Consider the following 72,089-nt stretch of genomic DNA (forward strand, 5'->3'; position numbering starts at 1 on the left):
TGTATGGTTCAGTCTTGTTGCTTTCCGTTAGGTGCTACAAGCAGAACAGAAGGTGAACTGTCGCTCTGGCTACACTGGCTGTGTGTCGTGGTTGTCTGTTGTTCACACTGGCAGCGTCAGAAACCACCTCTGTGTCTTTCTAAAGGGCATGAACAAATCATGGAAATTAGCGACACGGCTGATAGAAACCCTTATCAGGGGAAATAAGCAGATCATATTAGAAATTTTAACAAACAACAAATGGTGTTTCTTTTGTGAAGACAGCCTCCAGTTTTGCGCACCTCTCTTTCGATCTCATGTAGTTTGAATTGGCATTCTGTCTAGAGCAGGTTCTCATTGTCTTCAATACTTCTGAGGATAGGAGAAAGTGAAAAAGCCTGTTAACAATCTCACAGTTGGCACAGTGTGGGAAAAAAAGATCATAAGTTATCAAAACCATTGAAGTGTGTCTTTAACCAGTGAGAATACCAGGCTGAAATTACCTTTGTATAATACCTGATAACTGCAGGTTCTTTCATGTACCGCTGACCCGTGGACACACTGATCTAACCTTTTGGAGCAGTAGATGATAGCACCACATTCTAACAGACCTCATTTAGTCACTTTCACTTTTGTGACTGAGAATGTAGCCAACCGCTACAGTCTGCTGAGACTGGTATTGTTGTTATCATGATCTTTGAGGGTTGACTGCTTATCTGATGGAGACTCTATCAGTGTTATAATAAGCAGCTTGTCTTTAAGGTGTCAAAGTCTCTCTACCTGTAATTCAAGCTGTGTCGGAACTGCACCGAGGCTTTGCACTCGCCAGATCTGAAACCTCCACCTATTCCCTTCCACTTCACACAAATCTTTTGATTTTGAGCTCCATCTATTCAGAGCACAAATCACAAGTCCTGTGCCTCCGAGTATAACCACCAGACTGATATATCCCGAGCCCGTCATTCATTCCCCCAGTGTCATTTACTCTCCACCTACAACTTCACCTTTTACGTCACTTTCAGAAGTCATTGCCCCCCAGACAATTACACCCACCTGAGGATGAACCCACAGAAGAATCAAAGGAAGCCCATTGCTTTTGCATCGACTGCCTCAGGGCATGTTGGGTAACCATATATAAAAAAAAGTGATATTGGAATCGGAGTGAAGTGTGTTTCGTTGTGGAGGGTTTAAGCCTCATTTCGTGGAAGCCTAGGGGCTATGTAAAGGGAAGAGGAGCAGGATTGAGGTATTTCTCCAACGCAAGCCTTGAGGGGTTAAAAAATCACTCCACTGAGGTTGAGATTCAGGTTTGATTCGCTTCAGTGCGCTGGTGTGAGTGTATGACTGGTGATGAGTGCGCGCGCCAGCTTTATGTGTGTGTCTTTGTAGGAAAGAGATGAAGTGTATCTGTGTGTGTGTGTGTGTGTGTGTGTGCGCATATGTGTGTGTTTCTGTCTGCAATAAATAGACAGACACTTGAGCATCGCCCCCCTGGCTCTTCTCGCTTTAGTGCATTTCAGACTAGCTAAGCCCCCCGGAGCCAAACATCTAACTGGATCTGTCAATACTGACACAGACGAAACACACTTTCTCCATACCCGCCGTTACAGAATATAAGCTCTCATGTTCAAAAACCTCATGTTGGAATAAACCGCTTAAATCGACATGCATTCTTATTTCCCAATACACAAATTCTAATCCTTGACCAAACCAAAACTGCCCTTTTACAGAAGTACAATATTCACTTCTGCTGCAATAATAATAATAATGACAATAATAATACATTTTTCAATATGACACCTTTCAAAACCAAACAAATGCTGTACAAGACAAAACTTTCTTTCCATCTAAAACATGAGTTGGAGTGGGACAAGAGACATGAACAAAAGATATTGTATAAGGTGAAAGGAAAAAATCAACGTTAACAACACTTAGTCATCGGGAGATGACGTATCGTCCCCACAGCCACAAAACCTGAAAGAGCAGACCATTTAGAGCTATCACAGCTACCTGAAGACATACACCCTAACCCCAAATATCAAAAGGCACAAATTTACTACTTGATTAACATAATTGTAAAATTTCATGAGAAAGTTATAAATGTTTTTTGAATTCTGTTCTGGAAATGATGTAGTTAGGATATTGTCAAACAGACAGAAAAGGATGGGCATACTGATAACAAATTTATATCCCCTGCATTATTTCCGGGGACAGTGACATCAGGAAGCTACTTCTTGTAGTTAGAACAGGCGCTGTGAAACAGCTCATTGAAGAAATTAAGAAAACAACACATTTGTCATTTTCCAGTCCAGCATCCATGTTGGTGTGTTGATCTTAATATGAGGTGTGCTCAGGTGCATTGTGGGTGCATAGTTACCTCGAGTCAGCAGAAGGCGATTGTGCTTTTGACCAACAAAGAGTGAACTGAAGTCAGTCGTGCAGCATTCACTGATATTATAAGGGCACATTATCAATATAGTAATATGCGATTACATATGTATAAATAACTTCTTGTCACAAACACAGGTGGTCTGCTCTTCCCGATGTGAAATCACAGAAAAGCATTCTTTCCAACTACTCTACGAGCTGGTAAATCCTTCCTTTTAGTAGCAATCTGCTAAAGTGGAAGCACACCTGGCTTTTAAAGGGAATGAGAGATGGCACTCTGATTGGTTTATTGCATTTTCTGCCCAAAACACACCAATGATTAATCAAGAGACTAAGTACAATCATTCTGAAGCGTGCACCTGCCTCAGCCACATTTTTTTCCAACGTTAAAGCGCAAAGTGGATTAGGAGTGAATGCACTTGATCAATCCCCAGAACTTCACCATGTTTTTCAGAGTAATCCAGTGATCCATGGGTGCACTTCAAACAGGAGCTGCTAATGGCTAATTTAGTGGATTTTAGTGGTGTCCCTGTTTCAAATTGTAATAAAGATATGGTGAAGATGGATATAAAGCTTACTGTATAGTCAATTAACTGCTTGTATAGCTATGTTATACTGTATTTCCCATTTACATTCCATAAACAATTATTGGAACTGTACTTCTAAAACTAGACCTCGGGGCAGACACAGAACTTGTAGGAGGTTTTACAAATCCCATCTGGCCTGGAAACGCCTCGGGATCCCCTAGGAGGAACATGTTGCTGAGGAGAAGAATGTCTGGAACACCCTGCTTACAGGCTGCTGCCACCATGACCCCCATTAGACGAAAATAGATGGATGGATGGAGTGAGCATAACAAAACCATTATCATATATATATATATATATATATATATATGTCATATTCAACAATGCTTCAGGATGTTCTTAAAATGGGTGAGAGGGCAGATCATAATTTGTTCTCAATTTTGTGGGGGTGTAGTGTCTTCTTTTGTCAGTGTCAGGTATTGAAAGTCCCTGATCTAAAACAACCTTCATAAAGGCTGATGTTACTTTATCATCATGAGTCAGGTTATAAAGCCTTCAAAAAAAATCCCAGGTGGTTTGTCTCACAGCTGCACTCGGGCAAAACACACATTTTCCGTATCGGTTTTAATCATACCAATTTGGGCAGGCGACACACAGTGTGTGTGACTCTGAAGCACTCACACTAGGAAAATGGTTGAAATTACGATGAATTTTCAGCTGTGACCTAACTATGTGTAACTTTTTTTAATATTATCCTCTATGTAACAGATACAAAATATGAAAGAGATGATTTAAAATACAGAATAACAAATGGTGTGCAATCACCAGTAACTGGCATCAGTACGCCTGAAAAGAGATGAAGTTACATGTGAACCCTCCGGAGCAAGTGCTCACAAAATAGACTTTACTACAAAAAAGGTAGCTATCCCATTACGAGCCAGGACAGAAAACACCGGGATGACATTTACTGTCTCTGCCTGTCGGTCAGAGCATTATCCAATCAGACAGTGACATATGGTGAGAAATAAGGCCTTTGTCTTGTGAGATCTGAAGATAAGAATCGTATTTCCATTAAATCAATGAGCTGTGTGCTTTACTGCAATGAATAATGCATTGCCCCTTCAAACTGGTTTCCCTCTCTCTCTCTCTCCCTTCTTGCTCAGTGCTTGTGATGCTCGCACAGTCGTACAGTGTCTCAAGTGTTTTCATACCTTTGCACTTCATAATAAAATGAAGGTCTTGATCCCTCTCAGCGAGTGCTACTTCATTTTCTCTTAACGATCCTCCCAGGTTGACTGATGAGGGCGGCAGGGGCGGGCACCAGAGATGTCAACCAGACCTTTTGTTATCCAATGATCTGCCCTTTGACGTTATACATGGACTGGGAACAAACGCTAAACAACTATTTATTCTTTTTCCATGCTCCAAATTGTCTGTTAGATACTGCGAGAAAAAAATAAAATAAAAAGAAGCGAGTTTTCGTGTGTCTGTTGTGTGTGTGAAGCCACACACCTTCACACTGCAGGTTAGCGCTCAAATGAGATCCCAGGGAACTACCCCCAAACCAACTGCCTCTCTGAGTGTGCCACACTTCATTAGTCCACCTCTTGTACCTCTTCTTCTCGCTTCCGTCTCCTCTTCAACACTCCCACATATCGCACACCCATTAGCTCCATTAAGTCCCATTCACCATCTCCCCCACTGTGAACTTAAACCAAAACCAAACCAACATCCTTTACGCTCGTTCGCTCTGACAAGGCTGCTGGAGACACAAAGGGCCCAGTCTCACTTCCTTAATAACTCTCTGTATAGAAGTGTACGGGTGCGTGTAAAGCTCTATTGATCCCCGTAGAGAGGCAAGGCCAGCAGTCCAAGTTGTGTGCAGCGTTGACCTTGCCTCACTCTATGTAATTAATTAAAACTTCACAGCGGGACTGACAGCTGATGGATCGCCCTCTTGTTGATTGTTGCTGGTGTGGTAAATTGCGCACACACACACATTCACAAACAAACACACACACACACAGAGACACGGTCTGGCAAGCCGAGCTGTGTCCATTCAAACCATGTTGAGAAGGAGAAGGGAGCACTCGGGGGTGGAAGAGGGTGAGTGCTGTGGTTCTGTTACTGGTGACGCCAGCAGTACAAAAATCATTATGTATGTATGTATGTGATATTTGTGTGTTTGATTAGAAAGAATACCCACTTGTAGCTCTAATGCAATCCCTATGATTGAAGTGTTGCTAACCAAAGACACCAGGTGTGTGATTCTCCTCCTCGACACACAACATGCCCTGTGTCTTTGTACTCTATCCCTTACCCTCCCTTCATCCTACTCAGCCAAGCAAAACTACAGTGTGTCAGTCCTGTTTCATCATTTTCTGCTCACTTTCAAAGTAAGACCCTTTTTTTCTCTCCCTCACTCGTCTGCCTGAGCCACACTGAGGCCATTTGCACCACCACTGATCTGATGTGGGCCGAGTGAGAATCCGAGCCTTTGGATTAATGTTGCATATGACACATTTAACACTCATCTTCAGCAATCCAGTGTGACTGTAGCTACTCGTGTGAAAATAATGATTGTCGATATCAATTCATGGGTGAGTCCCTCCGGTTTTTTTTCTCCTCCCTTGCTCTCTTTATCAGATGTACAGGGAGAAAAGTGTGGAGCTTCCTTCAATCATACTTTTTTATTCCGTGCACTGTTGTTTTGATAAAGAGAGAAGGAGAGAGGGTATCGAGATCCAAAAGAAAAAGTGGCTGGCAGTAAACAGACTGGCTTGGGATCCAACAGCTGTCTCTTGGCTTTCTTCTTAATCAAAATTTATTCACTGCTACCAATCTATACTAATTGACTGTCTTTAATATGAATGTGAACAGAGAGATTATGAGGAGGTCTCCTGCCAGTCTTTCTAAATGTATTGATTTGATTAAAGGCATTAACCGAGAGGACTACGAGGACTGCTGTAATGAGCCATATGTGATTGTCATAAAAAAAAGACCAATTGACAATATATATTGGGATCTAATTTGACTATCCCATGGGCTATTAAAGGAGCATTAGACATGTGAACTGGCTGAACTGCAAAGGTTTTAGTTTGTTAGGATGTGACTCACCAAACAAAATGTTGAAATTGGTTTATATTGCAAAACTCCATATTACGGTCAACAACATGTTACCAGCTAATGCGAGCGGCTTCTTAATGTCAGTCAATCAGTCCACCACTTCCATCAGGTTGAAATGTCTCAATTATTGTTTCATGATCCCCAGAAAAATAATTTTGGTGGTTCAATGATTTTTCCTCTATCATCGCCAAAATGTTCACGTGTGGTTTGGGGTGAAAAACCCCTCCACAATTTTTGGAGGGATTGCCGTGCAATTTCATACACACATTCATGACCATTATCAGGAAGAACTGCAACTGTGGTGATCCAGCCCTTATCAGGTCAAAATATATAACATTCCAACATGACCAAATACATAGCTGTGTTTAGAATGCTAGCAAGCTAACACACAATGGTAAATATGGCAAACAATACCTGCTAAACAATTATAACAATCATACTGCCATTAGTCAATATTGGTGAAGGTGCACCAGTGGTAAGATGAGCTAATACCATTGAAGCGACAGGTTAAATGGAAGATGAAATGAGAAGCAAAGCAACTCAATAAGCCTGACAGCGCCTGATTCATGCAGAGCAACTGGAGGCTTTAATTCAACAACAGAGTGACAGGTACTAGTACATAACATCATACACAACAGTGTCACAAATGAGTTCCTTGCTGAGTATTAGAGATAATCTGTTTTTTAATGTCTTCTTAATCATTTTAACGGATCTAAAGTTCAGCATCACTCTCGAACTTGCTGGTCCTGATTCTGAAAGTGTAAGATACAGCTATTGTACAGTTATGCACTTCTCACATACAAGATCTACCGACTCACAGCATAGAGCAAGAACAAGCGTTCAGGAAGAGGAGTGAGCATGACAACAGCACAGTTTTTATTATTAGCATGGCTACATTATAGATACAGTAAATATACACATGAGCAATTTAAAGTCCTTGATTAGTATTATGTAAAGATAATAGATATGATTAAATGAACAAAAATGTAAAGCAATAACCAGACTGAGACAAGATATATTTTTCAACTTTTGGCAGAGATGAGGAATGTGTGCACACATCCACAACCTCATCCTCCATCCTGCTGTGCAGCATGAACATCACATCCCCTCCTGCGGCAGAAACGACTGTCAGCAATCTTCACTTTTGTACTTGAGAATGTAATACATGACCTAATTACTGGAAAACCCAAGTCTACATGCAAATGGTGGGTCATCAGATTTCTTTACTACTGAGCATTTTGGAACAAAGGCTGGCATATATTAGATGTGTGTTCATCTAAAATAAGAAACCCGTTTAGTGATACATGACACTCCGGCTCGGAGAGATTCTTATTGGTGGGAGCGTTTGGGCTGACAGTGCAGCGACGACACTTTCTGTCATTAGGGACCACAGATTTTCCTCACTGTGAGCACGTAGCTGTTTAACAGATCCTACTGCGCTCAGCTGGGAAATACATCATCATATTTTGATTTCATTTATTTTAGGTTCAGCTGACATTAGTTAGATTTATTTTTTGCACGCAAAGAGGAAACACTACTCAACATAAGATCTTCCCCTGCATCCCACTGCAGTGCTGCAGCAGAGATCCCTTGTCACATCTGCACATGCAAGCATTTAAAATCGCTCACTAAAAGACAATTTATATAGTGTATACATGACCAAAAATTTGTTTTTTTCCAGCAGGAAATTAGCTTAGCTGTGGTGGTTTATTCTAAGTAAACAAGGCTTGTCATTTACAATATGCCTATTAAATCAGTTTCCTAATTATTACTTGATATCTACAGGAATTTTATGTATTACACATAATGTCAATGACAAAGACGAGGTTTATGATTGAAACTATGCAAAATAAATCTTGTAGATATAAAACAATCAGGCTAACACAGCTTTAATAAACCACAAACATGACATGTCGTGACTAATACAAGCACAGCTGAAGAGTCATCATTTTAACTTGACAACAAGTTAAAATGTAAAGGCAATAAATCAAAGGCAGCTCCAGAAAAAAAAGTCTTGGAGTCCTGGCACAGACAAAAAGCATAGAGAAACTATTAGATTCAAGTCATCTCAGCTTGCCTCTGTTTCCAAAAAGACTTTTGAGTCTCAACTTTCCAAACCATCTTGACTTTTTCAGTTGGGGAAATGAGAGGATTATGCATTAAAGACCGAAGAGATTCTGCCTGGAACGTCAGTGAAACCACAACAATACCTCGGTGTCTCCCTCTCCGTCTTGGGGGAGCTGAGTTGAGCTAATTAGCCATAATATCAGCAAGCAAACTCTCCTCGCTTCGTTGACACACACAACGGCCCCTAATTGACTGCCAGGAGTTTTGAGGCTTTAATACAGCGAAGCAGCAAGCTGTACCTTGGTGATTATGAGGTTTGGGGATATACTGAATTACATACAGCACATTCTTGCAGAACCAATCCAATGTCACGAACTCCGAATGCAACACTGCTTGAATAAACAAAGATGTGCTCAAACATTCAAAAAAGCCCAAAGGGAAGTGAAAACATTCAGCATTGAAGTTTGAAGCTAAAGGCATTTGTTTTTTGGGTTTTTTTTTTGGTTGATCCTCTGAATACAAAAAGCAGCACAAACACGCATGTGTGTACACACACAAACAGACAAACCCTATGCTAGTTTAAATGCTCTATCACTGCTATAGTTTGCACATCCATTAGACCATGAACCCTTCAATTATCACAGCGGCGCGGAGTATCAGGTTATATATTACTGTTCTATCTCCTTGTCTTCCAGCTGAGATGGAGCGTTTAGCTGATATTATATGGACGGCCTCAAGACATAAGGCCCATAGCCACACACACAGGAAAACACACACTCACTGGAGATCGATCATAACTTATTATGCCAACCACATAACAAAACAATTTCAGAATTGAATGAGACTGGGGTGGGGGAAGAGTAGAGTTGCAGAGGGAAAAAAAGCAAGGATATTGAACATAAACATCTATTTTCTGATGGGGGTTTTGGGTGGGGCAGATGGCCTCTTCAGTCATTAGACGATTCATCCATTTTTAAAAGGGATTTGATAGAAACCAATCCCCCTTTCTGAATCTTTCAAGCATTTCCCCCTGGCTCTGGCTATGACGGGGATATCCCTGCCTTGCTGTCAATCACTCCCAAAGCAGCGCGTGGCTGTCACTTTGAGTCGGCAGGTGTACAGTATACCTGCACGAATAGCAGTGTCATATTTGTTTAAGTGTCCATCTCGTCTTCACTGGATTAAATCTTTCATTTTCTCCGAGAGCGAGGAAGAGAGAGACAGAGAGAACGAAAAAAGTGGGAGGAATATGAAGGGGGCCTCTGGGGAAAGGCCAGTGCATTAGACAGAGAATAGATCAGTTCCAGCTAAGATGAATATGAGCACATAGATTGGTCTACTGTCTGGGGAGACTCAGAAATGCAGTTTTGTGTACACCGAAGCTGCGAGGCTCGGGGGCAGTGAGTGAGGAGGGCAGGGAAGGAGGCAATCACTGCATAACCAAACAGACCCTGAGCACTGCACATCAGAGCCAAGGGCCAAGCTGAGACAGATACAGATTGCTTATTGAGCTGTTTTTAGAGTGACGGTATTAACAGCATATGGCTGAGGAGAAGTGTTTTTGTCTGAATAGCTCACGCTCTGTGGCTTTGACAGTATGCCACAGAGAGATGGTGATTGTATATTAATTTCTCGTCAGTTATATAACGGCAATATTATTATTGCTTATTTCTTGTTGATTTCATTAGTGATGATCTTTATTTTTCTCCTCCATCTTCTCTTACATCATTATCATCATCATTAGTTCAAGTCTGGTATGTGAATCATGAGGTGTTCATTTATCAGTGTCACCACTTTCTAATTGTCATCATAACCATCATCATCAATATAATTGTCACTGCTCCTCTGTGTTTTATTGTTTATTTGATTGACATCAGCTGCTGTGGTTATTGAAGATAACACCCATAATAATCAGCTTTACTTAACTCAACAAAGTTATACAGTGCTTTACAAGAGTATAAGGACAACAGATAGCAAAGCAAACTGCAATAAAATAAAATAGAACATATTCAAATTCACATGGGGTATTTTAAAGGACTTAAAGGCAGTTACAGATGGAAAATCGAATCTCATTATGTAAGTAAAGTAAGTTTTCTTAGTGGCCAGACTGCAAAAGCATGATAGCTGTAAAGTCACCTATGGGCTCCGGGAACAACCAGAAGGGTTCCATCAGCTGATCTAAAATGGCGCCCAGCTTCATAGGCTGTTAGTAAATCAAGTTTATATACAGGGGCTTGGTTGTGTAAAGCTATAAATGTCATCAATAAAGTTTTAAGATCAATATGAAAAAAAAAAACAGGTAGCCTATGCAGTGACGCCAGAATTGGTGTTGTACTCTTAAACTAGCAATAATACTAGCAGCAGCTTGTTGGACCAATTGAAGGTGGTGAGGAAAAGCCTTGTCACACATTGAGGGCATTACAAAAATCTACTTGTGAAAAAATAAAGGCAAGGACAACTGTGTGTGAGTCCTCAAATGCTAGGGAGGATGTAATCTTTCAAATGAATTCAAGTTGGCAAAAGCAGGACAGAACAACCTTCTTAATTTGGTCATCAAAACAAATGCCAGAATCCAAATGAACCCTTAGATTTCTGGCAACTGGTTTAAAATGTTGTGACAGATTTTCACCTATATGTCTTTCAGAAATTGATGTGCCAAACATCTTAATTCAGGGAGGTTTGTAAGTTTAGTTAGGAAAGTATCTGACCATACAACTGTGGGTTGCAAAATAATAATAACTGAAATGGGAAACTGAAGACTTGAATTAAAATACAAAGAGTAAATTACAAATATATGCAGCCACATAAATGTTTGCCAAGGGTGATGTCAGAGGGCCGTAAAGGCAATGCGTCAAATTATATAGATCCTGTTGTGTTTGTAGCATCACTGTCCTTTTAGAACCATGAATCTCTAAAATATCATTGGACTTAAATTCACCAGGTAGAAGAGTGCTATACAAGTCTGATTGATTGATTGATATGTTGTTTTAAATCAAAGGTCCTCCCATTTATGCTGCTCACACATTTGACACATGTGTCATCAGTATTGACTTGCTCCGCTGTTGATGTTGATTTATGTTTAGTTACATAGGATATAAAGTTTGACTTCATCATTGATTTAAATGAAACCAGTATTTTTTATGGTCCCTTTTAATGTTTTCTAGTATCATGCCAAGATGCTTGAAAATCATCTCTGTGACTCTTCCTGATGTACTTACAGAAATGGTGATGGATTCTCTCTGTGAAAATAAACCAATTACCTAAAGTAGCACCAGCTTCATCTTCTCCTCTTCTCCCTCTTCCTCCTCTACCATTTCTTATCAGTACCACTCAGTGCTGTCATGCCCAGATCCCAGATCGCCTTCCACCCTCCTTTTTTTCCTCACCTTCCCTCATCTCGTTTTAACACCTCAACCTCCCGAGGTCTCCGTTCCTCCATCTGTACCTCTGTTCCCTCATGCTCTGTCGCTCATCCTTCCCTAATCTACTGTCCACTCTGTCCTTTAAGCCCCATCTCTTCCCCCTTCCTTCCTCACAACCCTTGCTTTCCTTACCCACCACTCGCTCTGCTATCCCTCCATCCATCAGACTGAGTAATGGCCATCGGGGCAGGGAGTCACCCCGCAGCTGTCTGGGACAGACACTGATCACACACACAGTCACTTTGGGCTGAGGGCACAGCCATCCATTTTGTACATGGCCTCGTCCAGCCCACAGCACACTGCACTTTCTAGGCTAACACAATTACAGGAGACCAAATGTTACAAATGAGGTCGATCACACTCATTTGAGGTTAAAGAGCGAGTATACTATGGCTTTAATACACAACTGTATCTGCGCTGTTAGCACAGTTTCTCTTTACAGGCCTATGAAATGCCAGAATAGAATCTATCAAGTGGGACTGGGACAGTTATTAACAGAAAATTGTGTTTGCTGTGTATCGATCAGTTTTCTTCTCAACCTTGATCATTGCAACAGCATGACAGACGGACTCTCATTTACATTGTTTGTTTATTGACCTGTTCTGCTCTCTTTTATAGTTTCTACAGCGTTTACGCCCTTGGGGCTTCAGCGAGCCAATGAGTTTACATCACAGAAATTAAAAAGGTTCTTTTCTTTCTCTACTGATGACCAGGAGTACATTAAAACCAGGCCCAGAGTAATTTTCCCAATCAGTGATTGTGCACTTAAATCCAAACAACACAGACTCTTGTTGACATATTGAAAAGATCATTCACATTTACTAGATTGTCATTTGGCTACAACTCAGTTCTAGTGCAGTTTTTAATCAGCGGCAGGGTAGTGGGCTATAGAAGGGCTCTGTAATAGGCTTGAGGTATATCCTTTGGGTGCTCACCTCCTTAATGATATCTAAATTGCCTTTTTGTTCACATTATGAAATTTTAATGGCCTACTGAGCTTTTACCTACAGACCAGGCTTAGTCAGTTAGCCCCACACATCATGGCTGGTTATGATATCATTTGTCACAAATTGTGTCCCATTTGTCATTTTTAAAGCCACTGAATTATAAATGTTCCAAGAGTGAAAGGATACTGACCACGGATGTTGTTTACTCATGAGGAAACAACCAGGAATGAAGTGCAGATACAATAGTTAACTGAAGTCTTTATGCGTGGAACATATTTTTCTTATATTTCCGCAGTTTTATGCCGTGTACACTTTATCCTGGGATGTTGTTTTCAACTAATGTAAAGGTTCTTTGGAGAGTAGTTTGACCTTTTGGGAGGCTCACCCATTTCATTTGTTGGCAAGACCTGCATGATAAGATTGGTGCCACTCTCTCATCTCTCCATTAAACACAAAGGTACAGCCAGGAGACGCTGAGGATGGTGTGACAGTGGTATCGACCTTCTCTTCCAGCTCTCAGCAGGCAAATAAGGGTATTCCCCAAAATGTCAAAGTTGTGGTTCAGGTAGAAATAAATGAATGTAATAGGACTAGTCTTGGTTATTTTCTAATATTAAAGACTGTGTAACTGATCCGTTGACAGCGCTGAGAACAACTGGAAGACCCTGCACACCTTTGATGCTCCCACACAGATGTCTCAGGACGGTGCACGGACTGTTTTCGATTGACACGCACCTTTATCATTCTGACTGGCCTTACTTTCATGGAAGATAATTTGACATGTCACCAAAGAAAAAAAAGTTGGGTAGATAATAAAATGAATGATGGATGAAATCTGTTATGATGCTTTCACTTCCACACTGTCACTGAGCCGTTTTTTTAAGGTTCTTAGTAACACCTGAGCTTTTCTTCGTACAACAAGCCAACATGTCCGCTGTAGAAAAGCCTGTTTGTACAGTGAGTTTGGTGACATGACCTAATTCCCACCATGACTCTATCCAAGTTGAGCCTGAGCTGCAGTCCCATCATCCATGAATCCACCTGTGGGCATGGCCAGAGCCTTTATGATCTAACACTTGCACTATAACATCTCTGTGTCACTGTGTTGACTGTGTTAATTTCCTACAACAAACGTACAACTACGGGATAAGTGGCTCACAGCTGAAGTCAAAAGTTCTCTGTTCTTTTATTTGTGATGAATTAGGAATAACAAGCACTTGTTTGTTGTCAAGACTTGAATTAAAAGGAAATTAAGAGATGATACTTGTAGAAATTTGAGGCATCATTTAGATGATTGCATTTCACAGGATATTACAGATCATTTTGCCTTGTCAAAAGTATTGCATGTAGGTGGGCTGTGGGACACTACTGGAATTTAGACTTGTTTTATGCTTTGTGCTTCTATGTCACTGGATTTTTTCACTAGACTAGGTTATTTATCAGACTTACATAGTTTATAGTTATATTGTACACTAAGACTCCATAGACTTAATGAATATACAATATGTTATACAACCTTTTCAAGTTATAAATATTTAAAAAATAGTGATAGTACTCAATGGTTATTGCAAATCTAACCATCTAAAATACTCATGGTTGAAACAATACAAGAGTGATTTCCTTGGTTTAAAGCTGGCCTGGAACATTCTGTCTTCCCTCACTGTGAACTGTAGAAAATGCCAGTCAAGTTGTGTAGGTGTTGTTCATCACATCAGACATTCTTTGGCATATGTATATGTAAAATATTGCGGGGAGCTAACTTGATGTGCTTCAGTGTGTGCTTGTCGGAGCCTCTGTTGCTCACCCTGGGGACCCAGCACAGATTTCATTGGGGCCGAGGCTCAGCAGGTGGAGTGGGTAAATCACTAATTGCGGGGTAGGCAGTTCAATCCCCAGCTCCTCCCGTCCACATGTCAGGGTGTCCTTGATCAAGACACTGAGCCCCAAATTGTTCCCAGTGGACAGAGCAGGACCTTGCATGGAAGATCGCTGTTATCAGTGTGTGTGTCTACAGTGTGAAAGAGACTGTGAACAAAAAGCAAAACTGTGAATCCTGTGAATACAGCTGATGACTACATTATATATGACTGTTGATGGTTTGTGGTCTGTTCTACGGATCAATATTCACTTTGGGAACATGATATTTATGTCAGTCAGTGGGAGTCAGTGACAATATGGAGGATGTCAGTAGGAAATACACAAACAAGCAAGATACTGATTAACCTGTGTTGAAAGTATCTAATTACATTCACACACACACACACACACACACACACACACACACACACACACATATACACACACACACACACACACACACACACACACACATATACACACACACACACACACACACACACATATATATATATTTACACACACTCACATGTGTGGTGTGTGTTTACATTCCATTGTGATCACCTTTAAAATACAATATAATTGTTTTGAATGAACATTATATTAAATAGTTGATCAGTTTTTTTACAACAATAAAATTAACCTATACATTAAGAAATCAGTTATAATGTTCCACTTATACAATACATAAAACGTAGGCTTAGTACTTTTACTTGGCACAGATTAAGTGTAATAACACCTTATTAAGCCTATACTTTACACTGGTCAGGACTTTCACATTTTTTTATATCACGGCACTGATTCTTTTAATAAAAGATAGAATCCTTCCTCCACCACAGAACATAGATTCACCAGGATCAGTGCCCAAATGGCAACATATAAATAAAGACAAAAGAAAGCATTCAGCTGGCCTGAGAAATACGCTGCTGAGGGCAAACCAGTGCCCCCGAGTTCTTCACCTCCAGGAGTAGTAAAGGAGAGAGTGGGCAGACGCGAGGGGGCGACGTTGGTCTCTGTAACACCCTGACAGAGACGGAGAGGGAGGGAGAGGGGAGGTGCTGAGCGGAGCGCGCGGCTCTGAGATCCGACTCCGGTGTCATCTCGATTCAGTCACACACGCTCCGGCTCAGACATGGGTGGAAATCCATCTAACGTCTCCTCTTTGTTTCTCCTGACTCGTATGGCGAGATGCGGAATCGAGCATCGCTCGCTCTAATCCAGCGCACAATGGGCACGTCGCTCTGTATTACGGCCGCCGCTCGCTGCGCTCCGTCTATTACACTCGGAATTAGAGACTTATGCTAATTAGTGCCAATTACGCTCTTTCTCATCTTTTTGTCATCACCCCTTCGAGTGGTGCGCGAGCAGTCAGACCCCCAACTATTTGTGTTTCCCTCATCGCCACCACGCCATTTGCATATTTAATTTATGCTTTATGAATTAAAGTAGACGCATGACGCAAGTGCGTTACAGTTATAAGGGCCAGCATGAGAGGGGGTTAATGATAAGAATGGGAAGATAGGGGAACTAATAGGCTCCAGGCTATTAGCAACACGGCAGGACTAAAGTATAGGACGCTTCATTACACTGAATTAAAGTAACTCAAGTGTGATCCTGCTCTGGCGGAACCTTGTATCACTCTGATGCTCACTTTCAGACAGCGCTGCAGATAATACTTCATTTAAAATGTGCCATTATTGTCTTTTTTCTTCTGTTGTGAGGAGATGTGTGTTCATCGGAGAGAGAGAGAGAGAGAGTGTGTGTGTGTGTGTGTGTGAGAGAGAGAGAGAGGGAGAGAGAGAGAGGATGGCCATGGCACTGTGAGGTATTGCGTCACCACTGTCTTTACTTGCGCAGGCTCTTTACATGGTGGTCTTTGGCTGTGGGCATCCTTACTTCTGATTCATGCGTTGGTATACGAGCAGAGCTTTTGGTGCCACACTGTTGAAATCCTTTCATCAAGGTCGACCTCACAAATCCCATGGTACTTTATTTAGCAGACTGTCATGTATCAAACAGAGGAAAAACTAAAACACACAACTGAAACGTCTACTATCATTCAAATACATGCACTTTGCTCTTTTCTGATCATATTTAAGAACACTCCGATGGCAGCTGCACCTTTACGCACGCACAGCTCCACCGATGCCAAGTGTCACCTGGTATTATTCGACTTCCTTAATGCACTGGATGTGTAAAACATTTTAATTTCCCTTCTACAACCGAGGCAGGGTCTGCCTGGAGGAGGAACAGGGGGGAGAAGAGAGGAGCGCAGCGCCACTGGTTTTGTTATGAGGGGCCCGATGTGAGCGCTGGCTGGCGTCGCGGAGCCCCAATCAGGTGCCATCACACCCGGTGTTTGAGCATACCATTGGCTGGTGGGGAAAGGAGCTGCGCGCAAAACCAACCCTGCTCCTCACACTCGCCTCACAGAAGCCGAGCTGAGAACATCATCCGCTTTGAGCGCTTAGGCGCAGTGATTACATCCTCACACACAGAGAGAGGGGGATAGAGGGAAAGTCCTGTTATTCGCCGAGTCTTTATTCAGAAGTTGCAATTATTGTAGATTTGGGCGCAGAGCGAACAGGAGTTTTTACTTTCCTCCTTTCTTTTCTTGTTCGTGTGGAGTTTCCTGTTTTTTTTGTTTTGTGACTTTTTGAGAAGAAGGGGCGGTGTGTTCTGTGCACGGGGAGTGCTGGCTATGCGTCCTGGCTCCAGCCTGCGATGTTTGCGCTGACGCCAAAAACTCACAGACCGGCGCAGAATTGATTAAAACAGAGAAGCTGGGATCAAATGGCTGTGCTTCTCACAGCTGAAACGACACAATGTTCCACTGACCCGAGGAAGAGGAGAGGAATTTGGGAATCTGACAGCCTTGTTGCTGTTTATTTCACTGCCTTCTTACGGACAGAGGAAATGGGAAATGCTCGTTTCTTGTAAGAAAAAGGAATAATACTCTTTTTTTTCGTCTTGAAGTGCACTTTGAGAGAGGGGGGGAGATGATTTGGTTAATATTCCTGCTCTCCGTCCTCGATGGAGCCGTCTCTCAGCTGCGTTACACCGTGCCAGAGGAGCAGGAGCCTGGCTCTGTGGTTGGGAATATCGCAGAAGATTTGGGGCTGGACATCACCAAACTTTCCGCTCGCCGCTTTCAGACGGTGCCTAGTTCACGGACACCTTATCTGGAGGTGAACTTAGAGAACGGTGCGCTCGTAGTGAAGGAGAAAATCGACCGTGAAGAAATCTGTAAGCAGACCATCCCGTGCCTACTGCACCTGGAGGTGTTTCTGGAGAACCCGCTGGAGCTGTTTCGCGTGGAGATCGATGTGATGGATATCAACGACAACCCGCCCAGCTTCCCCGAGACGGACATTTCCGTGGAGATATCGGAAAGCGCCATCCCCGGGACCCGTTTCCCGGTGGAGAACGCCTTCGACCCGGACGTGGGCACGAACGCGCTCAGCACATATGCCATAACGAATAATAACTATTTTTACCTTGACGTGCAGACGCAGAGCGACGGGAACAAGTTTGCGGAGCTGGTGTTGGAGAAGCCGCTGGACAGGGAGCAGCAGGCGGTGCACCGCTACGTGCTGACGGCCGTGGATGGGGGCATCCCGCAGCGGACCGGGACGGCTCTCCTGGTCGTGAAAGTTCTGGACTCTAATGACAACGCGCCCACGTTTGACCAGTCCGTGTACAACGTGAACCTGCGGGAAAACTCTCCCGTGGGCACGCTCGTCATTCAACTCAACGCCACGGATGTTGACGAGGGGCAAAACGGGGAAATAGTTTATTCTTTCAGCAGTCATAACGCGCCGCGGACAAAGGACTTGTTCAATATTGATGCCAGAACAGGTAGGATAGAGGTGGCGGGGGAGGTGGACTATGAAGAGAGCAACACGCACCAGATTTATGTGCAGGCGAAAGATCTGGGCGCTAACGCGGTCCCCGCGCACTGCAAAGTGCTGGTTAAACTTGTGGACATGAACGACAACACACCGGAGATCGGTTTTAGCACAGTGACCGAGTCCGTTAGCGAGCAGGACGCCCCGGGCACCGTAATAGCACTTTTCAGCGTGTCAGACCGGGACTCTGATGAGAATGGACAAATGAGCTGTGAGATACTGGGAGATGTTCCTTTCAAGCTGAAATCGTCTTTTAAAAACTACTACACCATCGTGACGGACGGACCACTGGACAGAGAGAGCACGGATTCATACACCATCACCGTGGTGGCGAAAGACAAGGGCCAGCCTTCACTCGCCACCAGCAAGTCCATTAAAGTGCACGTCTCCGATGAGAACGACAATGCGCCCCGTTTTACGCAGGCGGTTTATGATGTGTATGTAACTGAGAATAATGTGCCGGGTGCTTTCATTCACGCAGTGAGCGCTTTGGATCCTGATATAGGGCAAAACGCTCTTATTACCTACTCCATATTGGAGTGTGACATACAGGGCATGTCTGTGGACACGTATGTGTCCATAAACCAGGACACCGGCTACCTTTACGCGCTGCGCTCTTTTGATTATGAGCAGCTGAAGGAGTTTAGCTTCATGGTGCAGGCTAAGGACTCAGGTCCCGCTGAGCTCTTCTCTAATGCCACTGTAAATGTGATCATAGTTGACCAAAATGACAACGCTCCAACTGTTATAGCCCCCATCGGTAAAAACGGCACAGCCAAGGAGCACTTGCCGCGCTCTGCGGAGCCTGGCTACCTGGTGACGCGCATCGTGGCCATGGATGCGGATGATGGCGAGAATGCACGGCTGTCCTACAGCATCCTGCGGGGCAACGAGATGGAAATGTTCCGCATGGATTGGAGGACAGGGGAGCTGAGGACAGCCCGCAGGATCTCACCCAAGCGGGACCCGCAGGGCTACTACGACCTGCTGATCGAGGTGAGGGACCACGGGCAGCCCCCTCTCTCCTCCTCCGCCAGTGTGAGTGTAATATTAGTGGACAGCGTGGTCGAAGGCCGCAGTGGGGACCGCGGCTCGGCCTCCAAGGCAAAGGAGACCTCCCTTGACCTCACCCTCATCCTCATCATCGCCCTGGGCTCCGTTTCCTTCATCTTCCTCCTGGCCATGATCGTGCTGGCCGTGCGTTGTCAAAAGGACAAGACGCTCAACCTGTACACGTGCCTGCTGGCCGGCGAATGCTGCCTGTGCTGCAGCTCCTGCTGCAGCAGGCAGGCCCGGGGCCGGAAACAGAAGAAGCTGAGTAAGTCCGACATCATGTTAGTTCAGAGCACCAACGTGACATCAGGGGTCGGGCCCGTGGGGCAGGTGCCCGTGGAGGAGTCTGGCGTGGGCGGAGTGGGAGGGGGCTTTGGCTCCCACCACCACCAGAACCAGAACTCCTACTGTTACCAGGTGTGTCTGACACCGGAGTCCGCCAAAACGGATCTGATGTTCCTCAAACCGTGCAGCCCCTCCCGCAGCACCGACACGGATCACACCAACCCCTGCGGTGCCATAGTCACCGGTTACAGTGACCAACAGCCGGACATCATATCCAATGGCAGCATCCTGTCTAATGAGGTAAGAGAGGCCCGACACAGCCTCAATCAGCTTGTGCCACTTACCATCACACCAGAGGTAGTAAAAGTGAACAAACTACAGATAAGAGGGTTTAAACGAATTTTAAAGATCCTCCAGAAATCAACACCACGTAAAAGCACCTTATCCACTCAGGTCACGCGCACCAAACGTCTCAGAGAAGATGGAAAAGGAATCTGCTATTGACTCCTCTCTTCTGCTCTGTGGCCTTTAATCACTGTCATGGCGAATAGTGGCCGGACATGGCAATGGTTAAAACTCGTGTGGCCTTTTAGTTGAATTTGCGATGGAGCGCTGTCAGATCAGCCTTTATATCATGCGCAGCAGAGTGGAACAGGGATTCTGACTCTGGGCATAAAGTGCTTATAATTTTCCAGTTAAAGCACCAGGTTGGAAGACGCTTTAAAAAATTCAGTATTTGGTGCTATTTACTCTGACCCATATTTTAACCAGAACCGAAAGCAAGAGCGCACAGAGGGATATTAATGTATCTCTTAATGTATTCAAAGTTTTGAATATTTTCGTTAGCTTCGTGACAAGGTGTGACACATGTCATCACAGTGGGTCTTAATATGTACATAGTCAATATTTGGAATGAAGTGGATACATTAATAAATTAGAAAACGCCAAGAATGTGTCAGGAAGATGGAGAAAATGTCGCCAGGAGCGCACATCTTTACGCGCAACATAGTTTGATTCCATTAGAAGCCTTTACTTGCTGTTCCTTTGTATTGCATTTGATATATCCTGCGCAGGTCATAGAGTTTTTGGTGGCAAACATCATCTGGAGTGGGGAGGAGACGTGTGATTTGAGGGCCCTGTTTTGTGTTCAGCCTGTGCGCTCTGCTCGGGGAAGCTGTGGAGTTGGAGCCTCTTTTCTTTTCTCCCTTTTTGCTGTTGATTGCGGTGCGCGACTGGAGAGGAGCCAGACACCAAGTCACAGCCATGCCTTTGCTGCGCGTTAAGTATTCCGTGCACGACCCAGCACGGCAGCACCGTGAACAAAGGTTGTTCAGTTTCAGCGCCGGGCGGCTCAATCATTTACGCATTCAATCGCCTCCCTAACGCACTCTCCCATGCTCCTCTCACCCACTCACTCTCTCACCAAGTGGATGCGCGGCACCGTCGTTTCCCCCTGCGCCATGCTGCCCCAGCTTCTCCTACCACAATTACACGCTGACAACCTGTGTATGCGTGTATGTGTTTCTTATTTTACATGTATGTACAGTGTCCATGTGGTTATTTGGCATAATAAGTGACAGTATGTGTGTTTCTGTGGGGTTTCCAGACAAAACACCAACGAGCAGAACTCAGCTACCTGGTGGACAGACCCAGACGTGTCAACAGGTATTGTCAAGCACACCACACATGCACCCACCCACACATACTCACACACACTCACACACAGGCAGATGCACACGTTATTTTTTATAGAGCTCAAAGCCTAGGGAGCCACATACCATCCATCTGAGGCCCTCTAACATCCAATAGGCCTCATGGATCCATAACCTGCTTACATATCTGTAAAATTGAATATTACACCCATCAGTATGAATCCCGTATACTCCGCATCGTTAATTGTGGCTTTGAGAGGCTACATGGTTCCCAGTGTATCCATAACGTTCATCTTCAATTTGGCATCAGTCCCATAACTGACAGAGCAGCACCTATTAAAACCCTTATGCTGGATTTCATTACATGCCATGTGTAACATCCAATTTAGACTCCTGACGGCCACCGTGACTGTATTAATGTGGTGTTGATTTCTGATTCTCCCACTCTTTCTCTGTCTCTCTGCCCCTCATTAAATCCATCTCCTCCTCTCCCTTCATCTTCCCTCTTCCTAATATTCTACATCAACCTCTCTTTCTCTCTCTGCCCTCTCCATTGTTTTTGGTGGGTCTCTCCTATTCTCCTCCTCTGGCACGGCTGTCCGTTGTACCATTCGCTGCTTCCTCCAGTTCGGCGTTCCAAGAAGCAGACATAGTCAGCTCCAAAGACAGCGGTCACGGTGACAGCGAACAGGGTGACAGCGACCACGATGCCACCAACCGGGGTCATTCAGCCGGTGAGTCCCCGCCCCCTCCATCACAAAATTACACTGTTATTTCAGTACTCTAACACCCCCCCCCCCCCCCCCCCCGCCTGAGTTCCGATAGTGAGTGTTTGCAGTTCTGAATGGGATAATACTGACTTGTTGGTGCGGACCAGTGGCTTTTAATTTCCTTAATTCGAGAGTGTACTAAGGCCTGGGCTCGGGGCCGCTGGCTAGATGGCTGTCATGAGCAGCCCCAGAGGTGTTGATTGTATTTCACACCCGGATGAAAGGAAGAAATATGTGGGGAATTCTCTTTCGCTTTCTTTCCGTGCCTCTTGCTTCCTCCGCTTCCCTCTTTCTAACCCTGCTGCTGTTTCACAGTGACACTGAAAAGACGGCGACTCGCAGCGAGCCAGTGTCTGAGGCCCGCAGTGGCCTTAATGGCACAAATCAATAGGTTCACTCAAGTGAAAAGAAAAGGTATATAGGTTAAGTTGATATAATAAGATACATTTCAGACACAGTCGGTACAGTGTTGTACTGTCCTTGTTGGTTATAGAGTCAGATGATCAGACACATCAGCAGCTTCTGACAATTTTTTGGAGTTAAAGTTAAAGCAAAAATAAAATGTTGAAGTTAAAGAACATTCCTCTCTCTTTCTCCATCCACACTTTCTCTTCAGGTTTATTTACTGACTCCCGTTTCTCTTCTGCGCTTTACAGTGCGGTCGATTTTTTTAGACAAGGCCTTATCATAAGCATCCCCCCGTTCTCTCTAAAATTCTATTAGGCTTGTACCTGTTTATTGATCAAAGTGGAGTCAGACAAAAAGCAGAGCGATACGAAATCGCATTTCATATTGAATTGCCCTTTCCTTCTGAGGGATTGTTCCGCGCAGCTTGTGTAAGACCCCTGGCCAGACCGGAACCCGCCAAATATCATATCAGTGCCGGGAATACAAATAGAGAGCAGATAAGGTAACTGTAGGATAGTGAACAGTCCTCATCAGGCTCCATTATCAATGAACCAAGCCAAAATAGAGAGCCAGCATGCAGCAGTGGTCGTGTCACTCCCTGGCCTCATTGATAAAAGAGGCTGCGAAGGTCAAACAGAGTGAGACTGAAATGCAAAATTGGAAGAAATCCAAAAAGAATAAATGTTTTTTGTGAAATAAATGTTTACGTGAGTATTTAAATCCACATTCAGAGTCAGATATCTTGCATCACAATGTGAATTTATGTGTAAGTGGAACCGTACAGTGAAATCATGCAGAGCAGCTTCGGCTGTGGATAAGTGGTATGCATTTAGCCCATTCAGCCGGCAGGTAACCCCCGGGCTTCAATAAGGAATCATACATGACATGCTATTACAGGACAGACCTGTGAATGCATTTAAGAATTTATCTAAAGCGGGATATTGACTTGACGGTTTACTAGCACAGTTACAGGATCGCATTTATGAGCCTGTAACATGTCCTTTCGCTTTATTTAGCTCAGAGCGGGATCATTTGGCAGTGGCCTGGGAGCATGCACAGTTGGTGCGGCACTCCGTATTTCATGCTAAGACAGCCACATTTGTTCCTCACGTTGGATTTAGAAGGGAACAGCTTACCACTCCATGGGAGGTTACTCCACACGGCTGGTATTTTTGGAAGAGGGACGCTTTAGTTTCCCCGACTTCTGTAAACAAAACCAGACGGGCCTGTGTGAGTGTGTGTGTGGCTGTAAAGGTATACCTCTGTCTGATTTAATATGTAGGTGTACACATGATACCTGTATATAATCTGCTTGTGTGTGTGTTGTGTGGGAGAAAACAAGGCTCTGTGATGATGACAGAATAGAAAAGGAGTTTTCCTTTGAGACAGTGCTCTGAGAAGCTTAAATGAGATTCAGTTTATGAGAGGAGAGTGGTCGCTAGTGCTTGGCTCGCTGCCAGCTGTATATTGCATCTATATCGGCACACACATTGCTCATTTATGTCTCTGTATGTATATGAGCGCCTTTTTTATTGTGTAAATATATGGGGATGAGAATATGGTTCCTCATCTCACGTGGGTTGTGTGCCGTGTCTGTGTAAGTTTAGTGCTGGGTGCGCGTTCTTTAAGCAGAGAACCAATCTGCATAAGCCTGAGCGAAGACTATGTATAGACCACGTGTATTTTTATGCCTTTCTGCAGCGTTTGTGTGCATAAGCAAATCCGTGTGTGCACATGCATACACACACTTCTACTTAACATGCATGTACTGTAAATATTCTTCCATTTTCTGTGTGTGTGTGTGTTTGTCTTGACACACATATTCGCTTCCAGGGTTTGTGGCAGGGTCTCATCCTTCATTCTGTCTCCCCCACACGTTGGCTCTCCGCAACACTCGGCTGATCAGTAATTCATTTCTAGAACCTTTTGCATAGCAATTATCAAAGGAGGGTTAGAGGCAAGGTTCCCTCACGGGACCGCGCAGTGCACTCTCCCTTTTGGTGCACCGCGGAATATTTCAAATCAAGAGGAAACCATTTCCAGTTGGCATATCATCAACTACACCTGCCGTAGCTTCCCGCACGGCCGCTCGTCTGACACTTTAGAAAATAAGTCTCCCGATGTGGTTTTAAATCAAAGGGACACTGCCTGTGAGGCTGGGATATCACCGGATACCTTTAAAAAGTGGGCAAATGGCTTTTCTGAAAGCAGCGTGTCTGGAGTGAGGCACAGCTGCGTCAGGAGCCAAAGCACTATTGATTGACTGCTACACCTTTTACCTTCCGCACCCGCTCCTTTTTTTAGGTTGTTTGATTCGCATTAGACTATGTCTTTCTCATTATTTCCCTCATCATCCTAATAGAACATGACGGAAAGAGTGAGCAAGCAAAACAATAAAGGTGACAGATAAGAGAGGATACGATATTCATCAGTGAAAAAAGAAAAAGAAATTGGCATCTCAGAAACATTCGATCAGCCGTGGAAGCCGGCGTGACGGGTGGGAGACTGGAAACGATCATTATCATGACGTTTGTTTTGGTGGGAACAACAGCCGTGACAAATGGGACAATTAAATCACTGTGGCAATGGTGTATTAGAAGGCTGATCATGAATTAGTTGTGGGCACCATGTTGCAGTTTCCCATGTCAGTGAGCTGTCATAGGAATTTAGCATGCAGCGTTTTGACACATCCTCCTCTCAGGCCCCAGATAATGACAAGACAGGAGTGGGGGGGGGCATAGAATGAAGGATTGGTGCACAAATATAGATTTAGGTCAAAATAATACAACATATATTTATGTCTGGGCCTCAAGAGACCTCAAATAATGTCCTCAAAAGACAATAAGGTTACTTATATAGTGACTTAACAAAATGTAGCACAAAAAAAGGCGGATCCTTCAATCTCTAATTCTGATCAAAAGACTAAAATCAGAATGAAATTACACCCGACTATTAATATTATCAATTGCCTTATAATTATTCACTCAACATTAATGTTTATGTCAGAAAATAGTAAAGCAAGCTTCCCAGAGCCAAAGATGTCATCTCAAAATGTCACCATCATTCCAGAAACTTTAAGAGTGAGCAAGACAAAAGAAAGAACAGCCAATTCTTTCATTTGAGAAGCTGGAACCAACACGTAGAATTTTTGCTTTGAAAATTGCTCAAAGAAAGCGGTGACATGGTTAAAATGCGTATAAAGCACCAGCTCAATCTCTAGCCCTCGAAACCCCTCTAGCAGAGGAGAGCATACAAATATCTCAATGCGACATGAAAAAGCAAAAAATCTATTACAGCAAACAGGATAAACAAAGTCGCCTCATTAAAAAAATCAATTAGCATTTTTCCTGCAACAGGTGGAGATGTCACCACTTCCACGCTGAGCGCTTTGTTCTATGTCAATAAAAGTCAGTAAAAGTGGTTGCGGAGAAAGGGGAGATCAATCAGTTTGATTAACTAACTGACGAGAGCCTGCAAATTGTGAAGAAAAAGAAAATAAGTCCCTATTTCACTTTATGAGTGTCGTGATGGATGTGTCCTTGGTATGTGGTCTATGAATGAACTGAACGGCAGCTTGAGGGTTTCCAGAGAGATGGCTACACATCCTCATTTTCAGTACCAGTGTTTATGAAAATGCCTCAGATCTGCTGAAAACAGCAGGTCAAAAAGTTGGCCGTGGATATTTATTACTGACGTGAAACATAAGGCAGGAAGACGAATGGAAATAGCAGCAAAAGTCCTGGGAGTCGTAAAGATGCTTTGGCCACGAGAAACGTACATATCATTCAGCTCAGAGATTTAATATCGGCAAACATCTGCTCCGGCCAGGTTGCAGCGCAACACTTCTGACAGAAAAAACATAAAATATGACGTTAAGATACGTGATGGTAATGTTCAAAGTGATCTATGACAAGCAGTTTCACTCACACTGTTCTCTGTTATGATCAAGAACATTACCAGCGTCCCTTTAGCGCACATTTACTTCATGTGAGTAACTCCAGTTTATTACATCCACCAAGGCGCTTGTGTCTGCCTTTGTTTGTTTGTTATAGCAGGACTTCTCAAAAACTACTCATATTATTTCCAGGAAAGTTTGTGACGGGGTGGGGCATGACCTCAGGAAGAACTTGCTGCTGTTTGGTGCGGATCTGGAACACTGCGCAGATCTAGGAAAACTCTTTTTTTTTCAGTTTCTTTCACATTGCATTTTTCATTGCTAATATAGTTTAGATAATCTGACATATTAGATATTTGCAGAACCTGTTTGATTCTCTTCTGGATTTCTAATAGCAATGTCATTTACCTGTTATAACCTCTTATTCTGCTGTTATAAACTCTGATCAAAAATGGTTAAATCAGATGAAGTAATACCTGAGTGCCAGTAAATTACCCTTAAATGTTGCAGTCAGGTCGCTGTACATAGACTCTGATGTCTATGTGAGGTATTGTCAAGGCTCTACATCGTAGGGTGCTGCATTCAGAGAGAAGACCCAGTGATGAAAAGCATACAAACCAGAGATCAATAATCAGTGGTCATCCAGAAGCTTTCCTCTAACAATATATAAGGGGCCGTATTAATCAAACGGACACTCTTAGGGCAAGCGGCCATCTTGGCTCTCTTTCCCCAGCCCATTTGCTCTGGAACAAACATCGAAAATGGTAGCTGCCTCTCAGAGACGCAGGACAATTTCTCTGTCTGTCATTACTGGACATGGTGGAAGCCATCTTGCTCTGCTTTGACCCTGGGAGGTCTCTGGTTTACTCATCACGGCCTCACTGGCCAACTCATGTAAGGAAGCCAGGCTACTCCCCTGCTGTACTGAGCTGCTGTCCAAATATTGACGTTCTGTGTCTGTAGTCTCTCCGGAACAGTGGAGGACAAGATGAAAAACAGAGGTATGGATAGAAGACACCCTCTACCTGAGGGAGGTGGAGTGTTTTTTTTTAAAACAAGATAATGACAGAGGAAGAAAGAGCCAGAGAGGATTTAATGTGAGAGAAAATAACAAGAGACAGAGAAAGAGGGGAAGAGACTCAGAGGGACTAATCGAGACAGAGAGGGAGACAGACAGATGAATGAGTGCTGGGAGGGAGCGACTGCAAAACCCGAGTGCAGCAGATATATGCCTGCAAAGTGAATGCAAACAGGGGGGCTGTGTTTTCTCAGGATTTTGTTTTCCTTCATTTCCGCGCTCCCGGTTGCTGGATGTATGTCAGGCGGCGGGCGCAATTAGTCAAATCACGCCAACGTGGGATTTCGGCAACACACCGAGACGTAATGAAAGAAAAAAAAAGAAACAGAAGTGCTGATTGCTTATTAGCAAGTAAATTGTGTTCGCATTATGTAGCATTGTTTACATCTCCTTGTGTGTGTGTGTGTGATTATATTTGCGTGCATGTGCGAGCGTGCTTGTGTACTTCCTGCCTGATGAGGTCACGATGAGAGATAGGGCTGCTGGCGGGGCCTGTCATTGCCAGTCACCGTTCTAGTTGTTGTTTTGCTTCATGCCCGAGGAAGAAAAGGTGCTTTGCGAGGATCAACAGCCACTGGGTGTCATGTGCACACGGCCTGTCTGTCTGTTCACTTCCGTACGTCTACATATGTCTCTACATTGAGTATTTTTAAGCGTGTGCTTGTGTTCGTGTGCGTGCGTGCCAACGTATGTGTTGATGTCGCCGGATTTTTTTAAGAGCGAGCCCGGCAGGCAAAAATCACTGAGTAGTTTGGAAGCAAGTGACAAGAGTTTCTCCGATGCTGATGCACCGTAAACAGTGACTGCTGCAGACTATATTTACACATCATCTCCAGAGCACAATACGCCCCAGTGCCTGCTCAAGAATATAGTCAGATATGAGAGATATGGAGCAAAGTGAAGCTTTCTCTTAATCCTTTGACATTATTGTATGTTTGCTTTCTGCAAACTTTGGTTTTACACCCTCTGTCATTCAGCTCATTTGTTTTCATGTTTAGATACAAATGCATTGAGGCTATCAAGAGGTGAACAGAGGTGATTGTAGGGCCCTGAGGTCAACGCCTTTGTGCGTTCGAGGTAGAAATTAATTTGCGAAAACTCCAGCGAAAGGCTAAAGGCCAAATAAAAGGTGGGGATTAACAGAAATAGCATTTATTTGCACCCCAACCTTTAAAGATAGCATAAATATACATTAGTTCCAGGGGTGAATCTGAGGCTAAATGCAAGTAAACACCACTCGAAATCCTTAATTAGCATTTACACAGCTCTGCCTGTTCTTCACCTGATCGCGTGCAGTACAGAGCTGCCACTGACACACAACCCACACATGCTGGGGGGTTGATGAAAACAGATGAAGCCTTTGGCAGCATGAGCACTGACTGGTGCTGATTCTGTGGGGCACACAGGAAAGACGGTGGTAAACAGACCAAAGAGGCATCTGACATATTCCAAACCCAATATTAAAACACACAACAAAAGGTTATTTCATTTTACGCAGTTTTAATTTGTTAGTGCCTGTTTGGCGGCAGTTTCTTTTGTTTTCTTAGTATATTACAGGTGATGAAGCAGAATACAGAGAACTCCCAAAACGAGTTTGTGCGGTTGTCCTTGGTTAATCAAAATGTAAGCATATTTTTAAGAATTGCGTTTACCTTGCATTCTATATTGTTATTCATTATTAAAGAGGGTATAGAAAGTGAAGGGTTGGATAGATGTTACAAACATTTTTATATGAAAGGGTCGTAATAGATTAAAAGTACATTTTTTATTTACTTTTAAAATTTCTGGTGATTAAAAATCAAGGTGTCTCCCCTCTGTCCACCTCTGTTTAACCCCTCTCCCATCTCCTTCTGCGAGGCCCTGGTCTCCCCCCGTCTTTTCTGGCCTTTGCCCATTCCATCTGTGATCGCCTGGGTTTCCCTTTCTCTTCCTTATGGTTCCCGCAGTCTCACTGCCTCTCCTGCACGCTGTCTCGCTGTCTGTGAAATCTGTGCCTCCCCCCGTCTGTTTGTCCCCCCCACCGTTTCTTGTCTGTGAGCTCTGTGCCTCTTCCTGGCTCTCCGGTCCCTGCACAGTCCCATCGCCTCCTTTTGCTCGCTGTGAGGCACCGTATTAGGAACATGATTAGATTCACACGCTGCTCACAAACACCAAAGAACAAACCAGCCACGGTGGCAGTTCTGAAGACAACCTGTGATACAGGATTTCACATGTGCACAAATAACAGCTAGAATAACTATCGATCATCAATCTCCTTCCTTCTCCTCCAAGATATTTTGGTACAGTAGTTCTCAAATAAAAGAGGATTTTTTTTAATTTTCTTGATAATAAAGGTAGAATAATAAAAAATAAAAGTGGAAGAAAATTAAATCATACGTAATTCATGTTTTTTGCCCTTGATAGAGATGCTAATGCTGCATTAAATCTTAAGCACAAAGAGCTTTGTGTGAGCATCTTTTTCAGAGATTGTCATCAGTAACTGAAAATACACACTTGTCTGCAGGTATACACTGTGCATAGCCTGAGAGACAAAGCCAAGGGCAAAAGAAATGAAAGCCATGAGCCCCTCTGCTGCTGCTTCTTTAATCTTATTGCTTTAAGTGCACGGTAATGACCAAAGCCAACTCATATGAGCATATCAACATTTATATCGAGCCCTCCCTTCTCTCGTCTGGGCTATGGTGGTCTGACAAAGTACAAGGATGATGTTTGGAAAACTCTTTGTAAGAAAACCATCCTGAAAAAATAAACAGGATTTCAAAAAGTAAGGTAGACATGCTCCCAATCCTCGGGGGAAATTACACCTTTGCACAGCTGTCATAAGACTGGTTGATATTATCCCACCACAATAACGTCCCAAACACAGTTTTTTTTAATTTTCTTTTAAAGTCAGGCTTATGTGGCTTCATATTGAAGGAACATGTCTGTAAAATGCACAGCCCAGGAGAGTCCAAGCTTTCAGTCCGACAGAGCAAACTAAACAAAAAGGAAACCGGTGTGCGTCATTGCATATATGACCAAAGACACATCTTTTTTCTGTTGCTGTGCCTCTCTGAGTATCAGCATACTCTTTTTTATCTCATAATCCATAATCCATGACAGGATGATATTTTGAGATTTAGTCTTAATGTGCAGGAGGGGTGAATGGAGGGAGCTGCAGGTCAAAGTGAGGCTGCCACAGAGTGAACACAGTTATTCAGCTATCACTTATGTTATTGCAGATAATAGCAGGTTACCATATTAATTCACTGGCGTGGTTGTGTTGAGCTGTTGTGAATAGTAACAACTGAACTTGTTTATGAATACTATAGCTTTTTTGTATAATAAATATGACATAGCTTTGTGTGTGCCTGCTTTTAGTCACAGAGGAACAGTGGTATTATCAGTGGAGTGGATCAGTAGAATAGATTTGTGTAAGTAGACCCTCTGATCTGAAGCCCTCTCAGCCTCGGGGGATTACAGATACCAGGATGTCCACTTCTTCTTTCACTGCCTCCTTTTCTACCTCACTTTCCCATTGCATCTATTTCCCCCTCCCACCCCCCTAACTCGTGAGCGTTTTTCCCGCTTTGAACGCGTCATTCCAACGTTTTCCGCATTGATCTGGCTTCGCTGGAAAAGCAGGAAAACTGCAAATCCAATCTGCACAAATGTCGAGGATGGCTGCAGGGTTATTATGATGATGATGACTCTGTTCATGACTCTTGTTTCTTTCTCTAGCCTCTTTATAATCTCTCATACTCTTCTTCCCCTTGTCCTGCTGTCTTTATTCTCTCTAAGAGAGTGTAATTAACAAAACCCGTACCTCTTTCACGCTGGACGTGTGTGTGTGAGCGTGTTATTCTATTTTATCAATTCAGATGTAAATTTCTATCCGTTTTTTTTTGCTTTTGGCTGTGGCTCTGTGTCAATTACACACTTTGCTGGTTTGTGTAGGGATGACTGACATAGTGTGATTAAGCAGCCAGCGAATATTTTGTTAATTTTTGTGGTGCATTTCTTAAGATGACTGTCATTTTTTCGTGCAAGGATGATGGAATATGGATTCACATTTTGTCTCTTGGTGTTTTGGAATCAATTGTGAGTCTGAGGATGCAGGGAGTAGGGGAGTAATGTTTTCGCCACACCACATCACTTTGATTGCACATTTCATTCGGAATGAATGAGGTGAGGAGGAAAACAAACAATTCGCTTCATCAATGTTGGCCTTGTCTCTGTGATAAATAGCTTTTGCTGCATTTTTCCTGCTCGCGACATTGGCAAATGATTGCTAACTTGTGTTCTCTCTTCTGGTCTCTTTCTCCCATCTCCCTCCTCCATCTCGCCTTTCCACTCCAAATATCCGTACCGCTTCTCCTCCACTGCTCCCCCCCATTATCATCCTTTATATGTCTATAATCTTCCACCTACCTCACCCCGCTTGCCCTCTCCATGCCTCCATCTGTATCTCCTCTGCAGGCACCGACCTGTTCTCCAACTGCACGGAGGAGTGCAAGGCCCTGGGCCACTCAGACCGCTGCTGGATGCCGTCGTTCGTGCCGTCAGATGGGCGCCAGGGGCCGGACTACCGCAGCAACCTGCACGTGCCCGGCATGGACGCCACACTGCCCGACACTGAGGTACCCTCCTCCGTCAACCTCTCCGACCAGCTCACCATGGCCTCGCCCACCTCCTCGTCCAACGATAGGTCATTCTCCACCTTTGGCAAGGACGGTCAAAGATCACAGTCACACCACAGCCTTCACCATCACCTCCATCAGCAACAGCAGCAGTACAGCTCCAGCACGCTAGAGAGGAAAGAGTATGATAGGGGGACCCTACCGTACAAACCCACCTTTCTCTGTGAGTATCAGTATGAAAGCTCCCTGGGACCCTATGACTTTAGTCTGGTCCAGTACAGATACTAAGGAGGGAACAATTATTCTGCCTCTTGATTCTGATCTGGACTTTTTATGTTGTTTATCAACTTTTATTTCTTCTATTTTGAAGGAGTTTTTTAATACAGCTTAATGTTTTTTTGAATTGTTTAGCTTTTTTTTTGTAAATTATAATTTATTCTTTTGAATGTAATGGAATCTATTACTGCTAACTTCCCTGCTCCAAAACACCCTTTGAAATTCTCAACCTAACCCCATCCTAACTCCTAACACTGTCTGTAATCATATGACTTATTAAAAAATAAATATGATTTGGATTGGACTCATGTGGAACTGCTGTGGCCCCTTTTTCTTTATTTTATTTTCTCTAAAATTGACCCCTCAAAATCCCTTTTTATCTGATGCTCATATAGGAAAAGGTCATAACACACAATCACACCTCATGTTTTAATTCCTACCATCCTAACATGCATACATTTATAGAGAGTTAATAGCTTAAATAACATGATTTGAGTGCGTAGGGAGAAAATAAAAGCCACATCATCTCATGTTGTAAAGGACATCTTTGCTCAACAAAAAGAGTTTTGCTCAAGCAAATGACTCGAAGGTGAAAAACACAACCCACGCTTCTTCTTCTCCACGAGGAATGAAGTCCATTTTGTTCTCAAAAGAAAGTCCCGAGTATCTAAACTTGCTCGCCAGCAGATCAATACCTGACATAAAGAGGAGTGGGTTGCGGTGGGCTTTTCAACCGTGAGGTCGCAATTCCTCAGCTGGAAAAGTCTTGTACACAAGTTTGTTTGTTGTTGTTTTTTTGCGAGAAAATAATGTGATGTCAGTTTAATTTGGCAAATGAAACATATTCATATACATTGGACAAAAACTGAATTTCAAGCTGGGATCTCTAAAGAGATTCTTCTGAAAAGGATGGCGGCACACTACTTGCCGCTTTCAATTGCTTTCCAAGCTCTCGCACATTACATGAATATTCTATTAGCTCTAAGAGTAGAGAATGGTTTCGATATACACATTCAGTAGAGAAGTCATTTCCAGTCAAGTCACCACCATGTTAACTACCATCCTCCATGATACTGCATGCTGACTGTGGGTTGTCTCTCAGGTAAACTATGAAAACCATAACCTGCTTTTCTTTTCTTTTTTTCTTCCTCTTTTCTTGTTTGCGACTTGGCAAACAGAGCCAAGCAATATTCCTCTTGCACATCAGGTCTGTGTGAAAAATAATTGGTCTTTAGCCTTCAGGTGCTAGAGCCTGCTTTGCTCCAAATATAGCTGCCTGCGCGTCTGCTCATCTCGTCTGCCTCGCAGGGTTAGGATAAATGCACTCCTTATTCGCTCAGTCCAAAACTCGCCACAAATGTATTTTATTTAACTTTTTTTTTTTTTTGATTTAGGATTTCTCACATTTGTCTGGTCTGAAGCAATTAATCGACCCCACACTGCCACGGCAAGGTTTTGTTGTTCATCAGTCTGTAAAGAATATTTGACTGGCTGAGACTCTAAAAACCAATCAGCATCATGTTCTCCTTTTAAAAATAGCTGCTACTAGTGGCTACGGCAATGCTCTGATCGCCATCGTTGCCTTGATAAAGGGTTTATAAATGTTTAATGATCCATTTATGGATAATTAATGAAGCAATTAGTGTTCTGTGTATTTTCTGTGCATGCATTATGTAGCCACCAAATTCTGAACATTTATCTTCGCTGATGGACATGTTTTTACCCGATTCCCAAATTATTTGTAGCATTACACTGCGACGACCAGACTTTAGGGTATATAAATAACTTCACAGAGAGTCCTCTGTGGCATGTATCCTTCTAGAGATGGTATTTCGAGCCGATTGTGTCACTAAAAAGTCCCAAGGGGAAGGGTGTCATTTGTCTTAACAAATGTGTTCTCTGTCTTTTCGCAGCCCGCAAAAGGATTTGCTAGTTCGTTCCATGTGGACCTGTCGGAGACAGCGTGAATTTCTGTACCAGACCACCAACGCCGCTGCTAAAGACAGCGAAACAAAACTGAACAAACACCAACCTGGACAAAAGCAACCTTGGTTAAACTTCATTATCTCGGCTGGCGAGCTGTAACAAAGCCTTGGCAGTGGCTGCCGAGGGAGGGAAGCAGAAATAAACAATGAGTAGCTGTAAACCTCTAGATACCTGAGGAGCAATCCAAGGCCTTATTCCTCTCAGCGGGACTGAGACTGGGGCCAAAACACTCGACATGTGACGATTATAAAAATCATCAGCAGAAAGAAGAGAGTAACTGATATGAACAGAGGAATACAAAAACAACAAGTGACAAAAGATGAGAGACGGATTCACTCACAGAGGTGGTTTGTCTTTTTTTGACTGAGGAGTTAGCCTCTAGAGATCTGTGTGTGCCTGTTTACATGAAGAAAAAAAAACTAATGTTTCTGTACAAACTACAACCAACGTCACACGGAACCCTTTAGCTATTTCTATGGTCACCACTAAGCCAACTGTACAGAGACTGTGTGGGGAGGAAAAAGGAGACTGACAGCCAGAGTGAGAGACCGACACTTAGGTAGACAGCAGGTGTTGTACAGGTATGAAATGACAGAAAAAAAAACAAAGGAAGGGGGGCAAGTAGAGATGATGAGCAGTACTATAAATTCTGTATCTCTGGTTTTTTGACTTGACTGTCTTTATATAACTTCTCTTTTTTGTTTCTGTTGTTCTTTCTGTGTGGTTAAAGTGTGCAGACTCTAACGTATTCCAACGTACAGCTACAGACAGGAACATGCGCTCCGGAGCCGGGTTCAGTCCTCTTTCGTGTTTAGCCACTTCAGGAAGGCGAGTTAAACAAACACAGACGATGCGCAGAAAAGAGAAGGAGTTTAAACACAATCCTCATGTTCAGTCTGTCAATAAAATATCACAAATGAATGTTCTCATTTCTACACTAGTGACTAACAGTTCCTTCCTGAGCTGACTGCAGAGAAAGTGAAATGACCCTTTACCAGGATGTGGTTCCCTTGATGCCATTGGCCTATACATAAACAATCAGACACATTCAGTGGTTTTTATCATGTGTGCAAAGTGTTTACTGTGCTATTTTAAAAAGCTTATAAATGAATATAAATCTATATATATAACTATATATATATATACATATACAATATACTTTTTTTCTGAAAACTGTGTAACCATTGGTTATTTTCTACACCTCATATTGTCATTCAATCTAATAATACAAAGTACTTCAAAATCGAAACTTGTATCGATTCAAACAGAGAAGGAGTGTTGAAGCCGACAAAGCAAACCCCTTCACAACAACCATGGATTAAGTTGCTGTTACTTGTTACTTTTCACAGTTTACAGATGCTGGGCCTAGTTGTGTGTAGCCATGACACCAGTTTGAGTTGTTTTGGCCTGTTGTGTATTTTTACTAGCAGAATATGTGTTCATGTACAGGAAGGGGGGACTATCACAATCGAGCTAGATATCAAAGTTTTACAATCATACAGGACAGGTATACACAGACAATACACGGCGGGGTGCAGTATGGCACGCTCGCACGCACATAACACACACACACACAAACACAGGTCAAGTGGTGATAAATAAACAGTGTAATTGAAGTTCTCTAATGTGTGTTTTGTCACGTTCACCTGGGAATAATAGCATATAAGGGATCAATAAAACCCAAGTAAGAGCCTGCAGCCATGCTAGCGGCTCAGGGGGGCTGTGCTCTGGCACAGGTGTGCTTTGAGCTAAATGCTAACATCAGCATGGTAACATGCTCACAAGGACAATAAAAACATATTGATGCTACGCAGGTGTAAGCTTTACCATGTTCATCATCTCAGCTTGATGCATTAACTTTTGCCAATTAGCACTAAACACGGAGTGCAGCTGAGGCTGATGAAAAAGTTGATTAAAAAATTTGAGCTGATGGTGGCACTAAATGGAAATCTGAAGGATCACCAAAATTATTACAATCGACCCTGTGGACATACTGTATGTGTAAATAAATACATATCAAACTTCAAGGCAACCCATCCAATAGTTGTCGAGAGATTACAAGGGGGGGGGGGGTTACTATCAAGGCTCATTTTTATGATGTTCTTCCTCATCCTTTAAGTCAAACTAAATTATTAAACACATTTCGCATTTACCCCTCTGATGTTCTGGCTGAAAATGCTTTGTTTTAGTGAGACATCTGATGTCAGATGGTATTGATGATAATGGTGAAGATGATACTGATAATGCACCAGGTTTTTTCCCAAAACAACTTGCTAAAACAACCTTTGGTAGTGTCATGTGTGGTTTGCAAACTCTGCATTGATCCTACACACAAATATTGTGAGGTGTTCACAGAAAAACTGGAAATGTCTTTTGTCATCCTTCAGCGTTTTTTCAACATTGTGTACCGTATCAGTAACTTACTGTATAATGGTTCTTACAGACAAAATTATACTTTGGAGCAGTTTTACAGCTCTGCAGTGGCAACAACCCTCCACCTTAGCTTTTAACTCACTCACCACAAAACCTATAAAACCTGGCCCTGTTCAGACCTGGTATTAACACAAGCAGTAAGAGATTCGATCACAAGTGGACATCTCTAATTTTGTCTGTTCACACCTGGTATTAAAATCCATCCTGAATGTGTCTCCAAAGATTACTTCCAAAATCCACACGCAAATGATTACGCATGTCCGCAAAGACCAAATTACTTTGTTTTTATCCAGTGTGTCAGAGTGTCGAGTGAGCAAGAGAGAGACAGAGACGGTGAGAGTGTGCAGAGTCAGGAGGGCTGAGATAATCAATGAGCTATGTGCAGGAAAGTTATTTTAACTATAAAAAAGTGGACGAAAAGAAATCCCATATATTAAAGGAGAAGCATAAATAATTGTGAAACTGTAGAGGTTCGGAGGTCGTCAGCTGAGTAGGTGGTCCTTCAAATGTGGCCCAGCACACATGATCTGAGTGATCGGATCTTGAGACACATTAGAGAGCGTCTCAGGACGGATGTTCATACCAGGTCTGAATGGTATCTGTGTGCCTGACAGGCAGCTTTCACAAGACCACATTCTGACAAGCTCTGCTGAAGAGAGTTAAGTTTATCCAAGTCCATTTGTCCTGACAGCTTATCAGGTTTAGCTTCATGTTTCCAGCTGTAATGAAGCTCCACATTGGCCTTTTTCATCACTGTGAGCACATCCCTGCAAACTAGGCACAGTGGTTTATTTTACTTGAACAAAAAAACAATTGTCCATTTGTAGAACTTGGATTTCCACCTGTGATACTTTCGGCATCACCATGATGCTTATCAAAGATGATATCCATGTGATATATTATGAAATATTACGGCTCATTAACCGATAACAGACCAGCAACATCAACATTATCATTCCTAGAACCTTGCTTGGTTAAAAATAAAATTTTATCCTTAATAAAAGTGACTCCTTTTAACAACCATTTGAAATCTGCTGCAGAACATTCACAGCCAAAAAACAAGCACGTTATGAACCTGCTTCTCACTTCAAATCCTCACAGGGCACTTCTGCTCCTTTCACTGTTGTTTTTAGAACATGAATTTTCATGAAAATTTATTCAGCTATCCCAAAAGAATCTCATGGACTTTCAAGATGTAATCACCATGGTTGTGCTCTACTTTCCTCATTCCCTGACCTCAATAGCTCATCAGAAAAAAAAAGAAAAAAAAAACTTTTCTGGTGCCTGCCACTCTAGCCTTCTGTCCACTTCTGTCAAAAGCTACCCTTCAACATCTCAACCTCACCCCTTCACTGTGGAGCGATCCTCACATGGCCTGGCACAGGTTCACAGAGACAAAAAGAAGACGAAGAGGAAAAAGAGTGCTGGAGTCTGGTTGTGGTTTTACTGCTTTAGGTCCAGGGTCATGGGGGAGACACAGCAGTCCCTCACTTAGCAGCCTAAAAACAGAGACAATCTGTTCAGGTCTATCACAAGTTAGCCTTCTTTTCCGAGCACGGATACATGTGACCAGTGCATGTGAGCAATCCGGTGGTTTGGGCTGGAATAGATGGCCTTTGGGGTTCTGATGAAAATCTCAGTAAAAAACTATCCCGCACATATTTGTATATAAAACTGAAAAATGTGGAAAAAAACATAAAAGGATATAGCTTTGTCCAGTGATGAAATAACAAGGTTTAATGATAATACTTTTGTGCAATGTTGTTATGATTGTGTGATTTAACAATGATATTTTCACAATAAAATGACAATATCCCATTACATAGAAATATGGTATTATCCTAGTATAACCCTGTTGTGAAGAGGTTACCGCCTCACTTTCATTATGAAAAACTGTGAATGTAATATATAATGTGACCAAAGGCTGAGTATCATTCCACAAAACAATACTTTTTAGCTTTCTTTTACATGTAACAACACATGCCAACCTGGTCTGTGCATCAGCGTCAAAGAACTTAGATGATGAATTGTGTGATAAACAAATAAAACTGGTTTAAAAGCTGGGGAATGACGGAAAAGTCTATGACTTCATATGACATGTCTTTTGTGTTTATAGCCGTTCACATGTGAAGGCAAAGCTTTTGGAAAGAAGAGAGATACAAGACCATGTTTTTCATGGTCCTGCTGTGTTTTGTATAATACATGCCTATATTTGACAGTAGAGATGTGATGTGAGAACACAGCAGAAGATCCGCCACAGGATTCAACACGAGCATGTGTGGGGGTGGGTGGTTGCGTTTCTAACAGGCAGCAGACACAAAAATGAAAAAACAAACAAAAAGAAGACAAATATCTCCCTGTGAAAAAGAGGATCCACCCATGTAGAAGACACCTTCGAGATGTCAACAGAGTTTGTGAAGATAAGGGGGGACACTGGTGACTTAAAAACATGTGATCTCCACAGTTGAGTCGCTTCATTATGCCCTGCCTCTCCCTGCTGCACCATCCCTCACCTGAATCTACCGGAGGATTTGTTGCTGTTGTGAACGCGTCTGAGCAGAGAACTCATGCTGAATTGTGAATGTGTGAAAGAAAACCTGTGGAGAAAGTCTGGACCCAATTCTCTGAAGTTCATCCGGAGGTCATGTCTGAAAATGGCTTAACATGGGTTGGTTACTATCTAAAAAAATGTAAGGTACCAGCACAATAACTGATAATTTGTATCTGAACAATGCACCTTCAATAGCCTGTTTGTGGAATATGCACAATGCATTCTGGATAAAGTCCCTACTAAGTCCAACAATTATACCAAATTTTTTTTTTTTTACAGTGCTCAAAAAGCTATGATAAAATGTTCTGAACTTAACTGATGTTCTTATGGGCTTTTAATGGTGTAAGAGCCAGTCACACATCGTTGTTTAAAGTTTGATGATGAATAACCCTCTAAAATATAAAATATTTATAAGTCTCATATTCGCTTCTAGTGCTGCTTAGAAATTGAGAAAGTATAGTCAAACATCTCGGCTTCACAGTACAAACAAGTTAACCTACAGGAAGATTATGTCATTGGCTGTGAGATGACCTGATCTGGTTGTCTGGTTGACAGAGAGTGTAAGTGTCAGTACAACTGAATCGTCTTGTCCATCTCTCATCTTCTCTCTGTCCGTGACTTAGGTGACCTAGCAGTCTGTCTGAGCCTCCGAGCGTGTCCCTCATATTCTTCCCTTGGCAGATGCACTTCATTACTCTGGCTAAATAGACTTTCAAGAGACCCCATCAACCATCATTTACACAGCCCGGCCCCATCACCCTTCACCGATGCCCCCTCATCAGACATACACACCCTTCCATTCACACATGAGCTACATGGCTCGCCAGTGTGGACACACAAGTACAAACTGGACGCAGCAACTGCTCTACTTCCTCCTTTGCCTTCTTATCCCCAGCCGCCCATCAGTCCACACACACACAAACACACACTCAGGCATCCTTGGGCTCTATTCCCCAGCCACCTCATCAGGCCAGAGCAGACAGCTATTACAGTGTGCACTCTGGTGCCCATTTCTTCTCCCATCTCTTTCCTTATCTGCTGGCTGGCGGGGTCCACAACAACCTATTGACCTGAGACGAAGCCTCACTACCCCGTTGACCTCGACGCACTCTGCGTGCATTTATCGGAATGCCTGCTATCTCTCCACCCGCCAAACTCCATCTAACAACTCTTCATTTTATTCATTTCACCTCTGGAAGGGCAGGTCTGACATTGTGTTTGCCACCCGGGCCAAACAGTTGTCAGGATGATGTCATGATGTCAAGACGATACAGAAGAGTAAAAACTTGTCAGCATGAATGGATTTCAGTTCACTTCACTGACATATTTTAATGCAAGCACATTGGAATCAGACCTTTAAACATAAAGTATATCCTTAAAATTAAGCACTGGTAGCTACACAGCCATTTGAACGCATAATGAGCCATCCAAAGATTATTTTTTAATTAAATCACTTATGGAAATGACTACTCTGAATGTTAATGTTTTCAAAGTGAGGACAAAACATTTTAATTACATTTTTGATTATAGACAACATTGTTAATTAATCTGTGGCTTGATAGATTTTAAGAAAAGCTTTTCAAGAACAGACGCTCACTATTTTCATTCACGTTACCTTTAGTTTTTCTCAGGATAGGGTTACGGTTGTTGTTTACAGAATCTTGTACATACAGATAACTCATTGACAGACCATACCAGAAAAGCCATCCAGGGTAAAACTATCTTATCTGTGCTTTTCTTATCTGCTCCCAGGAATGAAAGGGAGTCCAACACTTTTGTATGGTTTACTAAGATTGCCTTCACCAAATTACTGCCACTACAATTTTTTTCCAAACCTGTGTGACACACTTAAAGAGTGAGGCCTTGCATTTGTTCCTGAAAGCAAACATTATTTTTCAGTGTAGATTTTCAGACAACTGTACTTTAGAACATAGTTTGCTTTGATGATAATTTCAAAGGCTGATTAGTTGAAGGGTCGCTTGTAATCATAAACCCACAGAGAATTATCATTCCACTCATCGGTTTCCCTCAATTTAACAGAAAGATTTACTACCTTTTAACTCATTGTTTTACAGTCCTGATAAGTCCACTGTGGGCGACATGGTGCTTTCCTCACAGAGGGAAGGTTTTCGGTTCAAATTTTGGTGGACGGAATATTTGTGTGTGGAGTTTACATGTTCTCTGTTTAGGTTTTCTCCACATACTGCAGCTTCTTCCCACAGTCCAAAGACATGCAGAGTGAACATGAGTTTGAATGGTTGTTTGTCTTTTCATGTTGGCCCTGTGATAAGCTGGCGACCTGTCCAGGTTGCTCCAGTTACCCTTGTGACCCTCAAGTGGATAAGCGGTATAGATTATGGATCAGTGGATTGATAAATCCACTGTAAGATACCTGCCATGGCATTTATTTGCTCATGGCTAGCAAATATTAAGCATTTAGCTGCTCAAGAGTTAGTTATATTATCAGAACTCAGTGGAGACCAAAACAAATCAAAAACACAAGTCAAAATTGGACATATCAGGTAGACAAACCTCAAAAGTAATGGAAATGTCAAGCAACCATCACCTACATCATTTACTTTAGATTAATTAATTTTAAATTGGGTGGCCATGGCTAGTAACTACCTAAAACAAATAGTTCAATAATTATAAAACACAACATATAAATATGTACATTGTTATGTCAATGAGTTTCATCTTGATCATAATGTTACAGTACTTTTCTGTCAGTGGCTATAGAGAGCATTGGAGAGCTGGGTGATCAACTACAATACTTTTTGTAGCTATTGTGAAATGTGGGATGATAAGGTTCAAGAAGTCCTACATGACATGTTGTAATTGTTCTGTACTCTTATTAGGTGTTTTACATACAAATCTAGATATAGCCTAACCCAGTCTATGGCTTTCGAGGACAGAGAGTGAGGAGAAGCATGCAGAGCATCAGGAGACACATCAGTCACGTTCATGTGAGGGTGGTAATGGCTGAGCAGGGGAGTTTCTATATAAAAGGGCCATAACCCCTAACAGTGAGATAAAGAGAAAAATAGGTGCTGTGGATAATTGTACTATATACTTACATTATGTACAGATACATAAGGGTTATTATGGAACTGAGGCAACATTATAGTAAAAGAACATGCATAATCATCCATCTAGCAATACAGTAATTATCTATACCGCTGGTATTTGAAGTGGGTACCTTCTTGTTGTGAGGTGACATCCAGCACTGCTGTTCCACACATGCATATAACATCTTCTTTACACCATTCTGAGACATTTATGTACAGGGGGGTTTTAAAAATGTTAGTGTATGAAAAGTGTCCCAGAGTCAAACATTAAGGCTTTGAGATTCAGCTGTCCAAAGCCCACTATTCTTTCTAACTGCCACAACAAAGAGTAATTTTTGTTTTGATTTGCAGACAATTTGCCTGTGGATGGTGGAATCTATATTGTATGTAAAATGACAGCTCTGCATTCAAAGACAGGATATGTCACTCCTCTGGGCTCTGTCATTCCAGGGCAGAAAAACAAAAGATTTTCAGTCTAGATCACAATGACTCTTTCACTCTTTTTCACTAACAGCACACATTCATGCCCGCACGCATATATGTGCACACACATACACACACAGCACGCTCATGCACTCACAGGGCCTGAAACATTTTGCCCTCAGCCACCATCCCCTCTCATTCTATATTCTGAACAGGAAGTACTGAGTTGGTAACCTGGGGTGACGGAATCAGGCCTCTGACTCACGCCCTGACCTCAAGGCAGGAACAACCCAGTGAAGGACAGACCTTAGCCTCCAGCGCTAGGCTAATGCAACATGGCTGACAGAGACAAACAGGCTAACCACAGAGCCAGGATGAGTACTATAAAAGAACAAACATCACTGAGAGCAATAGCTGCCTGCATGCAAAGCCAAAAAGAAGGTTGGGTTACAGCTGGTATGCTGTCGAAACACAAAAAACAGCCCTCATGGATGCAGGGGGAAATCAAATAGAAATTTTAAAGGTTGTTAAAACTGATTTCAGAATCGGCAAAATGAAACATGAAAGTGTATGACTTATACACAGCTGCTTAATAATACAACACCGATGAGTGCAGGCATAGCTAAATAAAGGCACAAATCCGAACAGCACTGGAATGCATTTCTCTATCAAGGCCCAACTGTCCCCTAAGTTCAGTCAAGCTAATGCACATAGACATCAGTCCCCTCATTTCACCATTTTAATTTTTTTTGTTCATCATGATCGGTGCAAATTATTATGTAGGAAATTTTGCAATTTTAAATTAAAAATATCACGCTGTCTTTCTTCGCCCATGTCCCAAGTCCTTCCATGATAATTTGTGGAAATCCATTGAGTAGCTTTTGTATAATCCTGCTGACAAGCCAACCAACCAACCAACAGACAGGGACAAGAACATATCCTCCTTGGCGAAAACAAAAAAGAATGCCTACCTTGTTCCCAGCTGTCACATAAAGAGCTAAAAACAGTAACAGTAAAAGCTGAACAGAATACACCTGACCAGCTGGAAACAACAGAAAGAGTTTGGTCCGAGGAAATAGAAATGCTTGAGTTGCTGATTCAGTGCCTGGCATCCATTTCAAGATGTGTCAGGCAGAAGGCAGAGGGAGAGGTGCTGGTGGGGGCATAGAGGTCTGCTGTGGGGTGGGGTGGTGTAACAGCAAAGCTAGTAACCTTTAGAGACCAACCTTATCTGACACCTTGTCTCTGCCCCCTTCCAACCCTGCAGATGCAGGTGCAAAGATGCCAAGTGAAACATGGGGGTATAGGGCTTTTTCCCACCTATCAGTCGTGCCCCCTCAAAAGGAACACCTGGTCCCCAAAGAGGGGAAGATGGGAAGGAGGGGTGGTCTAGTGATAGCCATCACCTTTGAGTATCTACCTTTTGCCCATCTCTCCACCTTCCTAAAATTCAAGCCCTGTCTCTCCTCTTCCTCCCCCCCCTCCCCCCTTCCTTTCGCTCTCGTTCCGCTGTCTAGCTCTCAGCTGTCAGACTGAGAAATGGCAGGCGAGACAGGGGTCTTCTGCCTCGGGAGATGGGCAAGAGAGGACGAAGGCCTCCAGACATGCATGTGCTCATATGCACGCATATTAATGTAGTGTGTCTACCAGTCCAACCTGTACACATGTTGAGCAGCATTTCCATATTTTGACCCGACACACAATGGAATGAAGTTTCACCATAAAAAGTAAAAAAAGGGACTCTGACTTAACTGATAATTGTACCTGAGATAAGTGACATTTGTCAGTTTTGCAGCCAATCAGCAGTGTATGTGTGCACCCTCTTTCCTGACTGAAGCATCTTATTTACATGTATATGAAAACATTGAAAAACACACATTTTCTTCAGAGATATTTTATGTTGATTGCAATCAAAACTGGATGATGAGGTTGAAACATTAGAGAAATGTTTGAGTTTCTTAATTGTGCTGCAGTGACAAACTTATTATTTTTATGATGATACTGTTTTATTGGATGTATGTATTTTGCCATGGGTTATATTTTCCAGTTTAAGCAACAATTTGACATAAAGGAAAGTAGTTTTATGTTTATTCAATAATAGTAATTAATTTTGTTGGCCTGACTTCATCTAAAGGTACAATAAATTTGTCTTTTAACATATAAATAGCTTATTACATCTTGTAAACATGAAAAAAAAAAATTACTCGACAATTTCTTGCTGCAGAGACAACCTGGATTGTTATTGTCACAACCATTGGAGACTTTGAACCTGGACAGTGAGAAGTTCCAGCATGAAACTCCCTGTATTTGCTACATAATTCAACAAACTCTGAGTCTAAGCTAAGCTCAGCTAACGGTCTGCTGCCTTCCTGCTATAAATTGTTTAAGATTTCATCTATTTCTTTCACTAAAAATGTGCATATACAATGTAAAAATACTATTTATAATCCATACACGCACTTCTCATACCACTGCTGTTTTTGATGAGTGATAGACTGGGATTCATTAGATCAAATGGGAACGTCTAAACATTGAGCTCACAGCCCTCTTCACTATCAGCGTTATATGCTGACAAGATCAAAGAAAATGTTCACACTGACTCTGAACTTTGTTCTCAAACTTATTTTCAGACTTGATGTGTAGACAGTTTGGAGTCAGTGTGTGTTGGCCAGCCTACTTGTTACTCAATCATCAAAAACAGACCTGTGCTATTGATGATATGGCCCCATCAGAGCTGATGTAACCCAAAGCCCAAAATACACGCCTCACAGCTGATCAAAGCCTTCATGTGCACACCTAAAACATAATATACTGTTGCACCAAAGCTGTTTAAAATTTCGAAAAAGATCTGTAAGGCGCAAGTTATTTCATTTCACCCACTTTCAATAGCTGTTGATTTGACTTTCATGTTGTTTCACATTTTGCCTGTGATGTGCGTTGCATCTGAGTGCAGTGCTCTTCAAGCTGAAGCTTGACATGCGATGATGTCATCAGCAACATATTCAAACTGATGTTAAGAAAACATGGTTGCCGTGATAGCAAAAATTGTTTACAGTTACAGTTTGTACATTTCATAAATGAAAAATGTAATTAAATATGTCAACATGTAAGCATGTAACTCCCTGAATTTGTAGGTTGGACAGAGCCATGCAAACCAATCCCCCTGTTCCAAGATCTATGCTTCATTTAGTATCCATCTAACCCAAGGTTAGGATGCAGTTTAAGTACTGTTTGTAATGCTTGGATTTCAATGAGGTAGCCAGGCAGTGGTTAGCCTAGCTTTTGTAAAAAAAAAAAAAATGGAAGCAAGAGAAAACAATTATAAAGGTTATATAGGGAGTTATATATGTGTCTATTTCTACCCTTTCCCCACATCCTCAACACTAGAATATTTCAGGAAATAGGGTGTCACCATTCAACCCTTTTATGATCCTTTTATTGGTATTCGATTCTTTCAAAATCTCAAACCCACAGTATCATTAAAGATATCTTAATGTACCATTAGCATTCTGTTTCTCTCTTATTTTGCATTCATTTACAACTGTACATCCTGACCATTCTACTTTGTTCTGCAATTCGACGTGGGTGTCTACCCATTTGGCTCAGATCTCTTTCTTCCTAAGGTGTTGTCAGCGGGCATTTGATGAAAAAGCGCTCACATTAGGCTAAAAGAGCATGTATTCCTTATTTGCGAGATTCAAAGTTGGGTATTTGTTCAGCAAAAACATTAATTTAATGTTTACTTCAGGACTGTGGAGGGGAGGAAATAAATGTGTTCTTGACGCCTGTCTTTGCAGTGCAAGTGTAATATTTGTATAGTGAGTCAAGGTACATCTGCTGAAAAATGTATACATGAAAGAGGAAAGTGAGACAGTGGCGGTGGAGGGAAAAATTGAAATCTAACAGTGTTTGTCACAATTGGAAACCCCTTGTGTGACACTCCTGTGGCACTTTAATCCTTAACACCACATGTGGAGACAAGAGGAAACAAGCCCTCAGGACCTGGTAAAGTGACACACAGGAAACATGAGAGAGAGAGGGAGAGAGAGAGAGATACTGTACACGTCTGCTCTTTATACACTCTTGGGCAGCTGACTGAGGGCTCTTCTGAATTCAGAGGACAAACTCAGAGGAAGGTCACACTTGAAGAAAATATTAAGTATACACCTACTAATGTGTTGCATGCAATTACATCACTGTGAACAATCTTTGATGCATCTGCATAAGAAATAAAGGAGAAGTGGAAGTGCCCTGCTTCTAGGAGCAGTAACGGGCAGATTCAGATATACTCAGAGGTTAAAATACTCTTTCCACCTCATTTATGCACACGCACACACACACACACACAAGGCCCAACTCTGTTTTGTTAATGGGCTATCATTCATCAAGACCTGCATGAGAAAAATGAAGACATCACAAATGTAAGGGGTCTTTTATTTACACAAGAATAAACACACAAAGAAACTTGACTGCAGCACGCCAAATAAATCACATCTCTAAGGTCTCATCTTGTAACAAGTCTCAAATGAAGTATTTATTCACTAAGACACTGTGTGCATACATTCTGTGTGTGTGTGTGTGTGTGTGTGTGTGCAGTCAGCTGCTTGGTTAACTTCACAGAGTGCATTGTGCAATATTTCATCCATAATCCAGAATTGGTAATTTCATACTGAAGGCTGCAGCCATCTACTGCTGTACAATAGTGCCTACACCATCTCTTTGTCTATGTCACACAAGCGCATGCACACACAATTCAAAGGCTTCCTATTCAAAGGCTTTCAATTCAAAGCCGTTGAGTGTAACTTGCCGTACCAGTAAATGCTGTGATAAATGAGGAGGCTTTCTCCCACTTATTAACACTTACTAGCATCAGAGCAGAAGGACTGAGGGGAAGCAGCTTGATACTAAAGGCAATGCTTTCCAACAAGGCTCCCCAGACCCCAGTTAAATGAAGTCATTATATAAAGACTCCCCATTACAGTAACTATACATCTCCCGCTGTTCGCTCACTGTATTGCCAATTAAAATATATAGCAACTAAGAATTGGGTGAGGAGGCTACTACTGTCTTGGCAGTTTATGGAGCTCTTTGAAGGAGGATGTTTTTATTAGAATCATGGGTTGGTAAAATGAGGGCCTTGATTCTCTTGGTATTCATATGAAAGTGAGAGAAAAATGGCTCCAGGAGAAATTTTTCTGTGTCTTTGTCTACGTTTTTTTCTTTTCTGAGCTCAGAATGAAAAGAAACCTTCTCTTCGTTGTCCTGTCTGTATTTAAATTGACTTCGCCTTTGAGGGCCTGATGAGCGAATATAATAGATAGAAGAAGTACAAAAAAAACAAAGTACATCAATTATGTCCTCACCTGGGTGGCTGACTTGGAGCTGCATGGTTCAGCTTTTTAAGCACAATCGAGCATTTTTGGTTTTATCGGGAAAAACACGAGAGGACAAACAACAAACAAGCCCACAGGAGCAGCGAGAGCGAAAACGTTTCAGCCAACTAGAGGCAGGTCTCCAAGGTTACATGTTGTATTTAATCCCCCAAACCCCCCACAGGCCCGAAGCTGGAAGAGTTTAGTTGATGTCTCAGGTTGCCTGCACGCTCTGTGTGCATGCATGTGCGTGTGCATCTTCATCCCCCGAGCCACAGTTAAACCCCAGTGACATCAGCAGCCATGTCTTATTTCCCCATTACAAAGGTCCCACTGTAACACAGTGTGTCAGAGCAGGGACTGCTGTGTCATACACAAACACACACTCATTAGCACATGTGCTGCGCAGACACACACACACACACACACACACCAGAGGGAGAGAGCAAGAGAGCAGAAAAAAGGCACAAAAACAAATTAAACCAAGTGCAAGATAGGCCTTTCATTATAATTACCATATTCAATAAAGCACAGATTAGATAAAGCAGAGAAGCTCTGGGAGAGAGGAAAGGGGTTGTGTCTGTGTGTGTGTGTGTGTGTGTGTGTGTGTGTCTGTATTTGAGTATATTTCTCCATGAACTTGAAAGATGTGTAGAGGATTGAACACAATTTACACTGTAGTTTTCAAAGCTGCCTCTATTCAGCAGATGGTAAAAGTAAAAATAAAATAATATGGTGGCCGCACTTTAAGCATCTAAAGTTTCTGTAAAGTACTGAACCTTAAGTGATTATAAGAATTCCAATCTATTTTAAACTAATTTCAGGTTTGGCAGTGAGTTGCGGGTTTCATTTGATTACATTATTTGTGAGTTAATTTTGTAAGAGAGCCCAGTTATTTATACCCAGTCAGGAACAGTCAGTGCTGACTTGAATGTTGCACTTATTTAGCTCATTCAAACAGATGCAATTTAATTAAATTGTAAATATCTCCCAAAGAACCTGATCCTTTACATATGTTACAATTGATCTTCCTATATTTGATGATTGTTCAAATATTTTCTATATTATGACTACTTTATAGTTTAAATAACTTGCATATCTGTTATTGTGGTATAAAAACATGCATACTACTTGTCATTATGCATGTATCAGTAAGTATTGTGTGCTGTTAAAATAATTAGAAAGAACTCGGCAGTCCTCTTATTTGTTGCTTGGGCAGTGTCTCTTACTGACAGCTGAATAGATTAAAAAAGTGTGTATGCAGGTTTAACGCTCAGAAAAACAAGCAAATACAGCTAATTTTTTTTAATCGCTTTGTTTTTCATTGCAAGACAGAACATTGTTCATCAACATTTTCATTGATGTCTATGATGATTTATGGATCTTGATTTAAAAAATATATATTTTATATATGATTTGATTTGATATGTATTAGTGTGTACAATTGAAATTAAAGTGAAAATTAAAAAATGCGATCTAGTAAATGTTAACGTAGTTGCATAAGGGGACTGTTGGGCTTTGGCAAAGTTATGAACTCCACTGATGTTTTATTAGATCTCCTTTCATTTGAGGGGAGACCTCTTTTAAAAAAAAACAGATTTATTCATAAAATATATTTTTTTTCAAAGAAATTCTCCTAAAATTCAAAAGCAAAATAATTAAAAATGGAATGGTTTATGTAAAAAAATCGAAAGTTGTATTTCTGGTAGAACTGTGCTGGTGCAGCCAGAGTGTTCTGTCCTACGTTTTTTTATTAACCGTTGATTCACCTTTAATTCCCTTATTTTCTTTGTGACAGTATTTTTGCACTGCTGCACAAAAGACTGTGGTCTGCAGGACCAAGCGAAGCCTCGTATGTGGAATCCATGCAATTTTCTTTTAACAATAACCTATTAAGAAGTAGCTGGAAGAAGAAACTTAATTGTCACAGTAATGACCAGTTTTATTTTCTTCTGAATTTATACTGTGCTATCAAAATTGTTTTCAGAGTGATGCACTCATGTTAATATTCGACACACAGGCTGGAATTCTATTAATATTCCACTTGGAGAAAGTTACGCCGTTTGCTGAGAAAGTGTTCTGTGAGTTTAAGTCAAGGTTAAGTTAAAGTGATGTTTGATAGGGAAAGAAAGAAATACTACTTTTGAGTGTTGTAGGCCATTCCAGTCAAAGAAACACGTACTGTATGTGACCTTGAGGGAGAAGGACAGTTTGAGTTTCAAGGCAAAGAGTGGGGCACAAGGATCAAATTCAGGAGGGACTGTATATAAAGAGAGACCTTGGTGCAATAGAAGAAAAATTAGAACGGAGCACAGGTAAAGGACAGGGGGCTTAAAATTACTACTTTTGTAAGAAATAAAAGCTTAATATCTAATAATGGAATCAGGAAGTGTTATTAGTAATGTCAATGGCTTCATTATTTGCAGTTGGACTGAAGTTAGAGTTTGATTGTAATATTTTTCTATTTCAAATCTACACAAAGAAATCAGTTATCAAGTCCAGTTTGTTTCAGCTTCAACATTTGGAAACATTTTGGGAGGGAATTTCATTCCAGTGCAATATTAACTAAGACAAACTAAGGTGCTCTAAAGTTTGCACTGAACTCAAATGCAAACTACTGAAATTAACACAATATGATCGAGAAAAGAGATTCTGATTATCAGACATAATACTGTAACCATCCCAGGTAGACTCAGCACAAGCTACGACATTGTGAAAAAAAGTTATCTAGTCCTGCAGAAGCAGCGAGGATGAATGAGATCAATTGCATTTTAAGAAATGTTATTGGTAGAGCTCAGAGTTATAACCATGTAGGCTCCGATTGGATTGTTCAGCGTGACTTTACGTTTACTGCAGGGGAACCATGATTTCCCTTTCTAACATACTGTGGCTTTTTTAGCAATGAAGAAAATAGCCCAATGTGAAATTGTTAAATATAAGAAGCTTGCAGGAAGTCGTTAAAAAGGGATAATTCACAATGGTTACTGTCTAAAAAAAAAAAAACATCTTACACAGATGGACAGAGCCAGAAGTTCACTCTTAGACTTTTGTACGTAGAAATTGAATGGTAATTAGCAACAGTTACGACAATGTTAATCACTTCAATGAGCTAAAAATGAGAGGTCTGCTATACTTTAATGTTTTCTACATTTCTCTTCATTAATGAAGAGTACCAGGGACATATATAGATTCAATATGAGGAATATTTTTGCAAACTCAAAATCAATGCAACTGTCTAAATACACAATATCCCAGATTTTCAGGGCTCTGTATTTTGTGTCTTTTGTACGCATTACTCCCCTGTGGTGAAGCAATCCAAACAGATTTATGTATTTGCTCCTTAATTTGTCAAACAAGGTCAAACGCCCTGGTGACATTTTATTGGGACTGTTTTAGCCATTGTTTACACCCCAGCCAGACACACAGATTTCTTCACGCAGGCAGGCAGGCACAGAGGCGTACGGTCTTTTATCTCCGCAACATTTACAAAGCTGCCAGTGGCCCCCCGCCAGCCAAAAGCTAGCTGTGCCCCTCTTTATAAAGTCAATGAATTTCATGCAACAGCTGCTGCGACATCTGACTATCAGGTAGCAGGGCTGTACAGTCCCATACTAATAAACCTTAATCATCTCTCTGAAAAACAATCACAGCAAGACACTCAAATCCATGCGCATGTTTGCCAAACCATTTCCACACAACCACTCCAGGAATACTGTCTCCATATCTCAACCACCTCCCAAGAACACAGCCACAGAGACACACAAAGATGAAATTGTAAAAGCAAACACATGTATACACACAATGAAAACCAACATATCTATAAAAGATTCCTTTCCCAAAGCAGACAAACTTTCTTTCATGAGTAAACACTCCTGATCTCTCGCTCTCTCCCGGGTGGATCATTGTGGCTACATCTCTTCCTCTGCGGGGTCTCCAACTGTGACGGAGGCAGAACTAATGCAGTTAGCCACGGAAGTCTGGCAGACGGAGGAGCCATGTACGTTGTGCCGTTCCGTACCTGTACCCCCCACCCGACCCACCCACGTGTGCATCCCATCAATTTTCGTGGCACTAATGGCTAAGCATGTCTGGAAATGGCAAGAGGACACCGCATTGAAAAGGACATGATTCAAAATTTTTCCCCAGATATGTACAGCGAATTTTGGTTTAGTCACGACTGGAAGAATTCATTTGGGGTATTTTCTAACTTATATGGAAATGCATTACTAAAATGTATAGACTGGGGACCAGTGTTGTGTACAGACTCTCTAAGGGGCAAAACACAAAGAGACATATCTTTACTGTTTAGGATTAGGGGAACACAGAACAGTACTTGAACTAACAAGAAGGGCACGCGGGCCAAACTAAAGAGCCCTTTCCTGCTACTTAGCCTGACCATGCCAGGTGCCCCTCAGCCACCTGGTGGGACATTAAGGGAAAATAAAGCATGGAAATGTCACAAGGAAGAACACATGTCCAATAAATTAACATTTGAAACAGGCAATTTGGCACTTAGAGCAAAACAGTGGCAATCCTCTGTCCCATGTGCACACCAATTATGGACAACACAGTCAAGTTTAAATAAATTAGAGCAGTAATCCAGTAATCTAAAGTTGGATGTATTAAGTTTGAGTTGAAGAGACAGCTTGAAAACCAAAAGGTAAAAATCAACCTATGATTTAGTCTCTAATATGAGTCAATACTACAAAAGGCTGGATCTGACTTCACTTTCAATCATGTAACCTGCAGATATTGATTTCTTTGTTAAACCCCCCATTCTGGTAAACACACACAAAATACACACCTTCTAAAATAAATGCTCCCAATTTGTAACACAGGCCTTGTGTTATAAATTTCTAGTCTCCAAAACCAAAATAAAATTGCACCAGTGACATCATTAGGGTCAGTATAATCCAGATAATTAGGTTAATAAGGGTTAACAAACTTAAGAAAACTCCACCACAGTCACAGGACTAGAGCCAATAAAGATAGGCTGACATGAGCCTTTCACAGACACTTCGTATCAGTGCTAATGTTTGCAGATATGGAAACTTATTTTACAGAATAAACAATGCAGAAAAGTTGTGCATTTATGTTTTCATTTTACATAAATATTTCTGTTTATTTTCCTAATTTAAGCTCTGTGTATTTGGTTGTATTTGGGTTTTTAATTTATTTATAGCTATTTGAAAACTTGAGTTTAATGAGGGTTTAACAGTGACATCTGAGGAATGTTTCATTTTATCAGTCAATATGTATGATAACTTTTGTACTTATCAATATGTGTATTACATCAGCTCCCAAAAATCCATTTGGTTGGTCCTCATACAGAAGTCATCATTACTTTTATGGGATGAGTATTACTTCACATTGGGAATAAGTTGGCCTTTGCACACAAAAGCAGTGAAGTGCCTGTTTCAATAGTGGACTACAGAGAAAAGATGGTGAAAGAATCGTTTAAAAACTTGCAAGCTCTGATTGTTAATTGTATTCAAAATGCAATAGCTTTGTCCCAAGAGAGACTCATCAAATATAAACTCAAGAGTAAAAGTTTCTACAAATATTTCAACACTCAAGAGAAGATAAAAACAACAATAGAACTGGAAAGGAGAATGTTGAAACAAGCAAAGAGCAAACCTAGATAATTCAGTACTGGTTCACCTACAGGAAGAAAGAAATTCAGGAGAGGAAACAAAAGCACTATTTATGTATCACTTATTTATATATTTTCCATTTGTGTATTTAAAGGGTTTTACTCCAAGTGACATGTTTAGCTACTTGTCCTTGTCCATTCTTGCTTGTTTATTCTTAATATGAATAACACTAGATGTAGGACTCCTCATATAACAAAAGAAATAAAAAAAAACCACCATTCCAATCTATGATGTCCTTAAGCTGATAACAACTGTGCGACTGAATATATTCACATTCCTTTTCTTTCAACAATGAATACCTGAACCAAGAAATCTTTCCATATTTATATACGTTCATCTTTGGCTGTGATGGATTTTAGAAAAAAAAAGTGTTTCAATGACTTTTGAGTTCAGAATTTGATGGAATGGGAGTTCATCCCACCTTCTGTGAGAGGCACAGGATACAGTGTAAAAGCAAATCCAATACATGGCTGGTTTGAAGGAGAGATATTTGGGAAGGGGGAGCATTCAGATTCCGAAAAGCTCCACATGACTGTACTTCAAGCACACAAACCTTGTTTTCATAAGCCCTCCATCTCTGAGGAAAAAACAGCAAAAGAAGCACAATATAAGCCTCAATGTCCCTTAGATAAAAATAACAAAGAGGGCCCACTGCCATGCTGGCTGCACATAGGCGCAGCAGGGCTTTCAGCTGAATGCTAAAGCTAGCATAACAACATTCTTACACTCACAATGCAAAAATGGTGAATTTGATTAGAAACCAAACCAAACCAAAAGTATTGAAGAAATTGAAAGTTTGGCCTGATGATGGGGAAAGAAGAAAATGTCGGAAAGGCTTAACTTCTTACTGTTTATCTTGATACTCAATTGCAATATACCCGATACTTTATGATATTCTTAGCATAAAGTTGCAAATCTAACCTTAATAGTGCTTTGAGAGGAAAAGTGTTATTTCCAATCTGTTTAAAAGATGATTATTTATTTAAATGGAAAAGAAAATTTCACCAGTTGTTGGCGCTAGATGAAAAGTCAGGGGATCGTCAGAGACATTAGGATTCCTTCTCTGGACAACTTCAACATCTGTACAAATTCAATATTTCCAATGTCACAAAAAAACAAAAAAACTATCTACTGTTGTTGCTAGAGGTAAAGCTTGCAGATCACAACACTGTCGGATTTATCCAATGTACTTTTTTTTTCCTCATAAGGGACTTCAGCAACTAAATTGGGATTCCTGCCTGGTGTGTCAAAAAAAGTAACCCAAGCTCTCATTCTCATACACCTTTAATGGGAATTTATATTTGCAGTCTGACAATCTGTTCTGCTTCGGACATATTTATCACCGGTGCGCTTCCGCAGAGCATGCTAACAAATTACTTTGGAGGGGAGTTAAATTGATGACTTTTACCACGTGTGTCAAAATGAGTGTTTCCACACTTTATTAGCATGTATGATAAATATACCTGTCGCAGTACTGCTGAAGACATTTCATGTTAAATATCATCTAATGGTGCCACTGTGGCAGAAGATGTGAATCCAGGCTGCAATGCTACCCAATGAAAAAGCAAAGGGATGGTACGTTGGCGTGATTACTAGCTCATCATAATCACAAATCTGTTACAGCATGGCGCTCCATTTGGCTGACACTAATAAATGCAGCTTTTCTTTGCATGTTATTTCCTTGAATAGATAGATAGATAGCACTTGGAAAGATTGGGCTGGAGATTAAAACCAGTCAATATTCAAAATTCACTTGAGGCAAGTTTGCCTCATCATAAAGAAAACAATATGCCAGTAACAATATCTGCCTACTACTGTTTGTGCCTGCACTTCTCTTTTAAACAAGAAAAAAACCCAACAGCAAATGCAGAGAACAAAGGCACGCAAATTATATTATATCAATATGCTGCCAAGAGGGATCCATAACAGAAGGAGAAAACCAATAGCCTGATTTTGAAAAGCTAGATTGCCTCCATCCAGATAGTTTACACTGCTAACAATCTAGGAATATATCATTTCAGTAGAATGTCTATCATTATGTTGGTACACAGAAGAATAGCCCCCCTCAGCTACCCTATCTGGCATCAGCCATTACAGCTATTATCAAGATAGATCGCTGTCATTGGCTCAGTGGCCCATGTAACATGCGTGTGCACGTGTGGTTTTCTGCACGCTCTTGAAGCATGTTGAAACTCATCAAGGCTGACTGCTGCTCCCATGATTAGCAGAAGTTTCATGGCAATTCACAGAACTCCGTATAACACAAGCATTCTCTCTCTCAAATTAATTAGCTTAAATTAGATGTCAAAATGGTTAATTATTATGATGAATGTTTTATTGCAATAATAGTGAGAGGAATTAGAACAATGTTAAATCGGGGCGCGCACACTCAATGCAGAGTTGTCAGAGAGAGTAATGGGTATAATTCATTTAATGGGAACAAAAATACCCACAGATTTTAATAGCAAGGGCAGAGAGTGTGTGAGAGAGGGAGACAGAGAGAGCGAGAGACAGTGGAGGAATAATGAATGCATCCGAAAATGCAACTCATCTCCCTTTGTCGTATAGAGCTAAATGAGGAGAGGCTAGAGAGAGTCTCTCAGCTCGGCTGTATTTGCCTTGCTGAACACAGAAGCACACTTTGAATAGAAATGAAGATAAAGCCCTCTCATGGCGGAGCTATAAATTGATAATAAATTACGCGAATGCTTTGACAACAGTCATTACAGTCAGAGGTAGTGATGTCTGAGCCTTTCTCAAAGCGAGCACAGTTGAGTTTGATATTTGTTACAGTCACTTTAAAGTATCAGAAGTTTCATGTCTTACCGCTAGACGTCTTTACCCAACTTTATTCTGATGAAAATATCTATGTAGGATAAATAGCACATCCCACTGTTAGATTTAAGTACCTGAACACTCCAGCTACCAATCCCATAGCTTTACCCATCAATCAAAGACTTGACTGGGTTTATTGTAAGAACCATACCACTGGGTTTGAAAGGTTTATTTCTTTGACTATAAATAATGGACTTTTCACAGACCATCAGCATGTTAAACAATTTTGGATTAGAAAAAACAACATATTCCAAGAACAGTGCTAACTAACCTTTTCAAGCCCAAGATCACTTTTAATTCCAAACGTGAGCCAAGATCTACCACCCTGTTATCTTCCAAAAAAAACTACTTAAGAGGATCATATTTATTTTAAGATTTCTGCTAAAACACACTCAACGTAAGAGCATAAATATACACAAAGAAAGACAGTTATGCAACTTTATCTATTCAATGCACAATAATCAAATCTTTTCAATACAAACTATTCTTATTAACAGCATCTGTTCAATGGACAATATTTAGCTTCCCAGTTCAGCAATATGTTTTGAAGAGCTACTGCCAGTGCTGTTTTTCCATAAGGCTTGCCATGAAACTGGCCATAAATATGACTACTGGATTTCTTTGTATAAAAGTAGTCCTATGTACTCAAATAAATACTAGTACTATACAGTATGAAGACATACAACTTGAGCTCCCTATAAATATTTCACAATAAAACCCTTTTTTAAACAAATAAATGATTCCAGTCAACAGGAATGCTGGAGTGCTTTCATTTTGGAACGGGTACAGGAAGTGTTGCAAACGTTTATCTGTCGAATACGCCACAAACATCCAGTCAAAATTACACTGCATAAACTTATTATTTCTTTGCCACTGTAATAACACTATGCTATTATTAGCAAAACAAATGTGCTCCTTGTTAAAAGTTATTTGGATAAAAGGAGATACTACAAGCAGTCCTGCAAGCAGGTTCTGCTTTTTCTTCTTCTTCTATAATTAAAAGTTGCTTCAATTCCCTGAAATTGGTCCAAACTATCCAAAACATGTTTTCACACTGCAAACTAAGCAAATTATAGTTCAGTTTGATCCACACGTCTTTTGGCTGGACAAAATGTTGGTACGTTGGTCGAGACTATGGTCATGGCCACCTTTCACACCTGCTGTTTTGGTTCAGACTCAACTAAAAAGTCCAAACCAAGTCCAGACCAAACAAGGTAGATGTGAAAGCCCCATTAGATATGGGGGTAAGCAAACCAAATGATACAGGAAGACATTAGATCACTACAGTGATTTTTTTTTTTCTTTAAATGGACCTAACAGCAGATTGTAGGTCACCTAGACTCTGTCCAGCCATAACCTTCACCTGATGTCTCGTCATATAATCTGCCATGATGCTGTCATCCGCTTTCTCTGATCGCTTTACACTCAGAAGATTGCAATGTGGCCTCACCTCCCCTCAAAAAGTCCTTAAAGTCTTAGCTTGTCAGACGAAGCCTTGAGATGATTGACAACTCTGTGAAGTGGAGTGCCATCCATTAGTTCAGTTTAGTTCAATCGTTGGCAGGTCATTTTCTGTGTCCATGAGCAGTGTACATATTGCTGCTTTCTGAGGCGTACAGTTCATTGACTGGGTTCAGTGATCATCTCTGTTTGTAAAATGTAATTACTGAACAAATAAAGAAAATCCAGTGGCAATAAGCTCCTATGATTAAAACTGTTCTGTAATTTCTCTGTACTGGAGAACAGGGATCGTTAACATTTACGTTTTGAATTTGGAACAATGGACATTATTGTACTGTACTATTAAAACATGCACATTATACTGTATAGTGAGCCTCAGGTTTTTATTTCTGGTCTGTTTTATTTGTTTTACAGAGAGGCAGATTTAAATAACTTTAATTCATCCAATTTAATGCAATCTAATTTAAGATTAAGTTTACAATAGATTGCAATTACCTAATGCAATTATTCAATGCAATTAGATTTACTTTACTTTAAAAGTGCTCAACTCTAGACAAATTCATGTCGGCTGCTGCTTTTATTTAAAAGCTGCATTAAGACTATTTTCTACAAAAATGCCCACCTCATCCGATTTGTCTAATCCCAATCTTCTATGGAAACAAAAGTTCATGTCAGGCCTTACAATCCAACAAATGGTAACTCCTGTATTTGTTGGAGGTTTCAAGTACACCGTACAGCATACAAGGTTTCTGTAGAGGGGATGTGAGGGGTGCACACAAGTCAGGATCATCTATTCCTGAGGTCATGTCAGAATAATCTTTGTGCTTAGGCCGCCTGGCCTGACTTGTACCCCTGTAATGGTCCGAACAGGGCCTAAGCTGTCTGGTCTCACCATATGCTGGCTAACAACAACAACAACCTCTGCCACCAAAGATCCACTAACCCCTTCCTCCAAATTCAGACCAGCATTTAACAAAGTTATGACTTGAAAGATTCAGTGCATGGCACAGTATCTGCTTGCAGTGGGCATCACATATTCCCCATTTCAGTCAAATTTTGGCTGAGGGAGAAAGTGCCAGCGTGGGAACGTCCAAGAAAAGAGCAACTTGATTTCACAGATTTGCAGCACACATACTTAACTTTATGAGACATTTAAAAGACATGAGTTTATCTATCTGATACACAGCGCTACCAGACATTATAATACATATACACAGATTAAAGGAAGAACTAACTTATACTGGTGTTGAGCCAAAGCTGAAGCTGCTTTGAGCCAAAGCAGCTTCAGCATTTCTTGGCATTCATTCCATTTGTCTGTTGGTTTCTAGAGGAGAAATAAACAACCATTTCCTCAGCTGGTGTTTGATGATGGTGGTGGGTGGTGGGGACCATGCTGCTCCAAGTTGTCTCATAGGTATGAGCAGTATTTTACTTAACTATTTATTTTAGGGGGGTAAGGGAACAATGCATTAACCAGTACTTTGGAGCTGAAGACTTTGATAACGAAAAACATATTTACCCCAGAAACCTCAGTTATATTTAAACACAGTCAGCTGGATACAAACATTGTTGCCAAACCTATATTCCTGCTTGGAAGAAGCTACAAAATCAATTATTCATTCGGGGCTCTCTTCCTATATTTTTTATATACCTTACTGCAATACTGACTGAAGATGCCCAGCCCATTATACCCTCAATATGAGGACAGCTTCCACAGTAGTGTGTCTGTCCCCAACAGAAAACCAGCTGACCAAATGGATTCCATGCGTTACAGAAATATCTGGAGTGTGGATGAGCTACAATCATTTAGCAGTTTGGCTGAGTACCCAGAACACTGCTGCACATTATATTTTATTTTTGTCCCCAAAGGGAAATAGTTCAACCTTGTGCTGACACATGCAACTACTTATAATAGACCGTTTTATGAAATAAAACAGCACGGATCATATACAGGACTTGAGAGCAGATGATATGTAGTTTACATACAAAGTGAAATGTTGTATGTGTTGTGTACCTGCTGTTGTTGCAAATGTGAATGTATGATCCTCTAAGTGGGAAGAACAGATGGTTTTATATTCCAACAATCGCATGCCTCAGCTTATCTTAGGCTCCTGTGAAAGAACATCTCTTAAAGTGGTCTTTTGAAGTTTGTGATCAGGATGCAAGATTGGATGTCTGTGTGTGTGATTTGGGTTACGTCTTCTCATCTGGTCTTGGCATTATGGAGTCAAGCTTGTTTTCTTTTTTTTCTCCTCCTTTGCCTTGCAAGTTGCTCCCACCATCTGGCACCAGGCTTTGAAAATCAGGCCAAGACTCTCCCACCAGAATGGCATGAAAATATACCCACATATACCCAGACGTGCTGTCGCTCTCTCTCAAGTCAGCTGCGCTCTACAAGCAGAGATAACAGGGTTGGTAGGTTGAATGGAAAAAAGAGGAATTTGACGGATCAGTGGATACACAAGATGTGGCCTCTGAAGGTGAAAATAAACTTATATTAAAGAGAAGTTGAGCTGTGGTAGGTCTGAATTCTGAATCAAATGCACAATGATAGGATAACCACTTGTTTTTTCATCCAGGTCTGAACTTGAGGCAGAGAGATGCAGACACTGAGCTCAGTTTAACAAATCAGGTTAGAAAAAGAGACAGTGGAGTGAAGCAGGGAAAGGGTTCAGAGCTCCAGTGACTTGTTTGTGTAGTTAACTTTCTGCTCCCGTCACTGTGGAGGAACTTCATTGACTCCCTTTTGTCGGAGGCCAGGGTCATTTGCATAACCTATTCCCCTCTCTGACTCACTTAGTCTCTGTTTACTCTGTGCGACCAGGGCCATATTGGATCGCTCCACTGCTGTGCTGTGTCGATTCCCCTCTCCGTGGCTGGGCTTTAATTGCTTTGGTTTTATGCTGGGTCAGGCTGTGTGAAATACACACTCCTTAGTAGGCGTCATTGTGACAATGACCTTTAAATTGCCACCCCCACCACACACACACACACACACACACACGCTGTGTTCAGTTCACCTCGGAAGTCAAAGCTTAGATGCAAAATGCAAAGCACCACGTGTGTGTAACTTTTAACACAAATCCTATGAAGTTCAACATTCACAGTGTTCAATTTCATCAGTCTCGCCCTCAGCATACAGCTTTTTCCCCCACTGTGCTCATGGTGCTTTCTGTCAAAAGTCATGCAAAATTTGGAACACCGCTGCGCTCTTTATTGTCACTTTTTTATCACCAACCAATCAAAAACAAAAAGGGGCAGGCCTTATGATATCAACATTGTCAACAATAGCAGAGGAGAACTTGGTCTGGTCGTCACTAACAACCCAGTTGTTAATCTAACATTGATGGATTAGTATGATCACTACACAAAATCCAACACATTGAGAGATACGTCTGTTCATCAAATCAGTTGAGAGTCTTTGTAATAGTCGAGAACAGAGACACAATGTCCTCAACAAAAAAAGTGCTAAAAGTGTTTTTTTGTAAAGTAGCAAAAACAGGTGCTTGAGATAAGCTGAAGGAAAACAAGGTTTCCAACTTCCACCACTGCTGATGTGCAGGGCAGCCATCTTGGATATTGAAGTTTTGGTTGATCAGTTGGTGTCTCAGTTCAACATTTCTGGCTTGGAACTTTGGACTTCCCAGTTAAAATGGAATCCACAGCAACAACCCGTACCCTTATATTGAGTTTCTTTTACATTTTATTTCTGTTGACCTGTAACATCTTTCTTCCAAAGAGAAAAATAAACAATAACGCTTATATTCAAAGGCATTTGTGCTACTAAGAGAAAAGGATGTGAAGGATATTGACCATTTGTGCCGTTTATCCTGCTCATGTTACTTACATTACACAACAGCAGACTGTTAAAACATTCCAATGTTTTTTGAGGTAAAAACCAGGAAGAAATAATTGTACAAGTTAAATTTTTTTTTTTATTGTACTTGGCTACAGTTCACAGTATTCCATTAATTTTCTTCGTTGTGATGTCAGTTCTTATAAATGGCCAATACGTGACTTTAAAGAGCTTTTTAATTAAATTTGCTGGGCCATGTCAGAAGTCATAGTTGCCAGACTGTGCACAATATTATCTTTAACCAACTCCTGTCCGAATGTACAACATTTCAGACTGGTCCCTACAAGGCCCCACAATGCATGGAGAAGAGTTGTGCTCATGGCATGGATACCACATTCAGCTGCCAACACAACAATGCAATTGTCCTTGATTCAAAGAGCCAGCTGTAGAATAAACTTGTAAAAAAGTGTTTTATGTAGAGGGAATAGGTAATGAGGAAGTCATTATGTAAACAGTGCAAGTAGTTTATATCAAATGTAATGAATGTTATAACATTAAATTTGCAACTCTAGCTCATCTCCAGCTGCTCCAGCTGCATGCATTACATAGTAAGTACTTTATTTAGTTAATAACCTCTGTATGGATCTTTAAGGGACAAACTGTACAGTATCCTCCCTCTTATTGAAACAAGGAAAACATTTCTCCCCCAATGTCTCATATTTGTTTCCCTCAATCCACACTGAATTGCACCAGCTGCTGTGCTCGCTCTCTACGGGTGGAGATTTGCTGTTGATACGCAAACCTGTGATGCCACAACAGGTGCTTTACCTTCAACAGATGATGCACAACACCAAAGAGAGGAGTGAAAATGATTTTCTTTCCACCTTGAATGATTCACAGTGAAAACGTCCTTAAAAAATAAGTGGCTGGCCTGAAGAGCTGAAAGGATCTGCCCCTCTCATTTTAAATCTATATTTTTCCTGACTGTGTTGGAAATCAAAAAACATGGTTAAATGGTAGATGTGGAGCATGGAAAAAGCACAAATTTGATTAAAAATAAAAAAAATTGATCAATCTTTCCAATAGACTTAAGGACATTGACAATGCAGTATAAAACTGTGATGCGTAGTATTCTGTTGTGATGTGGCCAATGACCAGTCCTTTCTTTTGAAAATGTGCACATCTCCTGACATGAAAAAAGTTGGTAATGAGGTCTGCTGGAAAAATAAATGATTAACTTTCGGCGAAACTCTAACTTGTGGAACTGGCATATTCTGACAATTACGTAAGCACTGGCACAGGTACGATCTTGACTGAGTGCCATATAGTTTTGTGGAGCAGCCAACAAGATCAAAGAGGCAAACATCAAAACACTGGAAGACTCCAGGATGCTGCGTCTCTGAAGCACCACCACACTCCTGTTCATTGTCTTCAGTGCCTCACTATGCCCAATGACATGTACTCTTATCAGTCTGGACTGACTCCACTGAAGAAGTAAAGTGAGGTAGTTTCTTTTTTTATTTAGTCGTTTAGCAGACGCTTTTATCCAAAGCGACTTACAAACTTTCTTAATAAAGTGTGTGGGGGGGGGGGATGGAAAAACAAGAAGAGAGAAAGACATTAATATGTGAGCTGAGCAGTTGTAACATGCTAGAATGTCCTTGTTGGCTTTTCACTGAGCTTTTAAAAGGAATGTATTATATATTTTGGAATAAATGTTATAATGTACATACTCTTATTTGCTTCACATTAAGATTGTCACTCAACTCTACAAAATACAGGAGGCAGGTGGTTAGCTTAACGAGGTAGCAACCCAGAGACTTGTAGCTTGTATTGAGGTCCCGCTGATCCACGTTTGACCAATCACTAGTCAGTCAGTTATGCCATTTCAACCCTCTTTATAGCATCAAATAAATAAAAACAAACTTACTGGGAAAATGGACATTTGAGCATATATCACTGTGATAAGAACCATTTAAAATAAAAATAACAAATGCATTTTCACTTTTTATTTTGGCTCATGTCTCATCCACTGACATGGAGGAGGCAAGATTTATAACCCATACTGCAGCCGGAACCAAGGGTGATCAAGACACTTTGTCTTCACTTTGGGGGAGCTGTCATGTCTTACATTTGTATATACAATTAATGTGTATAACATGTATCTGATCGCACTGATTCAAGGTTTGATGATATTGTGGTTTGATATTAAAACATTTACAAAAGGTAAGCTGTGCACTATACAAGGCTAAGCTCACCTCTTGCTGGATTTCTATGATTTAGCACATAGAAAAATGTGTGTTAGCCACCTGCTAATCCATTAGTGCTGTATTTCGCCTTCATTAATATGTACAGGTAATATTCTTAATCATTAAGATGACAAAGCTCTTAAATTTGCTGATTATCATAAAATTATTGTTTGCTATTGTCTCTTGAAATCCACTTAGATGTGGATTTCGTAAGGTCAGCCCTTCATCACAATAGTTTGTATAATACAAATGAGCAGGAAATCATTGTGCTGGAAGTTTAAATGGATTCTAGTTCAATTTCCTGAGAAAATGATTGGGGTTGTGTTCATTTAGGTCTGCAATGTATTCACAAGGCCAGCTTGGTTGCTTTCTCCTGTTGGCACTATGTTGTAGCTTTAGTTTATATTGATTTTCCTTTAGTATCTGATGTAACGATAAGCAGAAGAAAAGCAGGTAATAGCATGAGTAGCAACAGCCTGCTGGCACAGGTGGGCTATAAATGTTGTGCAAATGGATAGCACAGTCATCTCTTATATGTCAATGATGGCATTAAAGCAGATGAGTCACAAAACAAATGTGTTTCTTTTAGAGAAGGACAGGACAATGAAAATATGAGCAAACAGATGCACAGGCAAGGGTAACATGTATCTGTTTGCAGCTCGAGTGGAGTAAGTTTATGTTAGAGACAGATAAAGTAGAAAGGATATGAATAATGGATGAGGCAGGGATGGAAGAACAGATAGATGCCTGATGGAAGAAAGGATTAATGAATTTCCAGTGTACATTAAATTTAAGTAAAAGCAGAGATGAGATACTTTTCAAATTATAGAATGCATCATCCAGAGGAAGAAACTGTTAGTTTATGTTTTGTAGTTAAATAATCTTAAATACACTCAGCATGGTTTTGCAGTGAAGTCCTGCATACTGAGTGCACCGTCGTTAACATTAGTGGGTTGGATTAGCAGACACAATGAGAAAAGTGGAGCAGGACAGAATAAAGAAACAGGGGCCTACCGAGGACGGAGAATAAAAAATACATGCATTCAAGCTGTTTGTTCCTTTATTATATCCCCATGAATACTTCAAACTGTCTTCAGCCTAAAGGTCAAGATAATGGCTCTGCTGAGGAGCTCTCAGTGCTGAGCGTTTGTCATAAACACAGCCGGCTCACATTATCCCTGGATGACTCGTGGGTATTATAAAGCTACAGTCCTTTCAACAACATGTGTTCCTGGAATCAGGCCTGCTACTGTACATATATATCTGCCTAAAGCTCATGGAGTTAGGCCACTGGTCATGAGGACATTCATGCACTTTGACATACAGAACATCTGTTTGGTTGTCATTACAATAACAATCAAGATTTCTCTTTGTTGGCTTTGCCCTGAAATATATAGCAGTTCACTTGGAGGGCAGGTTTACTTACTGTATAAGGGAGCATTGTCAATGCATGTCCCTTCTTGGTGTATGAAACTACATAATATTTAAATTTACATCCTTGGGTCATTATGTGCTCAGTCTAGTCAGCACTTTAAAGTCCGTCATGTGCGACACGTTTATTCAACAAATAAGGAATCAAAAACACAATGACAATTAGCTGATAACATAAAAAAAACAAGTTTTGACAGGATAGCAGCTTTCTAAGAATAACAAGGCAGCAAGTAATGATCTTAACAATCAAATGTTTGATTTTAATTAATTAATTTATCATTTTGTTGAGAAAATGACTGAAATAAATCCCCATCACTATATCCCTCACCTCAAACTGATTATCATCTTTCCTTTTTTGAACTGAACTTACAGTGAAAACAACACAGAGAAGAAACAGCAAATCCTCACATTTATCATGCTGGAAGCAACACATGTTTGGTGTTTTTCTCTTTATAACTGAAATAATAACTCAGACAGAATCAAACACTTTACTGCTCCCATCATTCCTTTGTCTATCCATTTATTAATATTCTGTTACATACTTCCTCTGTTATTTTGCCCAGTGGTCATTAGACCCACAACTATATTTACAGACACAAGCTTCATCTGTGCTTTTTATCAATGAGGGTACATATCCAAGATTCCAATAATAAATGATTTGTATGTGGTATTTTGGACTCCTTGTTAACTGCAGCAGCTCAAAATTAGTTTATTTTGCTTACGGCCATTAACAGACCGAGGCACCAACTCCACCAAAATCTACCCAACATAAATATTGTCTTTGGCCCCATTTAGAACAGTCGACTCCTGCTGCGAGTGAATAAGTGCTATCTGCTGGGTTACTTTGTCAACATCTCCTAATCATCTTTGATTGGTGTTTTGTTGCAGCCGAGAACACAACAGATGCCACCTCGTCACCCAAACAGTTTTATTTGAATTCACACTTGCAAGCATGTGCACAGAAAGAGGGCGTGATGGGTAATTTGATGTGCTTGTGTTTTTGCTTTAGATTTTAAATGGTGTATTTTATTGGGTTGTTGTGTGTATATATAAATCATGCCAGTTCAGCCTCAATGGGGATTTGAATAAACCTAAAATGAACAAAAAGTGCATTCCTGAAAATATTCTGCATATATGTAGGTAAACATTCATAGACTGGATATAAACTTTGGCTACATTAACCCAATGAACACAACACAACACACAGACAGTGGTCCCTCCCACAAGAACCATGCACCCAGAGGATAATGGATTAGTATAGATTTAAGAAGATTCCACTGTTTGTTAAGCTCTTAGCTAAGTGTGTATGTGGGTGTGTCCGTGCCATATCAAACACACTCCATCATTCAGATAAAAAAAAAATTCCATTATAAAAACAGCATGTTTAATCTGTTACTTGATATGGGAGGGGAGAGGGAAGTAGTATATTTTGTGCTTTTGCGTGAAGAATGACTACAGACTGACGGTACACACCTTTTGCTACATGAGTTGTGATTCTAAAAAGAAGAAAATGGCCAAAATACCCTGATCACACATACAAATAACACCTCCAGTGTACTCAAATATATCCACATAATAAGCCATGCACGCACACACTCTGAAGTACCGTGTCTCAGAGGGAAAAAACATCTAAATGTACTTTAGGTTTATTACACACTTCCCTTGCAAAAGAAACATCTCAGTGGACACAAAATGCGTTAAAGTAAATGAGATGCTTTATGGAGCTGAGCATGGACTTGCTTTAAGAACTGACCCAGGCTACAAGCATGTGGAGATCTTAGCTGCAAAAACGCAGAACACAGGATATTTGGGATTTTAATAACGGATCAATAATGGATAAAGCTGGACATTCTTCTTTAGGATAACTACTTGAGATGAGATTTCTTTTTAAGAGACGTTCAAGATCAAAAATGCAATATAAACACAATTAGTACAAAAACCAAAATATAAATACCAAGTAGATCATGTTTCAAACAGAGCATGAAAGTGATCATTCATTCTTTAATTATAGAAAAGTATTAATGCCATTGATAGAAGTCATAAAGTTACAAAATATAGTTAAAGAGGTGTAATTATGAAGGTACAAGTGATCTCATAATGAGACGACAGGGCATTTTTCTAAAGGAAAGATTATATGAAACAAATATTTACAGGTTAATAGATAGATGAACTTTATTGATCCCATTTGGGAAATTGTTGTAATGATTCCAATCAGAGGGAGCTTTATATATGAAGGCTTTCCATATAATTGACTTTGAGTCTGCAGGAACCAAAAGAGCTGCATGTGTCTTAACTGATAATTAAGGAAGGGATCATAACTTCTATTTTTTTAATAGTCAGGGTGATTGAAATGTGTGTAGTTAAAAATTAACTGCAGTCACTGTCGCTAATGGGACAGGGCAAATTCCGAGTTTCACACACACTAAAAAATGAGTTTTAGGCACCCTTAAATTGCTGGGTTCAACTACACCGCTGGGGAACTATTGGACCGAACACACGCTGGGTTAATCTCACACAGCGAGATGGGTTGCTCATTAAACCCAGCAAGATGTGTTGAGTGCTCCATCCATGTTAACGCCAATGTTGGTTTGATTCTACTGAAATTGGTTATTTTAAATATAATGTTTTGTTTCAGTAAAATCCGCAAAGAACTCTTCCAGCTGAGGATTGAATCACTGACCAACAACCTACATGCCCCCCCCCCCCCCCTCAGGCTGCACATATCACACTCTGCTTAACTGTTAAATCACTTAGGTAAACTGCTCTATTACAAATTACATGCAACATTTTGTTAATAATACATGAAATCAACAGCACACTTTTAAACATCAATCGCTGATCTGTACTGTTTATCCTTTGACAGGAACTGAAGCCAAGCGGACGTTGGACAGGTTGCTAGCTAGACAAACAACCATTCCTCAGATATTCTAGAGTCTCAAATGATCTTCTTTGAACTGTTGGAGGATGTCGGCATACCCGAAGAAAATCAAGGGGGGGCTGTCAATGATGTGACATATGACACAAGGGCTGGCCTCACAGATAAAAACCGGTGGCTGAGTTACACAGATCCAACTCTGCATGTGTTTGTGTAGATAAAATAACCCAGCATTTTTCTGTGTGTGCATTGTACAATGATGACTTATTAAACTAAATCTGCACATACAAATATAATGATGTTGAGTGGAAGAAGATTGGTTTTGGATGCAACCTGTTACACATCAACATAATTTAATATCGCTATTGTGGCTTTTTTTAATAATAGTAAATGTTAAACAGTTTCTGGAATGGCAGAGAACTGAAGAAGCATTTTGATGAGAGATGAAATTACCTCTATCAACAACAAGTGCAGTTGCCTGCCATTTATCTCTTCTTTGTCATTTTACATTTGTTGTTAAGGCGGCACAGTGGTGGGGTGGTTAGCGCAGTTGCCTGGTTCAAATCTTTCTGTGTGGAGTTTGTATTTTGTGCATGTGTCTGCATGGACTTCCTCCAACAATCATGACCAAAGACATTTGATGACTGAGGTTTGGTTAATTGGAGACGTTCTCCTCTTTTTGTTTTTTGGGTGCCTTTTCACACAGCTGTATGATCATTCCATATCTCTTTGAGATTGCTCTCTTTGTGGTTGGTTTGGGATTGTCGTCATTTTGTTTCTCTCCAAGATCTTTTGTCGTTTTGTGACTCTTTCAAATCATAATTGTAACCGTCTTTGCGAGTGTGTCACTTAATGGTACTTTGATTTACTTTTCAACAAAAGCATGGTAATAGTCACATCATACAGTGATTCTGGTCAATAGACCTCAGGCTGAGGGCCTGGTGCCAGGTGGGTCTGCTCATGATCTATATATGATAACAATGAGCCAACTACCAAACACCCTCTGACTCTGGTAGAGGGAGCACCAGGGGTGGAGATTAAGAGGCGCCTGTGCAAGCCCCCTTTGGTCCCGCCCCTGTCTATAGTTTCTTAGTGTTCCTTCTTTTCAGGCATCCTTAGGTCTGCCACTCTCACCCCCTCCTCCTCGTCATCTTTATCAGTGACCCAATCTCTGGCCCACTTTGTCTTCCCCCATCTCCCTCCCTTCATCTCCCCTCTGCTTCTTCTCCCTTTGAACCCCATGGTACGGAAAACAGGATGAACACCACACACAGCGCAACACCCCCGCACACACCAGCAGCGCCATCCCTCCCAATCTCACTGACCTGACCATCTGTGACAGAGAATTCCAGTCTTTAACTAAAGCCCCGCCGTACTGGTATGTGTGGCCAGTGTGTGTGTAACATTGCTGCTGGTGGTGGAGGTGGAGGGAAGTGTGGGTGGGGGAGGTGGGGCAGGAGCATGGGGGTAAGCTCCACTCAAAGCTGTCGTAAACAGCCACTAATGCATCGCTAAACTTAGGGAATCTCGTGCCGCCGTGCACGCGCATCTGCTCTTGTGTGTGTTTGTGTGTCTGTTGCACGCACAGAGCCGGTTAATCCCTCATAAACCTACATTTTATCATGTACCACACCATTAGCTCGGCTGTGGCATTCTGCCTGGAGATGTCACAACAGAGGGACGACAAGACTCTGCGCTATTTCTTTGTTGCTCTGTGTGTAGAATACACATTTCCCTGGGCCTTGTGGGAGATGAAAAGAATTATGTCCTCCTCAGCTCGGAAACAAATATTAACTGCAACATGACTTTTTAAGTCTATGTAGCCAAAGCTGTAAAACAACAATGTACAATTAGACACTCTGAACCACAGCTCTGGAAAGGATATTTCTTTTGTCTTCATTTTAAGTTGACTTTGTAGAAAGCAATGCTAACTACATTTGAACCGTTGATTTTTATTTCAGAGGCAGTTAAACTGGTGTTGGTGTGATTAACACTTTGTTACTGCTGTGAACACTTCTAAATTCTTGCTGGGGGACATTTGATAGAAGAGTCAATATTTTCCACAAAGAGGAAAAATGTCTTCCCCAGACACACACACACACACACACACACACACACACACTAGCAGACGGGGGCTGTGTGAGGCTGTCTACAGAGTGGCGTCAGTGACAGAGAGTGATCTCCTGGGGGGTTTGAGCTGGGGAGTGAGATGACACTGTAACAGTCTCTGATCAACTCAGGAGCGTGTGTGTGTGCAAGTGTGCATACACATGACCTCACCTGTCACCGTCTTTGCATTTGTTTGTTTGTGTGTGAGCGCAGGTGTCACCAAGTGTGTCTATTAGGACACATTTGTGTGTCTTTATGTGTGTTAGTCTGCTCCATACAAAATGTTTCACCTGTCAGCCACAGACCCTGTCTCCCTTTTTCAGTGTCTGTTTCATGGCAATGAGAGCATCTTAATGAGGGTTTGGTGCTGGGGAGCTTTTTCCAAAGAATGACTAGAAATCCAAAGTTAGTTTTTAAAAAGAATTTGTTCATTTCTTCTTCAATTGCTGAAGGCTTTTGATTGCGTCATTTTAAATGTATTACGAGTTAAACACTGCAATCAGTAAACTGAAGCCCACCTACTCTTTGTCAGGGATGCTGTTCAAAAGCAGATGGCTATGACAAGAAAAATGCAGCTGAGTTTTTTTTTGCAGCAGCAGTAGCAGCAGCATTAGCAGCCATATTTCCCATAAAACGACTGCCATGTTTTTTTCATACACATCTGCTTTTATGAAAAACACAAACTAACCTTGCAGCACGTATAACATTATCTGACCTGGGAGTCCAATAATAAAATGGATTCTTCTTCCAAATGGCATCATTACAGTCCCCCACTGTACAGTATTGTTTGCCCTGTGGTAAATGAAAATGACATGTGGACATTTGTTTTCTTTGGAGTTGCCCTATTTTCCCAACAAATTCAACTCCCTGTTTGAATAAAGTGGTTAAATATGCAAAGATTAAATATCCTTTCTCAGGGAGATGGTGAAAACATCCACTCAGTGGTGACCTGCGAGTCAGTCGACTTAAGGCAGAGAAGACAAACACTTGAGCGAGGCGCGGCAAGGTTAAAGATAAATCACAAAAGCATTCTGCAGGAAACAAAAAGATGAAACATGAAGATTAAATAAAGTTGTGTTTGCATTTTAATGATGTCAACATCTGATTTTAGCTTGACACTGGATGGTTGTGTTTGGGTTTCTCACTTAAGCTGTTTGACTCAGCTGTCACAATAAAATGAAGCAACATCTTTTATACTTCCCCTTTGTTTTTGATATTTTTATAATTATTTTCTCTCTGTTTTTATTTATTTGGCTAAGTGCCTTGATGAGGAATCAACTCTAAACCCCTAAATGTATTAATATCTGTGATGCCACAATTTGATTCACCATTTGGCCCCATGTAGTTAATATTCATTTTTTATGCTAAAATGGACTAAAATAGACTCTAAGAATGTCAGTGACAAACGACTCGAGCTCTTAATCTACTACCAAAGACAAAGAAGTGTTTTATTTTGTTCTTACAAGTCAAAAACAGGATTACTTTGAGGTTACATGCTGGTATAAAAAGTAGACCAGGTAGAAATAAAGGGTTCACTAAAAAAAAGCCTTAGTTAATAATTACACCACTGAGGGTAAGGTTTATATTAT

At 41.2% G+C, this 72,089-nt stretch overlaps 1 protein-coding gene across 3 annotated transcripts; it reads left to right on the plus strand.

The window, feature by feature from the left end:
- Nucleotides 1–16,702: 16,702 nt before the first annotated feature.
- pcdh10a (protocadherin 10a) lies at nt 16,703–35,859 on the plus strand. Of its 3 annotated transcripts, none has more exons than XM_020084477.2 (5): nt 16,703–19,859; nt 21,166–21,224; nt 21,839–21,945; nt 31,821–31,981; nt 34,171–35,859. In XM_020084477.2, exons 1-5 carry the CDS (start codon nt 17,313–17,315, stop codon nt 34,222–34,224), a joined length of 2,928 nt encoding a protein of 975 aa, XP_019940036.1. In that variant the 5' UTR covers nt 16,703–17,312; the 3' UTR covers nt 34,225–35,859. The 3 variants fall into 3 exon arrangements, with proteins under 3 accessions (XP_019940036.1, XP_019940034.1, XP_019940035.1); XM_020084476.2 differs by having other exon boundaries at nt 16,707–19,859; nt 31,821–32,204; XM_020084475.2 differs by lacking the exon at nt 34,171–35,859 and having other exon boundaries at nt 31,821–32,561.
- Nucleotides 35,860–72,089: the final 36,230 nt, after the last annotated feature.

The sequence above is a fragment of the Paralichthys olivaceus genome, chromosome 8, assembly GCF_024713975.1.
Source record: "Paralichthys olivaceus isolate ysfri-2021 chromosome 8, ASM2471397v2, whole genome shotgun sequence".
Taxonomy (NCBI): domain Eukaryota; kingdom Metazoa; phylum Chordata; class Actinopteri; order Pleuronectiformes; family Paralichthyidae; genus Paralichthys; species Paralichthys olivaceus.

Bases quoted from the DNA above. Each gene is read 5' to 3' on its own strand.
- pcdh10a (XM_020084475.2), top strand. From the start codon at position 17,313: ATGATTTGGTTAATATTCCTGCTCTCCGTCCTCGATGGAGCCGTCTCT. The intron at 19,860-21,165 runs GTAAGAGAGGCC...TGGGGTTTCCAG, and splicing joins GCAGCATCCTGTCTAATGAG to ACAAAACACCAACGAGCAGA. The intron at 21,225-21,838 runs GTATTGTCAAGC...TGCTTCCTCCAG, and splicing joins AGACCCAGACGTGTCAACAG to TTCGGCGTTCCAAGAAGCAG.